Raw genomic sequence first — 72,089 nt, 5'->3', positions numbered from 1 at the left:
GGTCTATGGAAATTTTGAGCAATGTTAAATTAGGTATATACTCTCATACATATATAACACAAATTTTTATGGTGATTAGATAGACGTATAACGTCAAAAAAAGTCACAACATAAGATGACAAATTTTATTACAAAGTATTAGAATGATTCTTGAAGAAAAAAAATACATAATGAATGATACTGATATGAATCATATGCCAAAAAGTGTAGATCTGCAAAAAAAAAAAAAAAAAAAAGTTCTTTTCATATTATGTCCGGCTCATATATAACAATTAAAATTATACTTTGGTACTCTTTAAAGTAAGTTTAGTACGAAGTATAGAGCATTTACTTATATGCGCGAGCTTTTTAAGTACTGAGGGTAGCTAGGCAATCCAAAATTAAAAAAGTTAATCAAGTTGGTGAGATGTTGATATGGCTAATTACAATGAGTTTGCTTTCCAGGATATTTCCTAATCATTAAAGCATAAGAAAAGGTGAAAAACGTTAAATTAAACAAATGAAAAGTAAATGATAACATAAAAGAAGATTATATAAGTGATAGAGGTGATAGGAAAAGGATATACAATTGATACTGGTACCAGTGTGTGATACGTGTGACCCGTTTCTGTCAACACTAAACACTACTGTCAAAGTTCTTAGGGTTTCGTTTGAAATTGGGTGAGCTTCTTCAAGAACTCAAATAATAAAGATATTAAAGCTTTGTAGTAGAACTAGTTACATATTGTTATTAAGATATATATATATATATATACAGTACCTGAGAAAAATCCTATATCAGTCCGGCTACACTAAGGACGTCCTTACCTAGCCTTAGGTACGGATTTCCGGTTTTCACCCACTTTCCGATCACATTTTCACATCTTAACCGTTCAGTTTTATAGGTTCTAATGTATAGATCACCTCTGCAAATTTTCAGCCAATTTGGTGATCGTTAAGGCATCAAAAACTGCAATTTACCATTATAAATACGAACGGTTCCGGTTCGACAGATTCGGTCCGTTCGTGTAAATTGCAGTTTTGGACGCCTTAACGATCACCAATTTGGCTGAAATTTTGCAGAGGTGATCTATACATTAGGACCTAAAAACTGAACGGTTAAGATGTGAAAATGTGATCGACAAGTGGGTGAAAACACAAAATCCGTACCTAAACCTTAGGTAAGGACATCCTTACCTGAGAAAAATCCTATATATATATATATATATATATATATATATATATATATAATGGTTGTAAGACCCTAAAACATCAACTTACATAAAAAATTATATACCTTGATAAAACATCGATCTATCACCATTTACTTCATAGACAGAAGTCGACCTAAATTAGTGACGATAATCAATTGAATATAAACGGTTGAGAACTTGAGATGAATTTCACCTACGTTTACCTACGAAGAATACTAATAAAATCATAATTCAGTTAATTAGTAAGAGCTGATGCATTTATCCACAAATGTTAAGCCACTATTATATAATAATTAGTCATGCATATATATTCTCAAATGAGCAGACATAAATTAACTAATTTAACAATAAAAGACCTCTAACAGGAAGGTGGCCAATTGGGCATATTATATACAGGAATAAAGGGATAGGAAAAAGCTCTATTTTTCTTAGTTTTATTGGGGTCCCAAATCAGAAGGCAAGCAATTATTGTAATCTCTTCTTTTCCAGGAAATTCTAAGGTTCAGGGGGTTACTATTAGAGAAGAACACTTTTCGTATTTTATTCTTCATTCGATTATAGTAAATGTTGGGAGTATAGTGGTCGAGCACTATAAGGCATGATAAGATTAATTTATGCATGCATGTTCAATTAGTTCATTCAAAGGTACAAGTGCAGAAAGTTCATGGTACTACTAACTCAATACAGGAATTATTTAGATTAGTGCTCCATTTGTAGACTAATTTAAGACTTAGTACTTTATTTAATTACCCCCAAAATGGAGATACGTGTGTCCGTAGGGAAACATTCTTTTACAACATATTTTGATATTTTATGTTTCAAGCTGCCAAAATGAATCATTAGAATTCTCTTATTTATGAATAACTTCAATTAGTTCAAAATATAATATGTCAAGTATTTGGTATATGAATGCAAAAATATAGTGAGCCTATAATAGGATATTTTCATTTTAAGAAAGGGTATGGACCTCATTTTATTTTTTTGTTTGATAGTACATAGGGCAAGCTTTGAGATTTTACAAACTCAATCAAAATCAGGGCCGTTGACAAAGTTAATAAAGATCGAAAAAAATAAAAAGATATGGGGAAGCAAAACTTAATTTTATCGTACACCAGAATTTGGCATACTTAATGTTTGTCAAAATTGAAAATATAGCAAATACAATGAAAAGAAAATTAAAAGATATCAGTTTTCAATATATGATGATAATTTGACAAGTAGTCTAATTTTGAAGAAACTCAATCTAGTCTAATTATATTTTGGATCGAAGCTAAGCTAGCTTGTAGCTACGCGGTTGTTTAACAGAGAGAAGTAAACGGCAGCTTGGAAGTGATCGACATGTGAATCATAGATGGCTAGATGCATGCGACATCCATGCAATTCTTAGGGTTAGGGTTTCTCCATTAATTCTTGGCCTCAGCCCTGAAAAGCAGATTTGGTGGGTACCCAGGCGCCTTATCTCCTCCAGTCATATCCCACAACTTGACACGTGGGAGATTAAGCATACGCATGGGGTCCAATTCCGGCCGAAAGTTTGAAGATATGGTTGAGGAAAGGTGCGTTAGTTATTTTCTGTTTAGTTACCTGTCAACTGCCATTCTAGAGCTTCGAATTCGTTTTCAGACCAGGAATCCAAACCAAGCTTTCGTGCTTCACTGGTTAATCTCTCTCTCTCTCTCTCTCTCTATATATATATAGGATATTTCTCAGGTGCGGACGTCCGTACCGAAATTTCGGTACGGATTTCCTGTTTTCGACCACTTTCCGGCCACATTTTTACATCTTAACCGTTCAGTTTTTAGGTCTTAATGTATAAATCACCTATGCAAAATTTCAGCCAATTTGGTGATCGTTAAGGCATCCAAAATTGCAATTTACACGAACGGACCGAATCTGTCTAACCAGAACCGTTCGTATTTATAATGGTAAATTGCAGTTTTGGATGCCTTAACGATCACCAAATTGGCTGAAATTTTGCAGAGGTGATCTATACATTATGACCTAAAAACTGAACGGTTAAGATGTGAAAATATGGCCGGAAAGTGGGGGAAAATGAGAAATCCGTACCGTCCGCACCTGAGACAGACTGTGTATATATATATATATCCACCTTTGAAACGAATATTGGAATTCAAATTAGGTTGAGCAGCTTCGACCACGGTTCTTAATTCTTACTAGTCCTCTCGAAGTTGGTCTAATAATCATCAGTGACGTCTAATTAGACTTGTAATTTTGGAAGTTCGTCTCAACATGTAACATTTCAGTTTCAGAAGTTGACGGTTGAACTTGTATAGCAAGTAAGGAATTTAGCCGAAGTTTCAGAAGGTGACACATCTACACTTTGAACAATAGACAAGGATTTGTGATGTATGTCGACACATGTTAAGGGTTATTTAAGTTGGAAATAGACAAACAGTGCCATTTTTTTTTTTAAGGGTCTAAATTATGAGACACCAAATTTTACAAAACTTTTTACACATTTTGTGAGCCATTAGATTTAAAAATGTTTAATGGTCTGAATTTGTTTTTTGAATGATGTTAACAAAACACCCAGTGATGTGAAAAATGACATGGCATTACACATTTTCAACCAAAAAATTATAATAGATTAAACTTTTCTTTATTAAAAGAAAAAACAAAATAAAAATTTGAGAAATTTTGTTTTCATCAAAACTATAAAGAATCAAAAGAAAAAAAAGATAGAAGAAGAATAGGTCTCTGTCATTCTTGTTTATATGGTATCCATCTTTAGTGATAGTAGCACCTACACGAGGACCATTAAACATGAAATACACATTTTAAGATGCAATACATTTTCTCTAAAATCAAATGGTACACCCTCAAAACTACAAAACCAACCACTAATATTCATATATATATATATATATATATATATATATATATATATATATATATATATATATATATATATAACTAGAGCAACATGAAGATGTGTAAAAATTAGTTAGGAGGATACAAATGAGAGCTTGGAGTTGGAGAAGACGATTTTTTTTTTTAGCATTTGTTCTCTGCTTTTTTTTTTTTCTTTTTTTTTTCTTGTTTTGATCATGTATAGTTCTGATAAGAACATTATTCACCAAATTTTGATTTCATTTTTTCTTTTAATAAACAAAATTTTAATCTCTTATAATTTTTGATTCAAAATGTGTAATGCTATGTCATTTTTCACATCACTTGGTGTTGTGTTTTGACATCATTTAAACTATAAATCCATACCATTGAACGTTTTTAAATATCATTGTTCACAAGATGTGTAAAAAATTGTGTAAATATTAGGACTGGGCGTTCGAGACCAAAAACCCGAGGAACTGAATTGAAAAACCGAGAGACCGACGATTCGGTGCGGGTTTTGTTTCATTTTTTCACAGGCTGGGTCAAGACCAAACCAAAGCCCAAAAACACGAGTCGGTCTCGGTTGTTGATATTGATATTACCAAGTTCAGGTAGACCAAATTGGCTAGATATTTTTACATGTAAACGTGGCTTCATTTTATCGGTCCGTAATTAGACATGTGTGAGACCAAAAAAAGACCCGAGACCAAATTTTTTTCATTTCTTCAATCAATTTCAACTTCAACCCCCTTTTTCTCCCAAAAGTGTTCTTCCCCAATTCAGCTGCAACCGTAATTTCAACCTAATAAGCCCTAATTTCATGCATCAGTTGCAACTACCTTTTATCATACCCTTCCAGTAAGCATAGATCAGTAAATTGTTTCAATCTATCTCAAAATTGAAAACCCTAAAACTGCAAATTTTCGTTCTAAAATGGCCTCAAATGATCCGACATCAACAAAAGCATGGCTTCCGCCCCGGGGGGGGGGGGGGGGGGGGGGGTTGTGGCAGTGCTATCATTCCGGCAAGTTCAATAGAAAAGTTCTGGAACTGAAATCTGGAAAAACTGGAATTGAGTTATGGTCTTCTGGAAATGAGATTTAGGACCGAAAACCCAAAATCTCGGACCGAATGTATTTGGTTCAGGTTACAGTATGGTTTAAGGAAAAAGAAAACTCTAGCTTAGACCTAGACCGATATATCGGGTTCACAAAAAATTGGGCCCGGATCGACCCGCAACCAGCTTTAGTAAATATGGTGTCTTAGGATCCGGACTCTTTTTTTAAATATAGGATTCATAGATTTTAAAATATAACCCTAATTGTACAAAAATGACTACTCCATGTAACAATTTGAGCAGCGAGTAGTCTATACTAAACAAAAACACTTCGCCTCATAGGAAATCTATTCTACTTGATTCCAGACGCCGAACATGCAATTGTGATATGTTGCAATCAAGTAATTCTATAAAAGCTCATAGAAGAGCTCCTGCTAAGCATAGACATAGAACAAAACAAAACAAATACCAGTTCCTCCCCCTTAGGATGAGTGATAGCTAAATTTATAAGCTATTGATTTTCCTTATTCACACTTAAGATTGTCAATTGTAGCAAGGGTAAACAAGGGTTTTTCCCGCAGAGGACTAAGGTTATAACTACTCAAAACAATGTCACAAAAGTGACCACTGTTCCTAGCGAACAGCAGTCAAAAACCTAATTAAAAACCTAATCTAAACTACTCAGAAAATTACGAAAATTTACAGAGATATACTAGACACACAGGGCGTCTTGCACACAAAATTTGGTATTATTCGGATATCGTTTACTATATAAAATAATTACAAAAATATAGAGAACAGAAAGTAACGAAAACAGATTTTAAGATGGTTTGAAAACAATATGATAAAGATAGCTAGGAAAGATGCATCCACCCCCGACAATCACACACAAGATAATTTGTTCAATCCTAATTCAATTAATCTAGATGAAGATGCTCAGGTTGGCTCGGTACGCTTGAACACAACCTATTACCCTTTCTTACTTCGTACGCTAGGCAGGAAGTGCTCTACACCTAGACTATTCCCAAGCAATGCAACCTAAAGGTACGCTTATTAGATTAAACATGCAGAGATCATTAAGGTCTAAAAGAGTTTGAGACATCACTAGGCATTGCAATAAACTTAGCGCCTTGCTAAACCTAGGACTTAGTTTACTTGATAGTGAAAACTAACAATTGCTTCTCTATAGAAGGTTTGAGGAGTCCAACTATTGACACAGGCATCAAACAATCAAAGCGGTAGAACCCTAACATGCATACTAAGCGTGCACTCAAAGCATACAAGCAAGCATTCATCAATGGAAAAGTAGTAAACAAAAGTCTCATCTTGGATTAAAAGAAAATAACATCAAAAGTCAAATCATCTTGTAGTTCATGTCTAGGGGCTTCAAGCAGCCCCCTAACTAATAAAAACTAGTTAAACATAGAAGAAACAAAACAAACTAAAGAAGGGGAGGAAGAGAGAGAGAGAGCTGCTGCAGATTGATCTCCTTTTATATGCTTAGAGGTTAGGAAATCCAAAACCTAAAAGAATTAGGGTTCACGTGCTTAGGTGGAGTTTTCCTATTGGCTCTTGAACTTGATGACTCATTCCAACCATTCACATCATGCCATTTGTCTATATTAAGCTGAAATATGAAGCACAAACTCGTTCTCGGGCTTCTCGGTGTGATTTGGGCCTCGAAACATAAATTCCCGTCCAACCTCAGATTCACGCGCAGCCTGACCTTCTTGTACTAAATTGGCCATAACTTCTTCTAGAAAAATGATATTGATGAGCCGTAAAAATATTCGGAAACTAGACATCCGAGGCTATCCATCAATATAAAGATCATTCTCTGGATCGTTCTGAGATGGTCTCAGTGCTCTGTCGAAGTTAACTGATCTGCACAGGCAGATTTCCCGATTTTGCTTTTCAATCCCTCTTTTACTTCTTTTCTCCTTCTTTGCTCCAAAATACCTATAAAACAAATAAACAACGTAAATAACGAGAAAATACACTAAACTAACAAAGAAAGTATAAATATTAACGCTATTAATATCGCATAATTATGCTCCTATCAGTGAGAGTTCTCAATCTCAGAAGGCATAGTAAACTCAGGCAATCTATTTACAAACTTTTCCTTTTTCTTCAAAACCTTGGAGTGCTTCATATGCGAGTTCTTCTTGGCTTGACCTAAATAGGCTTCTTGTTCTTTGCTCCTCTGGGAACCTCTTGAGTAGTAGTCACCAACACCAAACCCATAGACTCAGCATTCATATTCGTCTTCCCCACTAGTAGGCTTATTCTTGATTTCTTGGGCGACAGGTTATTGTCCCCCTCTCTCTTCCTCCTCACACCACTAACAACCACTGCCAAAGCGACAGGTGAATCGAGCTCCATGATAGTCATAGACCTGTGAGTCCTCGATGTAGCCACTGGCAGATCATCGAACACTACCCTGGACAGTGTTGGAGGCACAGGAGCGGGGACATGAGCTTTGAAGACCAGTGAAGGGCCAGCCATAAGCACAGTTTGAACCCAACCCAAAACTCGCTCTAATCTGCTGCGCATGCGGTGCAACAACTTGAATCGTCTGAAGCAGCGGAGGGACCGGATGCATATGCCCATTTGAAAGGTAGGCAGAATGCCTCTTACCTTAACCCAGTAACCCAATGTGTTGAAAGGAATGCTGACTATAGGGCTGGTGTCGTCATATGGAGCCAGAACCACCGACACGTGGTCTAAGCCTCACGATCTTCTTCTAAGGATCCGATTTTGATCAGAGAGCTCTGAGAGGGTGAACAGAAATCGATCACCGTGCTTCTGAATCGTATACCGTCCATTCAAGACACACTCCCACCAAAACATCCCTTTGAAGGAACTCTCGTTGAAAGCTCGCGCAATTAACAACTTTCCAACCAAGTAGGCATGTGTTCTTCGCAGCCCCTCATCTTTCGAAGGCTTGAGATTCACCGGACGGTTACTATAAGCCAATGCCAGTGAAGTAGCCAAACAAACCGCCATATCATCAACTGTCTCCATCTCCTCCGTCTGCAAGTTAGTATTCATGCAGGGGCTAGATTTTTTTTTTTTTTCTCTCTCTCTGGCTCACTCTCATGGCTAGGGTTTTTTTCCAGTACCAATTCCTTTACTATATGTGATGTTTATTTATGTAGTTATGTATATTTTGATCCGGAGATCAAAGTAATCGGAGTTTCTACGTTTACTTCGTTGGGAGATTTATCTTATTTATTGATCATCCATCGTATTTTTCTCATGCTTCTTTTGTTAGTTCTTGTGAAATTAATATATATTTCGAATTTGTGCCTAGACGTAGGCATCTTATCTTCCATTCCTCCACCACCTTTAACTTAAAATTTCTTCTGATTTTTGATTAAAAATCTAACTAGATACCTGAAACTATAAATAATAAAAAAAAACGTTTTAAATGATTGAATTGTTAAGAGAAATGAAATTCAGACTCCCCATTTTATAATTTCACACTCCATGTTTTCTTTTTTAGTATCCTAACATCACATGTTTTACAATCCACACTACAAAAAGACAAAATTTAATATACTAAAAAAGGAACATGAAGTGTGGATTGTAAAATAGGGAGTGTGAATTTCATTCCCCATTGTTAATTGTATGTGAAAACAAGAAAGCACCCTTGTCTTCAAACAATTTCAAAATAAACTATACACATATTTCTCGCATTATAGCTCGATAAGTTTCTTTACTATTATTCAAAAATGATCTTTGCAAAACAAAGAATCAACCTAATAATTTCGAATTGCTGAATAAATAATGTCAGTCTACTGTTAACCTCTATTATTTTAGTTGCTTCATCTCTATCATATTTAGGGTTAAGCATATCATTTTACATAGCTAAGTGATCTCAAATGAGGTCAAGTTTCAGCCCTGACAACCACATTTGGATGAGACAGAGCCATCTTGGATGATACCTGTACCAGATCGAAGTCCCCCAACTACCTGTTCAAGGAGTCGGTTTTGGAAAAGTTTGTTGATTACACTCCCTGACTTGTTGCTTTTCGTCCAACCTTTAGTCAGTGTATGGTTGTAGTTAGTTCAGGTAGGTATGCACCAAATCAAAAGCCAAAACACTATAGAAACTACGACATCAATATCAAATATCTATATAGGACCTCAATTTTAGTTTTGATGTTGCAGATGCAACACTTAAAAGTTGAAAAGAGAAAAAAAAATGAAATGGATGTCAATTGTTCAAGGTGATGTATATATGTTCCAACCTCGTTGTCTTTTTTTTGAGGAAAACGGAATCAGGTTCCATTAAATAACAACGTCACTGCGTCAAGCTAGAGGGTTTCAAGAAACCTCTCATAATAAAAGATCAAGCACAATATAGAATGTTGAGAGCAGCCAAGAAGCTCCTAACCAAAAAACTATAAACCTAAAGGAACTGGAAAGAAAAATAAACCTCCCTAACCCTACATCATCCAAAAATGGACAAGTATAGGGCTAGGGAACAAAGTGCAAAACAAAAAAGAGAGAAACAAAAGAAAAAAATCACAAACCTACACAACTCGAAACAAAGCAACTATAACGAAGCATTAACGCTTAAAGACCCAATGGTGTACGTCTCCGCAAGCATCATCGCCAAAGCTTCATTAAGGTCAATGTAGGCTTGCAGCCCTAGCCCTCTTGAGATAGGACATTCAGCTCCTCCGAAGACGGCCCCCCAGCATCCACCACTGAAGTGGGTGTAGACACAAGCTAGGGCTTGTTCTGACGACCATGAGGTCTGCCTTTCTTCTTTGGAAGCTTCCCATCAGTTACTGGGACCTCAACTAAGCCATCAAAAAGCTTCACATGCTTCCCATCCTCGAGCCACTCCTCCTCACAAAGCCTTCTCACCTCCAAAACCCTATATGGGTGACCAAAAAGACCAGCAACAACTCCTTCAAGCCCAACTTAACCAGAACCCGGCCCAACAGCAGTAGTCAAACCCGACCCGGCTGTTAACTCTAATTTAAAATTAGGGTTTTCCGTTGAAAAACTAGGGCCAGCCAGCTGGGAACCCAGCTTCGTCCCAGTCGCCTCTTACATTGCGTCAGCCACTTGCACGGCACCAAAGCCCAGCGCCGGCACCATCTCCGCCAAACCAGACTCTGGCGACTCCCTCGAAACGAGAGATGACGGCGGGACTTCCACCATAGCACTCGACGACGGAACCTTGTTGTCTTAGTTTCTAAAAAAGAAGTGAAACCCATTTTTTGTCCGAGTATATATATTTTTGTTAGTGATCGATTTAAATAACGCATCTAAATTTTTATGATTAAGAGCACACTTTTTTTTTTAAAGAATTGTCAACTCATTGCAATGATTAGCGAAATTACACATAATGACCAATCTCTGTAGGATTGTCAAAAGAGTCACTATCTAAGTAATTCAACATTTTTAAAGATCATGAAGCTCAACCAAAATCTACCCTAAAATGTCCTAGAAAATCAAAAGGCCAAGACATTTTGAGTATCTTTGGCGACAAATCTCAGAGAGAAACTACAGATTCCTCCAACACAACAGGAGGAATCCCTATTACATAAACTAAAAACAAAGAAATCAGAGCCCAAACCCAAGCCAGTGGATCCGAACCTAAGCCCAAATACATACGCCACCAACCCATGAACCTAGAAAAAACCCTAGGCCATAAGTCAGCCGCCATAAGCTCCATACCATCTCCACCGCCGCTGACGACCACCTCGCCACCGACATGGACTGAACCAGACCCGCTCCCTGCTCAGGGCAAATCCAACAGGCTGCTGCAACCATCTTCAAGCCGCAGTCCCGTCAGTATCCAACCGCAACCTTGCATTCGGCAACGGACCGTGACGTCATCCCAGTCCCGTCATCCTTGATCCAACCTCCATTGTCACGACCCTGAGCCCGTGACCCATACTTACCATCGTCTCTAGTTTCAAGCAGCTGATGACGAAGAATCTCGCCGTCGTCAGTCTCCCATCGACCAGCCGAGAAGGCAAAACCCTCTCCTCCAGCCCAATTCGCAGATCCGCCGCCAGGAGGCCACAACCTCTACCTACCTCTCCGAGAGAGTAAACGAAACATTTTTTACATATACCCCTAGTACACTTTTATTTCTTACATTTATTTTAAAATTTGCGAAAAAGTCACTTATAACCGACCGTTCATAATAATAAACCAATATTCCTTAAAACAAGTGGTGGTGATGTCTTTTCATTATTTTTGAAGACAAAAATTTGGGTGTCCTACTCATAGTAACACTCGCATCAAAAGAAAAGCATATAATGCACCTAATATTTATGTCTCTGGCAATTGGCTGTCAACCAAACTATACAAAGACTACAACTCCCTCCTTCCTCAGTTTGATAATCATATGATTTGTCTTCATCATGAACTTAACCATCTCTTTGTGACTAATACCTGTTTAGCACTTTTGCATGCTTCAAAGTTCAAAGTTCAAACTGTGGGTTTACAAGTGGGCAAGATCTAGTCAACCCACGTGTTAAATTCTAGGGCAACCCCAAAAGAGGGCAGGTCGATCAGTTGCACGCGTAGAAAGAAGAGGACTTTGGTTTGTAATTGACGTATGTTGGACCAGTCGGACCCAAATATATCTGCTCCTTTTAATTTTAACCTATACATTATTAGTTCATGAGCTGTGGGCAACAGCCGAAACATATGCATAATTGAAACATCGGAGGTTTAAAGCAGACCAACTGTCAGTCACGACTTTTTGCTGTCTTCGAGTGAATTTGCTTATTTGAGTTGAGCACACCACACGAACTGTACCTTGCAGTAAAATCGAGTCGAATATATTTGCTATGGTTTGGCAACTATATATATATATGTATATATATATATATATATATATATATATATATATATATATATATAAAAGTTTGTTCAGGTGCGGATATCCGCACCGAAGAAAAAGTTGCGGATTTCCAGTTTTGACCTACTTTCCGATCACATTTTTACATCTTAGCCGTTCAGTTTTTAGATCCTAATGTATAGATCATCTCTGCAAAATTTCAGCCAATTTGATGATCGTTAAGGCATCCAAAATTGCAATTTACACGAACGGACCGAATCTGTCGAACCAGAACCGTTCGTATTTATAATAGTAAATTGCCGTTTTGGATGCCTTAACGATCACCAAATTGGCTGAAATTTTGTAGAGGTGATCTATACATTATGACCTAAAAACTGAACGGCTAAGATGTGAAAATGTGATCGGAAAGTGGGTCAAAACCGGAAATCCGCACCTAAGCAAAAAGTGCGGACGTCCGCACCGGAGAAGCGCTGTATATATATATATATATCAAGTTAACAAATTCTTTATACGTAAGGCTAACTCTCTTTTTAATTGAGAGAGAGATTATATATATATATATATATATACACAGATCTTATCCAGAGCGAAGCTCCGCTTTGAAATTAACGTGTGAAGTTCGAGTTTTGGGTCACTTTTCGGTCGCATATCCACATCTCGACCGTTCAGTTTTTAGGTACTACTGTGTAGATCATCTCTGCAAATTTTCAGTCAAATTGATTATCGTTAAGGTATCTAACTCACTTAAACCAATGGATGGACTGAATCTGTCAACATGAACCGTACTAGCTTTAAGGAAGTTATCAATGCCTTAACTATCATCATTTTGGCTGAAAATTTGCAGAGATGATCTATACACTAGTACCTAAAAACTGAACGGTCGAGATGTGGATGTGCGACCGAAAAGTGACTCAAAACTCGAACTTCACACCGTTAATTTCAAAGCGGAGCTCCGCTCTGGATAGGATCTGTATATATATATATATACAGTCCGGCTACACTAAGGATGTCCTTAGTTTTTCTTAGGTACGAATTTCCGGTTTTCACCTACTTTCCGATCAAATTTTCACATCTTAACCGTTCAGTTTTTAGGTCCTAATGTATAGATCACCTCTGCAAAATTTCAGCCAAATTGGTGATCTAATAGGCATCCAAAACTGCAAATTACAACAATGTAAACGAACGGTTCCGGTTCGACAGATTCGGTTCGTTCGTGTAAATTGCAGTTTTGGACGCCTTAACGATCACCAAATTGGCTGAAATTTTGCAGAGGTGATCCATACATTAGGACCTAAAAACTGAACGGTTAAGATGTGAAAATGTGATCGGAAAGTGGGTGAAAACAGTAAATCCGTTCCATAAGAAAAACTAAGGACATCCTTACCTGAGAAAAATCCTATATATATATATATATATATATATATATATATATATATATATATATATATATATATATCAAGTTAACAAATTCTTTATACGTAAAGCTAACTCTCTTTTTAATTGAGAGAGAGATGCGAATAGTGCATGTGTAGTTCTCTGGTGATAGATTCCTTCTCTCTTGTCTGACACTGTAACCATAGTGATAGAATTACATGCAGGATATTAAAGACAATGTTCTTACTCAACATTTAGTGTCCGACTCAAAATTCATGTGTTGAAATCTGAAGGAGTTTGATCCATAACGATTGGAACCAACAAAAACTTGGATTTCGAGAGATATATTGCTCAAAAGAGAATTTTTTTTTTTTCAATCCATCACTAACAGTAACAGAATAATCGTTGCAAGCAATCGATAGAAAACTAAAATTAGAAATTTCAAACTTAATCCCACGTAAATCTAATTTTGAAAACTTGTACATCGTAAAATTAATTAATAAATTAAAAATAAGTTAGATGGTAGAAAATTAGGAAGAAATTTAGAGCATTAATTGACATGCATTAACATTGATAGGATTAAACAAGTTAAATAACATCAAGTTCAATTTTTAATTATTAAAAAAAATTTAAGATCACATAATAGGTGCCGGATAATTTGTATTATCGATGTATAGAAAAATATTTTTCGATTAATGCATAATGCAATCAACTGATTTAATCAAAGGAAATTGTATTATTCTTTATGAGAAAAACGTTGAAATGTGGATTCTAGACAAGGCACGTCGCCATTACATGTTTTGTTGACATCATGCATTTTACTAGCCATGTGCTACGTACAAAGTGGTCGATCAAAGAATCAAAACGTTTCAACATCATCATCATCACTGGCTTACTCAAATCGATTCAATACAATTCATATTCCAAGATCGATCTCTCCCAAGACTTGGAGATCTTTCAGAGCCACGCAAACATATATTCACAAATCCTCGTGTCCACCACCTCGTACGTCCTCCCCTCCATCACCAAAATTATATTTCCCTAAAACAAAAACAAAACTGGACAACAACAGCAACAGAAAACGTAAGGTGACGGTGAGTCTCCATTCTTTTAATTCGAATCCTCGCCGACCATTCCCAGATTGCATGCTTGGCAACTCAACACGTGGCCGCCGGTTCAAGACGTGGCGACATCCGATTCTTTGTCCGGGGCAGAGCACAACAGGGTGCGTGGCTATTGTGCCCTACGCCCTACAGAAGACTACAGAAGCAGAAGGAGCTAGGTTAGCACAGAGAGGTCGATTTTGAAAAAAAAAAAAAAAAAAAAAACATAGAGAGGTCGAGATCAAGGCCTTTATGTAGTTGTGTGTGTGCACGAGACACGTTGGTTCTGATGCGGTTTTGGGATCCGTGGATGTTTCTGGTTGGGTAGACGGCGAGCACTTTGCTGTTTTTTGCTTTATATTCTCTGGCTTTTAGGGCAAGCCACTTTTATCATCGACCATGCGTCGGTTTTTACTTTAGGTCGACTTGGTTAAAACTAGACTGAAAAGACTGCAAATACATATCCAAAGAGTCTACTAATTAAGGAAAATATAATGTAGCTAAAATCTCGATGAAACAGCTAAAGTGATTGGTTTCTTTTTATCCAAAAGAGTTACTTGCCGGTTTCTTTCTTTTCTCCTTTCTACCTTGTTCTTTGTTCTTCATAGTAGTATTAACCCTAATCATATATACTCTATTTTGGTATTTTAACACTCTCTTAAGAGAACACGTACATAATTTCCTTTTTTTTTTTCTGAAAGACGAGATGACCTTAAAATAGAAACATAGAGTTATGAGAAAGAAAACAAATGCTTTATAATTGCACTTACGAACTTGGAAAACGTATTTCCTACCAATTAAATTTTTCGTTATTTAGCAATATTGTGAGATAATGATTCCTCAAAAAATTGATATATGCAAACAATGATATAGGATTAAGATTAAGAAATTAAACCATAAACCTTGGCGAAGAATACGGAATCACTTTTAGATTCAGAAGGGTTTCTTTATGCTTGTTGTCTTGTTTAAAGCTTCAAAACAAGTAGTTTCCAGAGCATCTCTAACTCCAAAGCCCCATGTTTTGGTCAGTAGTAAAGTATTAGCTCCAAGATCTCCATCCTCAAAAAAATGTGATGTGAATATCTTTATAATACTAACTAGGAAAAAGTAATGTGAACAGATATATAATACTACTTGGATACCCGCCAACTGCGGAGTTAATTAGCAAATCAATCTCCAAGCATGTCAGAAATTCCTAGTGACGATCATATATGTGATATCAGAATCTCTTTCTTTGATAATATATTTTTTTTCTACTGCAAATGATCATAAAATAAGTAGACAGATAAACACATGAGAGATTCACTTATGTATTTTAATGGTCTTTATTTAGTCTAAAAGTCAGTACGTTGCTTTTTTTTTCCTTTCAAGAATCGTTCATATATGGCATGCAAGTCAAGTTGTTTGGTTCATTTTACGAGTTTCCTACACTAACCGCATTATTGGATGCACGGGCACACCCTCTCATGCACAAAACAATGGGAGAAATCCGAAAAGTGAGAATAATATGTTGTTATAAAGAAGTTAAGCACCCCATGATTCCCATAGTAATCTTTGAACAAACATATATTTAAGAGAATGGTTAGGACTTTAGGTAGGTTCATGAATGAAGTTTGTGGACGGCTATATGTTTAAGGAAAACCAAATTGAACACAAGGAAAAATATAGAGAAGAAACCACTTCTAGTGACTACTTATTGTCCTTTCTTTTTTTCATTTTGCAAAATTGTCCTACGTTTTTAACCATTTATCTGTGTCTCTCTCACACCTGAGTCTCTCCGACTGTGTTTATTTGTTTGTATTACAAGTTTGATTAGTTTTACTAGGAGCAACTAGAGTAGAAGCCTAACAAGTATTTCTCGGACTCTTTTTGTCAGTATGTATAGATTTTTTTTTTTTTTTTTAAAGGAAGTGTCAACTCAATTAAAATTAGGAGGTAAACTCCTTGGATAGTACATCAACAAAACAGATGAAGGCTCTAGGCTCCAAACTAAAGAACTAGAAGAAGAACAAGTAAAACTAGCTAACGTGTGAGCCACAACATTGGATTGATGGTAAGCATGAGTAAAGTAAGAATTCTGCATTTGGTGAAGATGAAAGGTAATGTCACCATACACAAGACCAATGAAGAAAGTATGAGGGAACATGCTTAGTAGCATGAAAAAGAGTAGTAGAATCAGTCTCAAAAGTAACTGGAGAGAGGTCACGCTGAATAGCAAGTGAGCTTGCCTTCCTCCTTGCAAATGCTTCTACATGTTCAGGGGAAGAAACATTATGCATTGAAGCATAACACCCACCCAAACATCGTCTCATGTCATCTCTAACAATCACTCCACTCCCACCTATACCAGAATCCTTATGAAACGCTCAATCAACATTAAACTTCACCCAACCTGCACTATGAGGGTTCAAAGGAACTGCTCTTTTGTTTCCCCCAATCTAACCCTTAGGCCTCGTTTGGTTTCCGGAAAGGAAATTGGTTCCTTGGTCTTTCCCATGAGCATGGGAAAATAAGGGTGTGTCCTATAACGTTTTATGAAATTATTTTTATAATACTGGATTGTAGAATGAAAATGGGGAATTAAACTACAAGTTTTTAAGATGTAAATACATGTTCGGTACAAGTATTTCAAAACTTGAAATATCAAAAACATATCTATCATTTAAAAAAAAAAACATATCCATAGCACTCTGTTTAGTTTTTCCTCAGTAATCATGAAAAATTGACTATTTTATTTGTATTGATTATGAATCCTTTATTGGTTGTTATGAGAAAATAAACAAAGTATTGTGAAGGAGATTGAACAAGAAGAATCAAATCCCTCAAATTTGTTTATAAAATATATCATATGAAGTTGCAAGCTCTTGAATCTTTAGTTCAAAAAGATAATTCAATCAAATGTCTCAACCTTAGTTGTTAATTCCTCTTGCCCATGAGATAATCCAATTATATTGAAGCATAAAATACCGAAGCTTTCACCCTAAATCATCCGTATAAATTAGATCTGACACGTGAAAGAGGGATTTTCTAAATCCTTCATTCTTCTCTACTGCATAATTCTGCAAGTTTCAATTGATTGAAAAAAACGGGGAAGAAGAAAGTTCAAACAACATATAAAGTAGATGAGATCATGAGAAGAGATGATAAGTCTCAATGGAAATTGTGGGAAAGAAAGAGAGAAAGATCAAAAGTGAGGAGAAGAGTTTGTGGATCTATGTGCTTAAAAGTAAAAAAAATTAATCACTTTCTCTAATTGTAGGGCAAGTTGTTTTCAGGAAACAATGAAAACGTCAAAAAGTCATTTCCCATATTTATTCATAGTTCCTGAATTGTTTCCTAAAATTTATTTTCCTTGTTTTTCAAATTTAATGCACCGAACGCAAATTCATAAATTTTTGAATTCATAAAACAAAAAACAGTATCGCAAAATGATACCGAACGGGCCCTAAAATTCCCACTAGTTTCCCTACCAATGTTTGGAAACACCGGGAAAGTAATCGGAAAATGTATTTTACTTTCCTTTCCAATGTTTGGTTTGTGCATGAATAGGAAAGTAGGTGACATAAATTTTCCAATAATATCCTTATCATCAAAACATGAACAATTTAAGATTCAACAGTTTATTTGATAATGGTAATAACAACTATTAAAATAATATTTAGAGTAAGTAATCAATGTGCAATTAATGTAAGGAAAGTATGAGGGAAAATGAATCCCATGGGGTGTGGGAGGATCCATTTTCCCCCCTATTTTCTCTTAATGCAGGAAAGTTGTTCCTTTCCTTGGGTGTGCCAAACACAGGAAAGAATCAACTTTCCTTTCCCAACTTTTCCATTCCTAGAACCAAATGAGGCGTTATTATGATGCATTTGATAGTACTCTTGAAGCTGCACAAACAAAAGCATCACAATCGGGCCCACCTCCATAAACATGTCAGTTTCATTAATCAAAACTTGAGGACAGCCGCACCGACCATTTTTTAAAAAAATAAAAAAATAAAAGTAGAGACTTCGAAGATGAAGCTGACATACTTATCATATTTTTAGAAACTCCTAATTTAATTGGCGCCACAAGAGAGGGACCAAATATTAATTTATTATTGCTGCCATACAAATAATTAATGACTCAATTATTGTGAAACATGGGAGGTCTTACCTCCTGCTTGTATTCATGATCTAGTTATGAAAAAATGTAACACCATTTCATCTTAACGAAAATTCAGTACTTTTACCTCAAAAAAAAAAAAAAAAAAGATTCAATATTTAAAGTTACGACATACATAGTCACAACTGAAACAATTTCATGTACAATACTAGTCATATCACATTTAAAATAGAAAATAGAGAAATTTTCATTTTACTTCCCTGATCTTTACACCCTAAATCATTTGAGCCCCTGTACTTTTGATTTCATCACTGGTGCCCCTGTAGGCCTGTACTTACCAATTTCAACCAATCTTGTCTAACCATCGACTTTCTTGCCAACTATTGTGTGATGTATTTTGAAATTGTCGTCACTTAGAATATAATTTTGCATGCCACATTAGTGAATCATCATCATACATGGGAGCCCATTAGATCCACATTTTCAATTTAAAAAATAGTTGACAAAAAAACTAATGATTGGACATGATTGATTAAATTGGAGAGTACATGAGCACATGTGATAAAATTAAAAGTGTAGGGCCATAACTGATTTAACTTGTAAAGGTTAGGCGGTAAAATGAAATTAGCTCTAGAAAATACAAATCTTGAAAACGATTATACTAAATATGAAACTCAGAAATTTAGCCAAAAGTTAAAGCTTAGTACAATGAAATTGTTTGGACCCAAAATGAACATTTTGGCCTGACAAGGCATGTGTTGGAGAAATTGAGCCAATGTCAGTGGCTCAAGCTATATATTGTCAACAAGCTCGAAATATATATTTAGAGGCTAAATAAAGCCTACTATGGAAGCATGGAAGCATGAAAAGTTAACTTTAGCACATTTTCCTACTTCGGCTAGGAGAAACCAAGCTAAACAAGGAAGGAGGGGCGGCAGACTAACCAAATGAAATCTAAATGAGCTAAAACTTTCCAGATTAATTCTAGAAAGCCCAAGGATAATTTCTTATGAAGAGTGCCAGAGCTAGATTTGAGTGGAAGGCCTTCAAACAATCAGTCCAATTTTCTACAGAAGCAAAACTGGAAAACTGGACCTGTAAGAGGTCCAGCAGCATTTCCAGCCCAACCGCATGGAATAAAGCTCTGAACATTTTTCAGGATGATCTACACTCATAGTGGAACATTTTTTATGAAGAAGTCGAAGGCTCATTCTGAAGGCTTGTTGGAGAAATAATTGAAGGAATAAAGGGGCAGAAACTGACCTAAAACCAGCTCAATATTCACATGTTCATGTTTCCTACCCACATGAAGAAAGCTAGATGCTTTTCTTTTTTTCCTTGGATATATTTTTCTACAACAATCTCATTAATAGATCATCATCACTTCCATGTTTTTGCACCTTCATGCCTTGCTTTCATTTCATCATTTCTCTATCTTTTCCATATTTTACAAATCACTTTCATACTCCACTTTCATTATTTTTCTTCCACTCATTATTTCACTCTTCTTTTTCTTCCCTATATAAACACCTTCTCCTCTCATTCTAAAAACACCCATTCACATACAACAACAACATCTCTAAGATGATCTAAGTTCTCTCTAGAGCAAACCTCTCTAAGAGCAACTCCTCTCCTTCTCTTTCTCTTAGTGGTGATCACACTCCTAGTCCTAGTCTTCTCAGAAGCCGACTTTCAGTGCCACCAAACCCTCTGTCAACGTACTTCGGTCCTAGTCTCCTCGGGAGCCGACGGTAGTGCCGCGACCACAACGGTTACAGAACCAGCCAAGCAAGGGTAACGCCCTAGCAACCCAGCCAAGCTAAAGTCACGCTTTAGCAAGTTCTCCTCACTTCCCAGTGGTTCTCGCTCTGCTCGATCTACAACATCGAGTATCGATTGTGATTTTCAAGAAGCTCAGCAAAAGTCCTCGCCACGAGGCACAAAGAATCCCACGAAGAGGTTGGTGCTCTCCTCGTCCACAATTGCTTGAAAGAAGTCAAGTCAAGGGACACCCCCGACGACCGCACCCGAACGGTGCTGGCACGCCCGCGCAGAAAAGAGACTGTTGACCAGCTGCAACAAAATTGGAGCCAAACATTTTGGCACACCCGGTGGGACTACATCAGAAGTTTTTCTCTTGAAGCACATTCAACCACCGGGCTTCAAAACCAAACATTTTGGCACGCCCGGTGGGACTAAACTAGAGTCTTTTTGTATTCACCATCATCGGGATGCCAGAGGAAAATCTTTACCAAAAGAAATTCCTGAAATCATGCCTGTCTTCGTGCGCATACCTGTCCCGGAGAATGCGAGCATAGAGGAGCGACTTGCTATCTTTCAACAGAACACTGCTTCGTATTATGCGAATTTGAAAAAGGTCCTGGCGGCGCAGCAGAAGAGGATGGATGAACTTTTCCAATCAGCCCAACAAGATTCGTGGCAGACTTGGGAGCAGCTGGCTGACGTGACCCAACCAGCCCAAGAAAACCACCAGCAGTCGATGAATGTCGTCGCGACCCAGCACAAACAGACCTCATCGGAGTTCGCGACCTTACGCGAGGAAGGTTCCAGCTTGGCTAATTCGCAGCAAGGCAAATTGGAACATCAAGAAGCTGCTCGCGAAGAGGTCATTTTTGAGACTAACTTGCCTATAGGTGGCAATCAACCTAAGGGTCTCACTGGTGAGTCACAGCCTTACACAGAGGCTGTGCATGGAAAAGGTCATCAACAAGATTGTTCTTCTGACAATACAATTGTCTCTGAACAAATATCTGATTTCTCCACTGATCAAGCCAAATATGTGGCTACTGATCAGATGCATGGGGGGCAAGATATGGCCCATGATCATCCCTTTGATCAAAAGAAGCAAGTTCATGATCATTTTAATTGTGACTCTGCTACTGGACGTCTTGGTGAAGGTGATCAAAATCAGAGCCAACTTAATTATCAATTAAGTTGTGGCCTACAGAAGCCAATCAGTGGCTTTATTAATCAATTCAACTTGAAGTTCTTCATATATTCTTCAAGGCCAAGCGGTGGCTTTGATATATGTGGAGGGCACATCTACAACCCACGTTGCATGAATGGCCAGAACAATTATTCTAGTGGCCAAGTTGTCCTTCGCAACTGTAAATTTGAGTATCATCAATACAAGTTAACTCTTGTTTATAATTATCCAACAAGTGAAGCTCTTGATGTGGAGAATTCAGACCAGCAAGTGGTCGTCTATAATGGCCAATCTGTGGCTAATCCTGAAGACACCATGTTCTATGACATGGTAGTTGGCAACAAAGCCGATCTTGGAACATCTTCATCGCCAAAAGTGCAATTGAAGATCATGTTTCACCAACCAACAAGGATACTTGGGGGGGCAAGATTACCCCTCTCACGAGCCAAATTCCTCCAAATTCTTTAACGAGAAGTGTCTTTGTTCTTTTCCTACAAGCTCTCACAGGAGGGATTTTTACCCTACCAATTTTGATACATCGGAGCTTGGAATGAAGCATAGATGGCCTCCCCCGTGGTCTTCTAGAGGTTAGCCAAACATGGTGCTGCTAGCTTCTTTCTTTCTTTGCTTTTAATTTTCTGTTAATTTTTCGTTTCTAGTTTTCTTTTCATTAAAAAAAAAATGGCCTAGTTTTCTAATTACCAAAAATGAATTTGGTAAGGGGTTGTGAATCATAACGGAATAGGTGAAGTCTCTTTTGTTAATATTGGCCTAAACTCCTTATTGGTGCCTAGTTCAGGTCCCTTAAGGTTAAGGGCGGCTTTTATTAACACTTGTTGAACTGTCTTCACACTTATGACCTTTCACATCTTAGTAAGTATAGCCTATGTGAAATGGTGTCTAGAAAGGGGACAACGTTCATAACAGGTTCTTGAATCCAGAAGTGCGTGCAAATGGGCCTAAACCACTATGTGGGAGTAGCTCATGCCAAAATGGATTCTGCCTCTTTTGTTCGCCCTCCCCTACATGGCCATTTCAATAAGGTTGCCCAAAGGATTTGAAAGAAAATTTGTGTCTAGGCGACTATACTTGGGCCTCATGTCTAAACCTTGATTCACATTGTCTTATTGAATACAGCTACTTATTAAAAAAAAAAAAAAAAATTAGTGCGATCCAAAAATTACTGAGGAGTCAAAACACTGAGGGATTAATTTATTAGCCAGTCTCTTCGCATGCATAAGCCTTCGTGGGAAATTCTAGTGTTCCTACACTCGCGAAGCCCATTCATGAAGGCTTGTTTTTGAGGCCCATAATCGTTTCTTCGCTTTGCCTATCAACACTAGGGGGCAACACTATACAATACTAAGCCCATTTAGCCTAACAAAAAAAAAAAAAATCATTAATACAACTCTTAGGGGGCAATTCTAAGTGTTCCTACACTCGCAAAGCTACTAAGCCGAGTCAGCGGCTCCATAAACTTTTTCCAGCTTTGCCCTCGCAGGAAAGGCTGAGCTCAAGGGAAATGTAAGAGCCACCACCGTGACCGCCACCTCCATCAGAAGTAGTCTTCATGTTGCCAAAGATGTCCTCACCATGCATGGGGAACAGAGGAAGGGTTTCAATCTCCATGTTCATAGATCCATAACCACCATAGTTCCCCATCTGCCCGTTAAAAGCAATCACACCAGATGAAGAAGCAGAAGCAGATGCAGAAGATCCGAAGTTAATATACTGATCCTCAGGTTTCCAATTGGTACCATTGTCATCACCAACAAGCCCTGATCTTTGCATGGGCACATGAACATCCGAAGTCGACCTCTTCTTCCGCTTCTCCCGAGCCCTTTGGTTCACGAACCAAAAATAGACGTTCTTGAACTCGATCTTGCCGTACAATTTCAGCTGGAGACAGATCCTCTGAATCTGCTCTATAGTTGGGGACCTAACTCCCTTATTGTAGAAAAGCTCCTTGAGGATTCTTATCTGATCTGTAGTGGGATTCCACCTGTTCCGCCTACAAAGCATGTTAGCACTACTCCCGGCTGCTTTGTTACTTCCTCCATCCTCGGTTGGTTGCTGGGTTTTTGGTTCCATTGGTGAAGGATTGAGAGAATGCGAGAATTGAAGAATGGTGGTGACAAGTAATTAAGAAAGATTGCTGTTAGAAATATTGGAGTTGATGAAATGGTTTTGGGATTGGAGATTGTGGAGGAAGATATAGGCATGCAAATATCCACCCTTGGATGGACGGTCGAAGAGAAGAGTCAAACCGATGTCAGTAAAGCGTGATTAAAGTTGCCCTAAATCTCGGAAAAGAATGGATTATTGGCACGAGGGAACCGAACGGTTTTCGAGGAGGTAACTGTTCTTTTCACGAGATTATTTTTCACGACTGTTGTTTTTCAACGAGTGATTAGTGCCTTAAATCTCGGAAAAGAAGGAATTATTGGCGCTAAGAGTTTTGAGTTGGGAGCCAGCAAGTGGATCCAAAAGATACATATTTTCTCAAAACCCTCGCCGCGAGGCTCTTTTTGATGCGGAGCATATTTTAAAAGTTCGTATTATTTTCAATATACAACTATGGGGGCCTATATTTGGGGCCTTGCGAGACACGTTGACACAGCTTCTCACGGATATTTGAATATCAGGATAAGAAAATATTATTGTATTCATAAAGTGGCTTTGCGGCCAAAAGCAGTACATTCATTACAAAGCCAAAAGTGGCTAGAATACAAAACATGAATCTTCCGATATCTTCTGAATCTTTTCTCAAGTGGAAACAGCTATGGAATCCAACGCCGGGTTGAGCCACGCCATTATCTCCTGGAGGGGCAGAGAGTGAAGGAACCGAATATCAGCTTGAGTCTCTGCACCCCCTTTAGCCTTGGTAACCACCATTAGCTGGACGTGAAGTACAGGAACAGCCATTCTGTAGCTTGAACCCATTCCTTCAAAGAGTCCATCCCTTCTCATCCCTCCAAGATTCTATCAAGAAGAGAAAGGGGGAGAAGGAGGTGAGAACCAAAGCCCCTTCCATCTGGAGGGCACAACACGGGCCGGGTCCAGAAGGAAGAAAACAGAGGAGGAAAGACGAACCTCAGAGTGGCCGTCCTCCCTTTCTCCGTTTCGCTCCGCGTGTAGGATTATGACAAAGATGATCTCGCATGATCGTGGATCCCACACTCGGAGCCCCCTCGCGTTTCTAAACCAATCTGAAGCCTGGCATTGTTGTTACAGACTCCCAGAAGGACGAAACAAGGGTTTGCCTAAGATTACGCCATGAGGCCTAACCCAGGCTTAAGATTACGCCATAAAGCCTAAAATTTAGAGGCTAAAGGTCATTTCATGAGGGGAAGATTTGTGAAGAAGGAGAAAAAGAAGCAAGGATTGAAAGGCCATTTCTCGAATATTTCAGAAAAGTTGTTGTGAGTATTCCCTTCCTGAAATACAACTATTTATAGGGACTTCAGGCAAATCCCCACCCTTGGATGAAGCTCTATTTCAAAACCGATGTCAATAAATCGAGATTAGTGATTCCAAATCTCGGGAAAAAGGGATTAGCAGCATGTGAGGAGCGGTTTTTGAGGAATTAGCTATTATTAGAGGATTAATAGCATGTGGGGAAACCGAATGGTTTTCGAGGAGGTAACTGTTCTTTTCACAAGATTATTTTTTCACAACTGTTGTTTTTCAACGAGTGATTAATACCTTAAATCTCGGAAAAGAAGGGATTATTGACGTGTAAGGAGACCGAACAGTTTTCGAGGGGGCCTACAGAGATTGGCCCATGAAGCTCAATTTCAAGCAAAGTTCCTCCATGCGGAGGTTCGCCGCAATAGCACTTGCTTCGGCCTGAGTGGCCCGTTCTCTGAGATGGGCCAGGTTGCGGCCCATTTCTTCAGAAGCAGCCAAAGGTTCATCGAGTTGGGCTTCTTTTGCAGCAGTTGCATTCTCAACAGAGAGCTAGCCAAAGGCAGATACTTGCTGCTATACACATGGCGAAGCTACCACCAAGGAAGAGAAGGATCCTCATTCGCGATCAAAAGTAGTCTCCTTCACATGGGGGGCACGCTAAAGTTCTGTTCTACTACAACCTGCCCAAGTTTTGCCAGATCCATGGGGGGCAATAAAGTTGGCAAAGGTAGCGTCAGTTCATGACAAAGGCAATTCAGTAGTGGCATTCAAGCTTTATGGCCTATTTAGAGGCCTATATGGAAACAGTCAAGCCAATACAAGTGGCTTTGGAACAACGACTTTGAAGCAACGACATTATAAGAGTAGTGTTGATTCAAGACCTCTTTAGTCAAGACGAGGACCTTTGACTTCGAGGTCTGGGGGGCAATGTTTGGACCCAAAATGAACATTTTGGCCTGACAAGGCATGTGTTGGAGAAATTGAGCCAATGTCAGTGGCTCAAGCTATATATTGTCAACAAGCTCGAAATATATATTTAGAGGCTAAATAAAGCCTACTATGGAAGCATGGAAGCATGAAAAGTTAACTTTAGCACATTTTCCTACTTCGGCTAGGAGAAACCACGCTAAACAAGGAAGGAGGGGCGGCAGACTAACCAAATGAAATCTAAATGAGCTAAACCTTTCCAGATTAATTCTAGAAATCCCAAAGATCATTTATTATGAAGAGTGCCAGAGCTAGATTTGAGTGGAAGGCCTTCAAACAATCAGTCCAATTTTCTACAGAAGCAAAACTGGAAAACTGGACCTGTAAGAGGTACAGCAGCATTTCCAGCCCAACCGCATGGAATAAAGCTCTGAAAATTTTTCAGGATGATCTACACTCATAGTGGAACATTTTTTATGAAGAAGTCGAAGGCTCATTCTGAAGGCTTGTTGGAGAAATAATTGAAGGAATAAAGGGCCAGAAACTGACCTAAAACCAGCTCAATATTCACATGTTCATGTTTCCTACCCACATGAAGAAAGCTAGATGCTTTTCTTTTTTTTCCTTGGATATATTTTTCTACAACAATCTCTTTAATAGATCATCATCACTTACATGTTTTTGCACCTTCATGCCTTGCTTTCATTTCATCATTTCTCTATCTTTTCCATATTTTACAAATCACTTTCATACTCCACTTTCATTATTTTTCTTCCACTCATCATTTCACTCTTCTTTTTCTTCCCTATATAAACACCTTCTCCTCTCATTCTAAAAGCACCCATTCACATACAACAACAACATCTCTAAGATGATCTAAGTCTCTCTAGAGCAAACCTCTCTAAGAGCAATTCCTCTCCTTCTCTTTCTCTTAGCGGTGATCACACTCCTAGTCCTAGTCTTCTCAGAAACCGACTTTCAGTGCCACCAAACCCTCTGTCAACGTACTTCGGTCCTAGTCTCCTCGGGAGCCGACGGTAGTGCCGCGACCACAACGGTTACAGAACCAGCCAAGCAAGGGTAACGCCCTAGCAACCCAGCCAAGCTAAAGTCACGCTTTAGCAAGTTCTCCTCACTTCCCAGTGGTTCTCGCTCTGCTCGATCTACAACATCGAGTATCGATTGTGATTTTCAAGAAGCTCAGCAAAAGTCCTCGCCACGAGGCACAAAGAATCCTACGACGAGTTTGGTGCTCTCCTCGTCCACAATTGCTTGAAAGAAGTCAGGTCAAGGGACACCCCCGACGACCGCACCCGAACGGTGCTGGCACGCCCGCGCAGAAAAGAGACTGTTGACCAGCTGCAACAAAATTGGAGCCAAACAGAAATCATCATTTTTTTTTTTTGGTGAAAAAAGGGAAAAACATATGGATACTCTATTGTGTAAACTTTCAAAAATGGACTTTCTTTCGACAAAATAAGATGAAGTTACAAATTAGTTACGAAATGTTGTTTTGGCAAACAAGTCATTCATTAATGGTATAAAATGATTTTTTTCATCAAACGTGTCTATTTTTGCGAACCCCAAAAAAGAAAGTCTATTAATAATTCTTCTTCTAATACTATAAATAAACAATCACGAGAATCTCGATAAATCCTCATAATTATTAATATTAAAAAGTTGATCCAAAAGGCACCATGTCCCTTTTATTTTTTTAAGACATCGGCCCAAACTCTAATAACAGTACAACATTAATCGACACTATCGATGAGCTACATTAAACAAACAATCATGACAGTCTCAATAAATACTTGTAGTCAACATCAAGAAAAATTGTGCCATTTTTCAGCACCTTGTTCTAAAATACTAGACCGCGTGTAAGGGTGATTCAGCAGCACGTTGACGACAAGAGCACATCGATGATAAATCATTTATCCAGAGATAATAACGCTATAACCATAGCACATTAGTAAGATCATGACCAAGGCATAGACTATGACGTACCCCAATCTCCACTAGATAACCATATGAAAACAAACCCCAAAACCCTACCTTAATAGAGTATGAACTTATTTTAACTAACCTGTTAAAAAAAGAAAAGGGAACCGTAACAAAATTAGAAAATAGAATATATACTATCTCGCCACAACCTACATCCCACCTCCAACTATATATTGAATGCCAGTCTTCCAACAAGTTTCTAAAAAATAATCAACACAAAAACAAAAGGATAGCGAGAAGCTCCACGAACCAAAAACTCTTAATAAAAAAAACTTTAGAAACAGAAAAAAGAAATAAAATGAGAAGAGACTCCTAATAATACTAGTTTGAGAATACTGTTTGGACCCAAAATGAGCATTTTGGCCTGACAGGGCACGTCTTGGAGAAATTGAGCCAATGTCAGTGGCTCAAGCTATATATTGTCGACAAGTTCGAAATATATATTTAGAGGCTAAATAAAGCCTACTATGGAAGCATGGAAGCATGAAAGCATGAAAGTCAACTTTAACACATTTTCCTACTTCGGCTAGGAGAAACCGAGCTAAACAAGGAATGAGGGGCGGCAGACTAACCAAACGAAATTCAAATGAGCTGAAACTTTCCAGATTAAATATAGAAAGCCCAAGGATCATTTATTATGAAGAGTGCCAGAGCTAGTTTTGAGTGGAAGGCCTTCAAACAATCATTCCAATTTTCTGCAGAAGCAAAACTGGAAAACTGGACCTGTAAGAGGTCCAGCAGCGTTTCCGGCCCAACCACTATATCAAAAGCTCTGAAATTTGACCAGGATTATCTACACTCATAGTGGAACATTTGTTATGAAGAAGTCACGGTAAAAATCTGAGTGCTTGATGGAGATATAATTGAAGGAATAAAGGAGCCGAAAGTGCTTCCTTATCTCCAATTATGCCTCCTTATCTCCGAAATTCATCATTCTTTATCTCCAATTATGCTTCCTTATCTCCAAAATTCATCATTTCTTATCTCCAATTAATGCTCCATTATCATTTGTTTAATGCTAAACACTTTGGCATGGTAGCCTATAAATAGAGGTTACAATGAAACACTTAAACATACAATTCACTCATCAATACATCTCTAAGATGATCTAAGTCTCTCTAGAGCAAACCTCTCTAAGAGCAACTCCTCTCCTTCTCTTTCTCTTACCGGTGATCACACTCCTAGTCCTAGTCTTCTCAGAAGCCGACTTTCAGTGCCACCAAACCCTCTGTCAACGTACCTCGGTCCTAGTCTCCTCGGGAGCCGATTGTAGTACCACGACCACAACAGTTATGGAACCAGCCAAGAAAGGGTAACGCCCTCGCAAACCAGCCAAGCTAAAGTCACGCTTTAGCAAGTTCTCTCTACTTCCCAGTGGTTCTCGCTCTGCTCGATCTACAACATCGAGTATCGATTGTGATTTTCAAGAAGATTAGCAAAAGTCCTCACCACGAGGCATAAAGAATCCCACGACGAGGTTGGTGCTCTCCTCGTCTACAATTGCTTGAAAGAAGTCAGGTCAAGGGACACCCCCGACGACCGCAACCGAACGGTGCTGGCACGCCCGCGCAGAAAAGAGACTGTTGACCAGCTGCAACAAAATTGGAACCAAACAAATACAAAGAAACGCCGGAAACAAGGAAACAAGGGATCTAGGCTAAAAAAGTTCTTTGGTGGCTGCTGTGATAGATGAAGAAGACTTCTTGGTCTTAAAATGGTTCCCCCCCCCCCCTCCCTTCTATCATTTGTAGATTAAGATGATATCTACCCTAATTTTTTTTTTTTTCAAACTACTGGAAACTTTATATATCAAGAGCTACCAAACATGCCCAACAAGGCCTCCCAAACTGAAATAACAACAAACAACGAGACCCAAACAGCCCATACAAACATGAAAGAAACAAAGACCAAGTTTAACCAGCTGTTGGATAACAACAGAAGTGTAAAATAAGAAAAATTAAGTTTTTTTTTTTGATCGGGTTAGTTGTTAGTAACTCACACACCCATGCAGTGGTATCCCAGCGCCAGGACACCTGCACCGACATTGCGGCGAAAGCCTGGCAAAGCCAGACTAATCCACTGCACTGCAGACGCACGAACCCAAAGGGTCCCTCAAATCTGCTGGCCACGGGATGGAGCTGGGATTCGAACGCTAGACCTGGGGGTTCCAGACTAGGCCATTCGACCAACACACCACACCACGTGGTTAGAAAAATTAAGTTGGGTAGGGAGATATGATGCATAAATGACACACAATATGGGAGATGTACAGCCCAAGGGCATGTACAAAGCTCCTAGAGAGAGATATGGAGGAGACTCTCAAAATACCTGATAAAGGAATTCACTATTACGATACTTCTACAAAATATTTCTCTACGCCCTTTACTCAACTAGACTAGCCTACTTATATAGGCTTATACTAGACAATGTCATAACCATGTCAATTACAATGGACATAAGTATAAGACGGTTACAATAACCTTAAACATTCCTAACTCCCATAACCTATGAAGCCACTAACTCTCACCATTATTCTCATCATAATTCTACAATTATTTTCACCATAACTCTCAATATAATTCTAAATTAATGTTATTTCCAACATCCTCCCTTAATTTAGAATTACTCTAACTTCAAGTTCTTCATCATGATTGTCACGCCCCTGATTTTTAACACAAATAAAAATCGATATATAACCCCATAATTATACATGCGTGAACATTCAGTCATCAATACAAAATACCTGGAAACTTTTTCTCCTTTTAACTACACACATATTGATGCCCTGAACCTACTATGTCAATATTGACCCGCTCCGTAGAGTCATATATTACATAAGCTTACGAATTAAATTGTCATCACAAAATAAAACGTAAATGCTCCTCAGAGTTTTGCTACATAGCGGAAGTCATAACAATGGCAAAGCCAACAAAATTTGCTTCCTACCCATAATACTGCCAGCACGCCACCTCAGCTTCAGCCACGATTACTCTGACCTGCTGGATTAACCCCTACACAATTCCATTGAATAGTGCACTGGGTTGCCACACAACAAACCCGGTAAGCTTATGAAGCTCGTATGAGTAAACTCAAAACCACAAAGCAAAACACATTTCTTAAGTCACCTCAACCTAAACACGATATACACATAGCTCACACCTACAGCCATCGATTCCATAATCTTCCATATCGTGCCTACATAAGTCAATTGGTGACTACAGCCTCATGCTTAGATTCTCAACTAGCGTCCCATTAATTACACAAATTCAATCAAACAAGACTTCCTCAAGCAATGTTTGATACCATTCTAACGCCCTACGGCGAACCCCAAACCACACTCATTCCCTCCCCACTAGGAGCCTTTGTCATCAACATGACATCAAAGGTGAAAACAATGAATCGCCTTTCTAACCTCACACAGAGCACAATTCGTCTTCAAGATAAATCAAACCAACAATCAATCAAATCAAGAAGAAAACAAGGCAATCACAATTCAAAACAAGCAAAACAATTCATAGTAACCCCTGCATATAATTTAGTTCAGGAGGTCACATTAAGTCAAGCAATTCAAGTCAAAGTTGTCATCGTAATCCCACACTCTGACGTCTGTAGGTAGCCCCGACCATCACAGCAGTCTTCTCGATTATTGTTAACTTAATAACAATTCAGCTCCGCTACCGAGCTGTCATCACAATGATCATCACACAGATTTCACCGATCATCACACAGATAGCCATCATCCTACTGATCATCACACTGATAGCGATCATCCAACTAATCATCACGCAGATATCGCCAGTCATCACACAGATAGCGATCCTCACACATATTCATCACACAGATATCGCCGGTCATCACATAGATAGCGATCATCACCTAGATTCATTGCTAGTCATCACACGGATAGCAATCATCACACAAATATTCCTACACAAGCTACACAGATATTTCTACACAAGCTTTACATTACAATCATTACAAAGATTCACCACGAAGCCACTAATACATGAATACATATGTATATATATATACCCCATAATATATATATACACACACATAGTCATCCACTCAGAAATGCTACTAATACATGAATACATATGTATATATATATATATACCCCATAATATATATACACACACACATAGTCATCTATTCAGAAATGCCACTAATACCATCAATAGTCACAGTTAATCCCATAACTCCAAGACAATATGGTAACTAGGCTCATAACACATATCGCGAGATTTACTCACCTCGAAATTCCCGCTGCGTCTTCAATACAGAACAAGGCAGCCACACCACAAAACAACCGTCCAAGGATACCTCGTCAAGTACCTGGTCACATACGGTTTCAACTTAGCAACAATCCACAAACGATTTAAGTCTGAAACCCCTGTTTTGAACTAAAATCCCCAAAGTGACGCCAATTAAGGCGAAACCACATCCGAGACCACCCAATGTCTCCAGAATACTTCTACGATCGATATGCCAAAACCACAAGTCGATCGGATAGTCAAATCCTCACGGATCGAATCATCGAACGGTCCGAAACCGTAAAAACCCTAACATACTCATACGATTTCCAAAAATTACAAACAATATATCGAAATGCTTGTATCGACTAGTAGATCGAACTCAGGAACAGAAACTATCCCTAAGGTGGCCGGAAACAGCCGGAAAACACCACCACAGTGGCGGCACCGCCGCCGGCCCAAAGTCGGAATTTGACAAAACTCCCAACACCAAAGTTCTTCGTCTCAACTCCAATTTAAACTTTCATAACTACACCAAAGTCCAAATATGAACCAATCGATCAAATTTTACCTTAGAACAAAACAGCTCGATTGAAACCCTAGAATTTCAATTCCAAAATTCGACCTCCACGAGTTGAATCGATGCAAGCCACCTTGTGGGAAGCATCAACGTCCTCCAAGCTCCAAAAGCCCTCAAGAATCACCGGCAAAGGTGGCCGGAATCTTCGACTCCAATCAAGGCGATTTCATCCCCGAAGCGGCCACTTCCAGTCGATGTAGCTCCCTCCACAGCTCGAATCTCTCTTCAATCATTCCACAGACCTCTAGAGGGGATTGAGGCGAGCAAAACCCACTTTTGAATCGAAGCAAACGGTGGCCGGACGAGCGAGAACGACGCCGGCGAAATGGCTGGCTGCGCGAGGGTTCGAGAGAGAAAATTGGGCTCGGGTTTCCTTTTTGGGAAATCTGGGCTCTTTTGCAATTTCCGGAAATTTTCGTCCTTTTATACTAAAATGGAAAGTTTTTCCGAAACCCATAACTTCTTCATACGAACTCCGATTTCTGCGTTTTGCATGTCCACGAACTTGTATCGACGCGCTCTACAACTTTCATGAATGAAGTTTTCGGAGAATCCCAACGAATAAAAAGTCAACCCTTGCGCCCCCCCTAAATGACGCTTCCTGAATAATTATTCGCCCAAAACACTTCCGCTCCATTCACGAGCCACAAAACCGTCCGATACCCACAATTTAAATTCCGGAAAATCCTCGGAAAATAAATACGAATTTCCGGGGCATCACAATGATTCTTGCTCCATTGCCTATTCTTCTTCAACTAGCTTATTTTCCTCTTTGATATCGCCTCACTATGGTCTCTCAGTCCATTGCCCATCTACTTCTTCATTCAATGCAAGCACCTTAATTCGTTTGGCTGAATTTTTCAGTGACACTTCTCTAGTCACTTTGGGTCTTGAGAGCTTTTCCTCCCTCACTACTTAGAGAACTTTCTTCTCTCCTTTCCATGTGAGATCATTTCATACCCCACCAATAGTTTAAGGCCTTCATGCCTCTTGGAGCTTCCATGAACTCTGATTTGTCTTCGTCTTTATCAACTTCGGCCACTAGGAAGTACTTTTCTTTGGGACTTTCACCCAATCTTCGTTGCACCATTATACCTTTAGCGAGTCTTGTCAACTTCTTTGCACCATTGTGCCATTGTACCTTTTGGGAGCCTTATCAACTTGACACCATTGTGCCATCTCCATCTTCATCTTCATCTTGGGACTTCTGGCACTTCCAGGGAGTATTTTCCTCTTGGCACCTTTGTGCCTCTTTTTCGTGGCACCATTTGTACCTCTTTTTCGTGGCACCATTTGTATCATGCTTCATTTAGAGAGTTATACCCTTCATTCTTTCTTTCAGGGATGTTAACTCTTCACCTTCTTTCAGGGACTTTAGCCCTTTTACCTTCTTTCAAGTATTTTAACCCTTTACCTTCTTTCAGGGATTTTAACCCTTTCACTGAGGACCACATTATCCTCTCATTCTTCTTCTCCATCTACTTTTTTTTTTCTCCCTCATTTTCTTCTTTCTTCTCCATATTTTTTACTCCCTTCTATTTTTCTTTCTTTGCTCATCTCTCTCTCCCTTTTTTTCTTCTATTCCTCCCTCAATTTGACTCCCTTTCTTTTCATCTTCCCAATCTTCTCTATTTCAATTTTTCTTCCTTCCTTAGCTCATCCCTTTCTCCCTTATTTTTTTCTTCTATGCCTCCCTTCTGACTCCTTTTCTTTTCTTCTTCACAATCTTCTCTTTTTCAATTTTTCTTCCTTCCTTTGCTCATCTCTTTCCCCCTTTTTTTTTTCTTCTATGCCTCCCTTTATTTTTTTTCTTTTTCTCCCTAATTCTGATTCCTTTTCTTTTCTTCTTCGCAATCTTCTCTTTTTCAATTTTTCTTCCTTCCTTTGCTCATCAGCAACAGTTGGTACACCGCAAATTTTTTTCTCCACCACCTTGCAACAACATGAGCCGGTCACTCTTAACTCTTCAACCGCTTTGCAACCTTTGAGTTTCAAGGTTGATCTTCATTGAGAATTTTGATTCTCAATTCTTTCAATAGTTTTGGAGCAAATATTTTACTCTAACTATCTCACTGAGACACCACTGTTGAGTCATAAATTACTTATGCAATTGTGCCCCATAATTATGAAAATTGATTTGTCTTCCATGTTATTTTACCCTTTCTAATCAATTTCCTTTTATTTATAGGAAACCTTGCATTGAGAATAAAATGACTATTTGAGGCTTGAAATGCGGAGATTTGAAGCTAGGGGAAGAAGACACGGAGATTGGAAGAAAATTGCAAATCGACTTTTCCGGTGATTTTTCCGGCGACTTTTCCGGCAAACTTTTCCCGCGAGTCGCCACTCATGGAGGGCCTTTTCTCTAGCAAAGGAGGACCCTGGTTGTGAGAATCTCCCATCACTTGAAATTCAAATATCTCCCTACACCTTGTCCTTTTGTCACCTTGCCAATTTGGGACCATTTGGTGGACAATGGTATAAGAGCATCTCTTGCACACTTTGGGACCAAAGAGGACATACATAGTTGATCAAAGAGAGGCCAAAGACCAATTCCTCAGCATTCTTGACTCCATTCAATCATCTTCATCCTATCCAAGATCCATTTTCTCTCTAGAGAAGACACCACCATTTCCACCACTACAACCTTCATTTCCTCCACCACTCAACACCACAACTCACTTTAGAGATTCCAAATTTCACTATTCTTACCAATATTAAGAGCTTGGAGTAAGGTGAAGGAGGTGACTACCACCACATCATGTTCTTGGAGACCTATCTCCACCACCTCTCCCGGCATCATCAATACCCCTTTACTCCCTATCTCTTTATGTATTTGATGTTTAATAGAATGTTGAAGCTTGTGTATCTAGCTATGTGTGAGTAGTGAACTAGTTGGGGCTAGGGTTGAAAGCCCTAGCCAAACTTGCTTGTATTGATGCTTTTGTTTATAAATTGATGCAAATTTATGTTGTCATTCTCACATGCTAAGTCAATAGTTGGATGCATTACTTAGACCTAATCAATTTGAGTTATGTGTTTGCCATGACATGAAATTTTTTCCTAGAGATTGATTACCTTTAGGCAAAAAGGGAGCATGAAAGCACACCATGTGTGCATGTGAGGGTAGTGAGCTAAAATCACCTAGAGATAGGATTGGTTTGCTTGCTTGGTTACCTAAAATCTAAGCTTTATGCATTTAGGGACAAATGATTGAGACCTATTCGGTAATTGAATTTGTCTCTAGGTAGTTAGCTCTAGACTTATCCGGTTAGAGTTAATAAAATGAAAGGGATTTAAGCCTTAGTAGTCCTATCTGGATGCTAAGAGGGTAGTTGGACAATTAGCTTTGCATCATTCATATTCAATTGCTTTAGTGCTTGCAAGGGAGGTAAAAGGTGAAACCCGATGCTCTAACTCTCATCCATTTGATAACAACTTGTGTAGTTTAGCTTAGTTTATATTACTTGCTTTCATTGTTTCAATTTGAATAGAAACCAATCTCAAAATCAAAATCAAATCTCTACACACCATATTGCACATACTCAACATGAACAAAGGTTCACTTGTGAGCCTTTGTTTGTGATTGTTTATTTGCATATTCTTCTAGTTTTTCCTTAGGTTTTCCCTAGCTAGGAAAGGATTTACCAATCCTCGTGGGTTCGACATCCTTACTTAATCCCCTACTCTATAACTTGTACCTCTTGCACTTGAGGGTGGCTTCAATGCTAACAACCACCACGACTTTCTCATCGCTCACGATCAGCACCTAAGCAAGCACACTTGACGCCATAATACTCTTACATGAATAATTTTTTACCGTACCCAAAAGATCGAGCCAAGGGCTCTGATACCACTTTGTTGGATAACAGCGGAAGTGTAAAATAAGAAAAACTAATTTGGGTAGGGAGATATGATGCACAATATGGGAGATGTACAGCCCAAGGGCATGTACAGAGCTCCTAGAGACAGATATGGAGGTGACTCTCAAAATACCTGATAAAGAAATTCACTATTACGATACTTCTACAAAATACTCTTCTACGCCTCTTACACAACTAGATTAGCCTACTTATATAGGCCTATACTAGACAATGCCATAACTATGTCAATTATAATGGACATAAGTATAAGACCGTTACAATAACCTTAAACATTCCTAACTCCCATAACCTATGAAGCCACTAACTCTCACCATTATTGTCATCATAATTCTACCATTATTTTCACCATTATTCTCAACATAATTCTAAATTAATGTTATTTCCAACACTAGCGACCTTCAACCTTCGATGGAAAGAACAAAGCAACCGCACCACTACGAAGTGGCCAGCAACAAAATTCAACCAAATCGAAAGATCGGGAGAAAGACCCATGTCGATTTCAATGTACCCAACCATCCATGACAGAAAGAAGGAACAACTAGGTAAAGAGGATGAAGACAAATGGATATGGAAAAATGGAAATCTGAAGCAAGGGGGACCAAACAGGGCCGGAAAGGAGACGAACTCTGGGCAAAACTGTCCACAATAGCTGGCGAGAAGTAAACCGAAAAGAAAAAAACCGGCAATAGATACATAAAGCCTCAAGCAGAGGGAAAATTAGGATTAGTGGCTCTCCCGACTCTCAAGCCAATGATCCAGATCAAAAATTGATCGAGATCTGACAAGAGAGGGGGAGAAGGAGGAAATCGGTTTTAGTATCTACCCTAATTGGTAAATTGTTAATTACTTTTCAATTGTAAATTGTAATCAAGGTGGACAGTATAGATAGGCTTTATGTATCATAAACACTTTCAGATCAACTTTATAATCAATATGAATGAATATGTCACGTGAGGATCTTAATGAAAGGTCGCAATGCATTTAAATTATGCAGTACGCTAGTAAGTTCCACAAATATATAGTCAAAATAAGTTAAGGATTATCAATATCTTGACACCAATGCATTAACAGAGTTCACATGGGTTTTGAGGCCAGGTTTCTAGTTGGTTTGATTGAGCATAATGGCATAAACTTCTTTGAAATAGAGCTAATTACTAGTTTATTTCCCCATATCCATAATTTTTAACATATATGTAGCTAGTTTCTTCAGAAATGATAAGAACTTTGGCACAACATGCAAGAAGTTGATCTGTATTATTTTGACTTATTCCTATTTCTATATATTTCTTTTTAAGAATATTGAGTTAGACTCTTCTCCTACCCGTATCGAATAGAACATGCTGAGCCAAATCTATTTTATGTCAAACCTATTTTGTTTAGATCGGGAAAATCGTATGACTTTCTAAATAATGCATGTGCTATGACTTGAATTTGTAGTTAATCTTATTTCTGATAAGAACATTTGATAATTGAATCTACTTTTTTCTATTATTTCTTAATCATTTCTGTTAGTGTTAGGATTAATTAGTTCTATTTCTCGATGGGGGATAAGAGAAGAGATATAATTCAGCTGTTAACGTGATGAAAGTCATTGGTTCGAAGTTTCTAGCCTAATTATCCATAAAGCCAATGAGACGTTTTCCATTCTCATTTGCTTCTCTGACGATTTTTGTTTTTTTATCAAGATCACTCGGTTCTTCAAAAGCTTTCTAGGCCCAAAGACTAATCCGTGCTAGAGGATCGTGTTAGAGCGTTTCCTCTCTCCTGGCCACCAAGAATGGATTGAGATTTAACTCCAATCAGCATCGGCAGGAGTCGAATACGGGTGTGGGGGTTCCACACCTAGAGGCTCTTACTAACTTGACCACCTGGAGGCTCCGACGAATTGATATTGTTTATTTAAGTGCATTGTAGAATGTAGAGTAGCCTGAGTAAATGCCTATGCTTGTAAAGTTGTAATACTGGCCCAGAATTTGCAGTAGGGTTAATTCCTTGTAACTACCCAGAAATCATAGGTATTGTGCCCACTTGCACCAACAAGTTTGTATTGTGCCCATTTACACAAATCTTAGGGGAAAAGACCTATGAGGGTAGTCTTTTCTAAACTAGTGTCTAATATGTCCTATGCTGACTTTTGGGTTTAACCTTTGCCTTTTCCTAGAAACGCTATTCACACTTTTGAGAAAAACAAAACTAGCCTTCAACATGCCCAAGTTTTTCACTTAACGGTAACTTTAACAGGCGGAATCACTGCTGCTTGTTTCTATCTTAAACTGAGTCAATTTTTCCAGAAAAAAGAAAATTTAATCCTAAAAATAGTATAGGAATAAGGCAGAAACAGCTATAAATCATCAAACTAAAATTTAAAACATAATGACAAGGTGGATGAGCAATCTGAAATTATTTATTCAAACATAATTTACAAACTAAAATTCAGAGCCTCATTCTCAGGTAAATAGCTAAGAAGCTGTTTAGCTATCCATAAGAATGATTTACAGATACTTACGTGAAAAGAAAGTACTTCACACTTAGACAGAAAGGAAGGAGCACCATGCTACTATTGTATTCTTGAGAGAAGACTCTTCTGCTCAAGTTTCTTATCTAGAACTTTGAAATTTTTTTTTCTGATGGGAGAATTATTCGATGCCCTTACAAATGAAACTAAAGCTCCTTATATGGGGAGCGGAACTCAAACCAGAATTCAAAACATAAAAATGTACAGCACAACTCCATTATTTTCTGCTTTCGTGAGTGCTCCTGCTGGTGGAGGTCGGATGGTGAAAAGCAGAGTCCTTTAGGTGAAATGTTTTTTCACTACTAGAATTTTGTTCATAGACATCGGTTCTGGACCGATGTTAAACTAATTTTCGACCGATGTCTTAGTGGGTGTAGAGAAAAGTATAGACATCAGTATAAGCGCGTTTTCAACCGATGTCCCAGACAACAACCAACATCGATTCTAAAAAACAAATCGATGTATAATCGTTATAATCATCATATTTTTGTATGTTAGGTATGTCTAATTCTTCATATTTTCACATTTTATGCTTAATAAAGTATATGTCGAACAATACCTACGTGAACATTTGCATCGATTTCTATTCCAGAAGCGATGTTCAGTACACTTGTAGACATCAGTTCCCATGAGTATTGTTTGTTCGTGGCCATTTTTAAATGTAGGTTGCCACATTATTTTCCTAGGAACGATGTCTGTATCTTTATTCTACATCGTTTTTTTATTCAGAAATGATGTTCACCTTTTGACCACACATCGGTTTTCTCCATGGTAGGTGATTTGTATGTTCATAATAGATTACGGTTTGGTGATTAGAAATCGATGTGCAGTAGTTTTGATTACATCGGTTTTGAGTTACAATTCGATATATTGATAATCATAGCACATCGATTTCATTTTTGATATTGATTTCTAATCTCTCAACTGACTTCGTTTTCCTTGGCATTACTGTTTTATTATACTTTAATATACTTCACTTTATTTTGACAAGCATGATGTGAAAAGTTTGCATTTAGCTATTGCTGGGAAAAAAATTGCATTTCTCATCATCCAAAATAAGGGGCTTTCCCATTAATTTTCTTTCCAAATTCATGATTCAACATAATTCACAAAATAAACCCCTAAACTTACAAAAGCTAGCTTGAAAACATATGAGCAACAATGTACAAAAGCTCCACACCAAGCTTTGCTTCAAAGCCAAAACTAGCTAGCCTTACTCAAAAAACATCTTGGCAGTCACATTTCTACATCAAACTCTGTATATAATCAGCCACTTCAATGCGCACCTCGTCAATTTGATCAGGGGATGTGACACCATTGATAGGGTCAGAAAACTCTGCTACAAGTTCATCTGCAACCTGGAATACAGTTTAGTCACTTTCCTGTTATATGGAAGATGCTACAGTTTAGCAAACCCCACATTAACCAAGTGGGAATGCAATGGTGTGGTGCATATACCAGCTCTGCCTGGACCACGTACTGTGACAATAACCAAAGGAGAAACAGACAAAAACATTACAAATTTCCCTTCTAGATATATATTCCAACTTTACATGATAACACAGAAGCAATGCAAATTTTCTCTTAAAAAGATAAGAACAAAGGTTTTTGAGATTTGTTCAAGACAAGCTAGAGAAACAATTGGAGAAGTGAAGCAGGTTGAAAGATTCAGAATAAAGCAAATCCAAGGTAGGGAGGTTCAAAATGAATAACATTAACATATATATGGTACAATGGTAGTACAGCAACGCATTTCAAATCCTCCATGACAGGACCTACATTGATTCAAGAAAATGGATGCTTTACATTAATGTGATTCCGACTACATTGATTTCATCATCCGCCACCTACTTATGACCAGATAGATGAGTAGGTTTTCTTTTGAACATATAATTGATGGAAGTTGAGCTAGTTAGGAAAGGAACCAAAGTAAAGAATGAATACTGCCTCAGCTTGATCAACAAATGGGCATCAAAATTAGGAACTGGATGATAGGAATCAGTTTACCTAACTAACTACATGAATTGAAGGTATGAGACTCTTGATTACCTTTAGTTTTTTGTTGTAATCCTTCAAAACATTCCATATAGCTTTAGCAAAACTCTGCATAATCTGATGGTTTCTCTCTCCATCTGCAGTGTCAACATTACACGGTTTTGAACCACTACTTAATTCCACCTTGTAGATTCTTTGTGCCGCTATAACAAAACAAGCAAGTATTAGACATTGCCAAAAGATAATTAGGAAATAAGGCTATGCAGTAAAAAGAAGAAAACAATAAGGTAAACCAATATATGAAAATAAAATTTTCTTTAACTTAAAAGAATATATTCATGCCCTGGAATTCATGTAAAGATTTCAACAGAAGCTTGGGAAATGCGTGCACGTATATACACATACCAAGGAGTTAAATAACCAAGTCAATAAGGAAATATCAACCCTGAAGAAATCATTTTAGGTCATCATCAGGAGCCATATGTATCCTTCAGAGTTACAATAATGCAGTCAAATTAATTTAATAAGGATCCAGAGTTTACTTGCAGGGAAAAAAAAAGGGAGTGAAATAACCTTACGTCAATCATTTAAAGAAGCATAATGGAACAAAAAAAGTCTAAAGCTGCCAATTAAATTATGACACAGAGATGTAATTACATGATATAAATAAGTGAACAACTCAAAAACAAGACATACCACGCAAGACTCAGAACCGGTTAATTTCATTCTTTTGCGCTGCTCAGTTCTAGACAAAGACTGGATTTGCCTTTTGTTCGGAATATTTGAAGGGTCTTCAGCATTATTAAACCTGCAAATATAGTATAAAAACTCTTAACAACTCATGTGAAAAATAAATTGAAGGACAACATTAAGGTGTTGTAAAGTTGTACTTGATTTCCATATAAGGTGAGGCCTGTCTTAGCAGGTGAGATGTATCACGATAATCTTCTTCTCCTGATTTTACTGTTAAAATCTGTAATAGTAACGAATCAATCACATGAATAATTTCAAAGAAACTTGATACACAATAAAATGCAAACTGATTTTCAATAGTACTCATCGGAGGTTTCTGAAAAAATTTAACGAGTTAAACAATTTGGAAGGGAAAAAAAAAATTACCAGTGACATCCCCTTCTTGCCTTCCAAATAGTCTCTCAAGTACTTGGTCAACTGTCCAAAGATCATTGCATCAGTAACAATAGTCCTAAGCAATTGTAACAGATATTATAGGGACTCGAAAGACCATGTCTAGCCCTATTTCACATTTTCAGTATCAATTGGTATATTAATCATTTAAGCATATATGGCTACAACTAAAAGCACACAATGAGTTAGGTACACATGTCATCCATATCTAATCTGAATGTGTGTGTGGTGTCACCAAGGATGAAAGAGAAGAAAAGTTAGAGCCAATGAAGACTACATATAAGTAATATAGAACCAGTACAGGAAAACATACCAATGAGTTCTGAAAGTGCTTTTGCATTGGCTTCTTAGGGTTCTTCTGATGCTCCAATAAGGACTGAAACACCAAAAATAAAAGGAGAATGACTACAGAGGCACACACATAAATAGATATAAAAAAAGAAACACAGAGCAAAGAAAAGATATAAAGGTCTTGGAGTTTTTTTAAAAGAAGCAGACAATTTTATATCTAGAAAATGATACATTGGTTATCACCAAGCACACATGAAGAAGATCCAGAAAACTGACTTAAAGTTACATACTCTCAAGCACAAGCCAAAAACCATCGATGTGTTGTTGATGAAATTACTTTCAAGCAACCTTGCTCCCTGCACCAAATTTAATAATAAGAAGAAAAAGAAAGAAAGTAAAAAAAGTAATAGAAAAACATTCTACAACGTCCTTAGTTGAAACAAAGATTAAAAGGAAAAAAAACAAAGCCAAACCTGATTCCCAGTTCTCTTTTCTCTTTCAGCTCCAGCAAGGTCAACAATACTCAGGACGACTTCATTTGCTTTATTGTTATCCTCTCCATCAAACTTGTCGGCAACACCTCGAATGTTAATAATACACTGTGACCGACTAGTAGAATGGAAAGAAAATAAGAAATAAACCAATATAATGTGATAATATGTAGTACACCGTGTTTGGACACTGCTGCAGGATTGTAGGCTCCTCCATAATCTGTTTGGCGCCGATACCGAACCCCAATCGTCGTTGACCACACATCACCCACCACCACAAACACAAAGCTCGCATGCCCAATTCCATGAAGAAGATCAACACCCGAGCCTATATCCCCAAACCCAGAGGGTCAACAACCCTACTGCCGGATCCGAATCCCCGACCGTCGCCACACACCCAGTCACCACCATCTTCCGCTCACCCAGTCTCCGTGCAGCCACCGTCATCAAATAAAAACCAAACAGATCGAAATCCCAACGCCCCAGTCTCCGATCTCCATCCCAATCACCTTCGACAGCAACCTGTCCGGTCACACTAGACGCACACCTGCGAGGCCAGAGGCCTGCTCCAATCTACACAGAAACCAAGCAAAAAGAGGTTGAGAACTGACCCAAGACGCGAACTCTCCGTCAGCAGAGAAGAGAAAGCATCCGAGTTGAATCGAAATTGCTCTCGGACAGAACGAAACTCGCACGAATGACCTCGCCATTGAATTGAAAGCATCTGAGTTGAATGACCTCGCACGAGAGAGGAAGAGGAACGACTGGAAAGAGCCAAATTGAAATACCCAAAAAGAATAAGCCCATAAGCCCTGGATCTAGATCAACACAGTGGCCACCAAGTGCTCAATTTGTTGAGTTAGATCGAGAACGGAGAGAAAGAGAAAAAGGATTGCGGTGGAGATCGAACAGAGTTTAAGGGAAAAGACCAAATTCCGGAGCTTGTTCATCATAGAGAGAGAGTGAGAGTCCGGGGAGGGGGGGGGGGGGGTACCACCCGAGTAGGGTTTGGAAGGAGTGAGAGTTAGTCATTACGGTTCGAAAGTTTCAGAGTGAAAAAAAATTCAAGTGTTGGAGGAATGGAGGGAATGAAAATTTAGTCCCCCCGCGTTTCTAAAATTTTTAACTTAGTCCCTCCGCAAATTTTTCAAAATTTTTGAACGAGACTTTACACATCGGTTAATTTAATGACCGATGTTTATAATCACAATAGAAATCGATATTTCATAAACCGATGTTAGGATGTATTTTTTACATCGCGTGCAATTCCGACTGATTTAATAGTGGTGATGTCTAATGACATAATTCTAGTAGTGTAATTTACCTTCTTCTTTTTGAAAAGCAAAAGCGGCTTTTGGGAAGAGTCCAAAAGTACTTTCGGTGCTTTCTACATCTGCTGCTTCACATGTTCTCGTCTGTTTCGAAATTGTGGCTAAGGACAAATGAATTGTTATCCGCCTGAGCCATTCGAGCAGTTGTGGCATTGTCTTCGACGTCTGTATCAACATACATCTTGTAGTGGTTGTCATTTTCAAGCTTTTCGACCCACTGTAAGCATGCCAGAGTCGAATCTATTTCCTTTCTTGTGAGAGATAGGAAGAGGTCGCTGCTCATTACGTTAGGATGATCGTAGGCAGTGATTATTATTTTCTCTCCTGCTGCCAGGAATGTGTTTTTTGTATCTTCTGAGATGATCTGTTTGATGTAGTCAAGAGACATGGCCTTCATCCATGGAATGCTTGAATTTGGCTGGCCATTATATCCAACACAGGCGGGCTAAATATATCTTCTTTGAATAATTCTCACATAGTGATAAGGAGAAATGTATTCAACTTCATTGTTTGTTTTCTGAAGCCATTATGGGGGAGTGGATCTGAACTTCAGTCGTAGCATACAGTCATTTTTTCTGACATTTTTGACTGTGTTGACAATGATAGGGGGTAGGCCCTTGAGATCATCATTTGTTTTGGTCCATAGATTATGGACAAAACCATTTTCAACAAGCCAAAACTTGTGTTCTTGAGGATGTTCACTCTGAACATTGACTAAGTATCTTCCAACATAAGGTCCTGAAACAATGAAGAGAGTTGGAGGAATACATGCCTCAGAATTGTGACTTCCTATCAGATTATGGAATTCAAACCAGTCTGATTCTTTTAATGCTATGATAGGAACTCTAGCACTTTCTGGATCTTCGAGAAAATGAATTTTTTCTTTCTGAACAGCACTCTGCTGTGTATGAACTTCTTCAAGCTGTGGTCTGCCATTCTCATGGAGCTTTTCAGCTAGGGCAAACAGAGCTGGGAACATTATACCACTGTTTCTTTCTTGAAAGGCGAATAAGATGTTATCTAGAATTGCATTCTGGTGGTAAGCTAGTCTCCTGCCAGTTCTGAACGCAGGATGATCAAATGTTTGAAGTTCATAATTGAAAACATTTATTACTCCAGTTGGAGTTGGTTTGCTTTTTGGCAAAGCAACAGCCTTCAACGGTCTTGATGAGCCTTTACCGTCTGCCGTTTGAGATGAGCTAACCAACCCTTTACCCTGGGATTGATCAGTTGTGGCTAGTCCTTTTGGACTTAGCAAGAACCTTTTGAGGATTTTTTCTTTAGAATCCTCGTCAATTTCATGTTTTTTCCCAGTTCTTCTGCTCCTGGGATTGTGACCTTCGTCGTCAGCTTTTGGGCTGAACATTGCCATTTCTCTGGTTAGGGCGTCTGGAAGATAATTCTTGTTTCCTTCAATTAATTCAACATTATAATCATATTGGTTCAGAAATAATTGCCAGTTTGCTAATCTTCCTCTATCAGCAACTTTATCAAGTTTAAAATTTTTAAAATTCTTTACTCCAGCACAATCGGTGCGTATAGTAAAGGGTTTTCCAAGAAAAGCTGGAGAATTTAAAATCATTTCTTTTTCTCCTATGGGATAATTTAGTTCTGCATGGCTAAACTTGACGCTACAAAATTTGCAGATCTTTTCAATGTTAGTTCCGGGCGTTTTTGCCAGGACAACACCGGACCAGTAATTATCACTCGCATCTGTTTGGAGGATAATATCATCATTTTCGAGGAGGGAGATTTTTGCAGAGATTTTTTATCTGCTTCACAATTTTTTCATCATCTTCAGTGAAGTTCCATTTTCTCTTGGAACTTGTTTTAGGAGATAACATTGCTGTTAGTCCTGAGATTTTGGGAATGAAATCTCTCCCATAATTGATAACTCCTAAGAAACTTTCTAAACTCTTAGCATCAGGAATTCTATCTGGGAATTTCCAGATTTTCTCAAGGATGTGGGATTGGAGTTTTATCACTCCATTCTTGATGTTTATTCCTAGGAAATCAACTTCATCGAGGATAAAGAAGATTTTCTTTTCACCTAGGATAATTCTATGATGAACTATCAGCTTTACAACCTCGTGGAGGTGTTTCATGTGTTCTTCTCTTTTTTTGGAGAAGACAAGGATGTCATCAATAAAGACGACGCAGAATTCAGCCACATGTTTAAAGATGTCATCCATCTTTCTTTGGAAGATTGAAGGGGCTTGTTTTAGGCCAAAGGGCATTACTAACCATTCGTAATGTCCTTGTGGTGTTCCAAATGCAGTGAGGGGAACACTATCTGGATGCATCTTGACTTGACAAAAACCCGACTTTGCATCGAATTTTGAAAAGACTTTAGCTCTTATGAGCTGGTTGATCAATACTCTTACTTGAGCAATTTGATAACCGTCTTTTACGGTCTTCTTATTGACATCTCTGTAGTCAATTACCATTCTAGTTTTTCCTCTGCGGTTTTCTGCATGATTTCTCACGTAGAATGCTGGAGCATGATGAGGGCTAGTGGATGGTTGAATTAATCTCTTGTTCAGGAGATCTTCAATATCTTTTCTGAACTCTCTTTGATCTTCCTCTTTGTACTGAGGAATAGCTTTGACATGACAGATGGTATTCATATCATGTAATCTTAATTCACAGACCACTAGGTCTTTTTCCTAAAATTTCTGAGGGTCTACATCAATATTTTGTTCGAGTAGTTTCTTGATTTTATCAAGAGTAGGAACTTTCTGGGACTCAAGCTTGTTCTGAAAGTGCTTGAGGTTATGCTCATGGAGGAAACTAGCTTCTTCATCTTCACTAGTTTCTTCTTCTTCTTCAGAAGATTCTTCAACAAGTACTTCTTCTTCTTGTTTGATTTGGAGTATCGGTTCTAATTTGGGTTTGTAGGGAGTAAGATCACCACTATTCTGTTGCGATCTCTAATATTGGGTAGTGAAATTTGGACCTACTACACTTTTTGCTTGTGTAAGTCTGTCTGCCCAGTACACCCGTTCTCCTTTTCTGAAGTCTATCGCTTCTTCATCCTGGATGAATCTCTGTTGGAGAATAAAATCATTTCCCAACAAGAAATCTGATCATTGGCCTTCAGATTGCCAAACGTTGTGGATGATAAATGTTCCTCCACCAATGGTGATATGAACATTTTTTGCTACTTTGTTCATTGTAAGGTGGCTTCCGTCAAACGTGACACCAGTAGCTGTCCTTTTCTTATCTTCTTTCCAGAGTTCTTCTGGAATTGCAAATCTCTTTGCAACAGTAAATCCTGATCCATTATTTATAAATGCATGTAGATGGTATTTCTTGTGGTCAGGGAATTTTAATCCAATCTCTATGTAGTTGTTGTATCTACTAGTAGAGACGATTTTTGATTGTTGAAGCTCATTTTCTTGAGCTTGTTCTTGTGGTATGAATGGTCTACATTCTTCTAGACCAATTTTTGGTGATTCAACTAGTTCTATATTTTCATCGACGTTTTCTCATCGATTTTTTCTTCCTTTGTTTTTGAGGAAGATGGTTCCATAATTTCTTGGAACAAAGTTTCTACTTCTTTCTCTTTTTGTTCAGAGAAGTATTCTTCATATTCTTGTTCTACCAATTGGCTGATAAGGCCATTCTTGGTTTTTCTTCTTGCTTCAGCGATGAAGCATTCTTTGTGATAAGTCTTTTTTGACTCTTCACAAAACATAGGAAGCCCATTCTTTTCGTGACATAGGCAGTAGTCACAAACGAATGTAGCAGGGTTCACCTGATAGGAAGACATAAATGATTCTGTCTTACTTTCTTCCCAGTTTTTGATGTGTAGAACATTCATCTGCCTAGATTCTAAGTATTCCACTTCAAAATCTGTTTCAGAGTCAGATGATTCTTCTTCTTCAGACCAGTCAGAGTAAACTGACCTGTCATATTCTTCATCATCAGAATAGGCTATTTCGTAGCCCTTCATATGTGCTGTTTCTACTATAAGCTCGTATTCTTCAAAGAGAGCTTTAGTAGACCTTTTACCTTTCTCTGAGCATTCATTGGCATAGTGCCCTTCAACTTTACATAACCAGCATCTGCAACCTTTCTTGTTTGGCTGTTTATGGTTGACTTGGTGATTCTTCTTTTTCTTGAAGAATTTCTTTTTAGGATCTTCATCCTGTTGTTTCTTGAAATTGGAACTTTTCTTGAATTTCCAATCTTTTTTCTTATTACTCTTTCTGAATCTTTTCGAGTAATATATATTTTTTTTTTCTATGGAACTTGGATTCTTGACATCCCCAGTTGGTTGGCATATCCAGTATTCCATAACAGAAATTTTCAACTCCTTTGAGTTGTTTCTTGGCCATCTTAGCTCTAAGATTGACTTTGCATTGCTCCTTTAGTAATCGCCTGATTCTGTCGGCAATTCCTCCAACTGAAAATCTTTCAATTGGTTTTTCAGCTATGCTTTCTCTCACAGCTGTTGTCCATGGTTCAGGGAGTTTTTTGTGCAATAAGTTAACTAGATCAGTATTCTCTAGTTCACCAATCGTACAGTAATATTCTTGAAATTCATTCAAGTATTCCTCAAAATATCTCATGTCACAAATTTTGAGAGCATAGATATTTGATTTAGCCATTTCTTTAGCATTTTCACTCAGATTTGAGAGATCTCCATAGAACTGATCGTACAGGGATACTGCAAAATCATACGGAGATTTTGAATTTTTGATTTCTTCTAGCCAGTCTTTTCCTTTGGCAGTCTCTTTGAAAGAGAAGTAATACTTTTTTGCTACTCCAGTAACCTTGTAAGAAGATTTTTGTTTATTCTGACATTTTCAGGACATACGTCACTTTTCCTGTGATCGTCGAATTTGAGACTGATATCTCCAGTCTTTCTGCTTTCATAAATTACCGCTTTGGCATTTTCTGCTGGTTTTTTCGGACCAGATAATTTCCATTCAATAGGAAAAGTTACTTCATTCCAAGTAACCTTGTGAATCTGTTGTGAATGGTTCTTCTGACTGGTGAGGAATCCAGTAGTAAGACCTGGGATGTTTGATATCCTTGTCTTAGGTCCTACTGTGGTACTCATCAGTTTATAGTATATTCTATATACTATTGCGAGTTCTTGCATATCCTTTTTCATAGATATGCCATCTGTCTTGACTCTCAGTCTGAGACAGTGAGCAGCATCTTTCAAGCTGGTTGAGAAGTTTGGAAAGCAGTTGAAATATGCCACTTGATTGCATAAAGATGCCTCAAGTGTTCCCAGCAGACTAGCTTGAAAATCTGTTAGTCTATTGTCTTGTAAGACACATAGAACTGAACAGTTTATGTCTTCTCGGGCAAGAAGTTTTATGCCTACTTGGACTGCTCCAATGTGCATAAATTGATAATTTTTTGCTCTTGCTTTGGCAACTTCATCAGGAGTGATCATCAAGAGATCTGTTTCTCCTGTTCTAGAGGGGTTTGTAAATTCCAATAATTTGAAGTGATGGCTGTCCATCAGCTCAAACTTTTCCCTTTTGTAGATTTGTTTAAATCTAACTTTGGAATTGAGGAGTTTTTTTATCTCCTGTTCAATTTCGTTGAATTCGAATTCTTCAGCATTTAGGAGTTGAACTCCTTTCTTTTTCCCGAAGATGCTCATCATTTTGACATCTCTGGTTTCTTTCGGGTTTTCATACCGAATATTAGTATGACTAGTAGATGGTTCTAGAAAAATCATGTTTGGAACAGGATTCTTCTCTGGTCTTTCTAATGGTTTGAATCCATTAGCTTTTTTTGCTTTTACTGTAGGCACTTTCTTGTCCTTCAATATATTTTTCATTGAATCCAGAGTTTTTTGCTGTTCATTGATTTTTCTACTAACACTTGTTAGCGTTTCTTCTTCTGTTTTTGGAAGTTCTTTGATATAATCTATTTTTTGCTTCAATTTTTCTAATTGGGCGATTATATCTGGTAGTTGTTCTAGATGATTTTGACATCTAGACAATTCTTTCTGCAGGTTCTGATGTTTCTCATCAGAAGATATAAGTAGAGAATTCAAGTTCTCTAATATTAATTCAGACATTGTCCCCATTAGGGATTCCCCTTTGAGCTCTTTGCAAGCTCTGATACCAGTGATTTGCGGATCTAACCAATGCTCAAATAGTTAAGAGGTTTTTGTTCCTCTGTAACTATGAATTTCAGTTCTTCAATATTTTTCTCTAATTTGTAGATGATTTTTTGTACTAGGAATATTCTATCCCAGTAATCAGGAGTGGCCCGGCTGAGCCTATTTCTAAAATCTTTTGCTCTTCTCAGCTTTTCTTGTTCTTCTTCAAGTTCTTTCTCAAATTTTCTACAATTTGCAAGTAAGTCTAATCTTGACAGAATAATATCTAAATGCGCGATTATGGATAATGTAGTTTTAACTGCTTACCTTTGAATATAGAGGATGAAGTTTAGCTGCAATTATAATTTAAACAGATAATTTCAAGATATGGGCCCACCACGCTTTATCAAAATAAAGTAGTAAGATAAAAGAGAAAGAAAAGATGATGGTAAGGGGTATTAGTGGGATGAATAATGAGTGGTTTTGAAAAGTATGGAGAAAAAGTGGAAAGTTTTGTGTAAGTGGGAATAAAAATAAGTTGGTGGGGTGTATGGGAGGTATTTTACTAGATTTGGGGTATATGAGAATTTTCCCTTTTCAGTATAATAAGGATAGGGCAATGCCTCAACTCCTGGTTTTCTTTAACTGCATTACCAGTTAGGTCTGAGCTGCTTGTTTTTCACTCCCACACGCTGTTCCCATTAACATTACAAGGGGCGTAGAAGTATTGGAAAAAGAATACCATCTTTGCTAAATCGGTACAGCATCAACTTCCTTAAGCTGGCTTCCAACTCCAATTAAACCATATTTAAGGAAAAACCAAGCTCCAGCAAATCAATGGGTCTCAGACTCCTATGACCGCTACTGTGGCACAAACACGTGGCAGAAGCCCACCATGGAGCTGCGCAGGGCCAAGGAATGTCGGCCACGTGGTGTGAAAAGAACAAGGTAACTGTTTCGCTGGCTGTTACGGTGACGGCTGAAGACGGCGCGCCGTGGACGAGAAAAAAAAAGTGTATATACACTCCTATACGTGCCCCTGTGGTGCCATACACGGAGACGGTAGTGGCCCACGTGGAGGGAGATGGTGGTGGTGGTGGTGGCGGGTAGTGGTGGCTCACATTGGGATATAAGGGGATGTGGGGCAGGCGGAACCCGCAAGCTAGTGGGCCCCAGTTCGGGGAGGGGAATGGGGCCGTGCTTTTGGTCTCGATTTGGAAGCATCCGGGTTGCTGAGACTATAAATGGACCATTCAGGGCTCTGGTCTCCTTCACATCCATACACACACACACCCTTCTTGCACACAGAGACGAAACAAACGCTCTTTCTATCTCTCTCTAGAGCTCTGTGGCTTTGTGTTTGTTTGGTTTTTCCAATACTCCGTTAGCCTATCTTGGTTTCTTGAAGCTCAGTGTTTTATATATACACCATACTGAGTGATACAGAACTCTCTGTCTCTTGCTCTGTTTTCTAATTCATCCACATCAGGGGTCTTAGTCTATTACCGTTTCTGAAATCTTTTGAGGTATTGCTTCAATACCTTAAATTTTCTAAATGGGTTTTGCTTGAATTTTTGATTTTGTGAAAGGAGTCGACCTGGAGACTGTACCGCAATTGATGCTCTGAATTGACGAATGTGATTTCGGTTTTGTTTTTTGCAGACAGTTCGGTTAGAGATGACTAAGCAAAATGTGGTAGTGTCCGATGCTGACTCCCAAATCATGAACATGGCGATATCGGTTGCCGTGTCGAACTCTTCGATTTTCAGTACGGCGGCGGAGAAGCCTCCGATGGCGCCGGGTGGGTATATATCCATCTCGAGGAAGAGATTGATGAACTTGAAGAACCTTGACATTATTAATGGAGGTGAAAGACTCACCTCTTGGGTGGACTCGATGAAGGCTTCATCTCCCACCCATATTCAGTCTTCCCCTTGCTTGATGAAAGGCCAGAGTTCTTGGATGGTGAGTACCATACTTGGTACCATATATAATTGAAGAACAGACTATTTGACAATGGTAATCTCATTTCTGGGTTTTGATGTTGATGTAATACAGCTTCAGCACCCATCAGCCTTAGACACGTTTGACAAAATCATAGAAGCTTCCCAAGGCAAGCAAATTGTCATGTTTCTGGACTATGATGGCACTCTTTCGCCCATAGTCGAAGACCCAGATCGAGCCTTTATGTCCGATTCAGTAAGCACTTCATTCTTAGCTTTGTTCAATGTAATTTCTTCGCTCTCTCCGAATCTTTGTGTCTAAACTTTTACCATGTCAAAACACAGATGAGGAAGACCGTGAAACAACTTGCTAGGTGTTTTCCTACTGCAATAGTGAGTGGAAGATGCAGAGACAAGGTACATTTATTTTCAAGTTGTTTGCAGTCACTTCTACATAGTCTTTAGTATTTGTGTGCTTGAAATAATGGTGTATTGTTCTATAAATTGGGCTGTAGGTGTACAAATTTGTACGATTGGCAGAGTTGTACTATGCTGGTAGCCATGGTATGGACATTAAAGGTCCAGCAAAAGGTTCCAAATACAAGAAAGTGAGTCTTCTTTCTGAGTATCACTTCCAAAACATATACTTCTGTATCTTTTTCTCTTTCCTAATGGTTACTTTCGGTTCCTTACATTTCAGGGTAGCCAAGGTGTTCTTTGCCAACCAGCAAGTGAGTTTCTTCCTATGATTGATGAAGTTTATAAGCTACTGGTCGAGAAGACCAAATCAACTCCTGGAGCAAAAGTTGAGAACAACAAGTTCTGTCTCTCTGTGCATTTTCGCTGTGTTGATGAAAAGGTACATATACCACCTTGATCTTTTTATTTCTTACGCATTCTGTTTAAGATGTGCAATAATCTGACTGAACAAAACCAATGACATGACAGAAATGGAGTGAACTGGCCTCGCAAGTTAGATCAGTTTTGAAGGAGTACCCACAGCTTAGACTCTCCCAAGGAAGAAAGGTACGTGTGGGATATGGCATCTTTACTATGCTACACATGGTCAATCTTGAAGCTTCATTACAATTTTTTTTTTTTTTGGGTCAAAACTTAGTGTGTGGTCTGAGTGAGATATAGAGGTCTCACTTTCAATCCTCCTTGTCTAATGCAGGTTTTGGAAATTCGTCCTACCATCAAATGGGACAAAGGCAAGGCCCTTGAATTTTTGCTGGAGTCACTTGGTGAGTTATTTTGCATTGGACTGTTTCTTTACTCATTTTTTGATATTAAATATTCTAAATTCACTGTACAAATCATCTGCGAGACGTTGTTGTAATATTATAAGTTTATTATTTCATATAATTATGATGGCTTGCTTTCAATAGTCACTAACTGTTGCAGCAAATTTCGTTTATTTTATAGGATACGCCAATTGCAATGATGTTTTTCCTGTGTACATTGGAGATGACCGAACCGATGAAGATGCGTTTAAGGTATATTACGCGTGCTTAATCAAACAGAAGAGTTTTCGTTTAGCAAAGTTGTGGTGCTGATTAGAGACTAATTATGGCTTTGATTGTGATTAGGTATTGAGAGACAGAGGACAAGGTTTTGGCATTCTCGTCTCAAAAATTCCAAAGGAAACCAGCGCAACTTATTCTTTACAGGAACCGGCTGAGGTGAGGGTCCAGAACTGTATTAGATGCTCTTCTTGTACTTGCAACTTGACTTGTCTTCATCTTTATTTTCTTGTTGTTTTCTTTTAATTAACTTTATCTGTGAAATTCTTTTTCTGAAGGTTATGGACTTTCTCCAGCGTTTGGTTGAGTGGAAAAGACAAGCAGTACGGAGCCAAGCCATGTTGTAAAGAGGGTAGAAGAAGATATAAATATATTCCCAGGCACCCTTACAAGAGTTTTTAAAAGGGGTGGAGTCAATTTGGGAAGCTAATTAGATGAAGTAATTTTCTGGTCAAGGTTTAAGTAAGTGTAAAAAAGGGCGAGAAAAAGGGAGAAAAAATTGCAACTTTTTCTTGGCCGAAATGCCTTGTACATTTTGTATCTAGCCCTGTACAAGGGAACGTATATGTAACTTTGCATGTTTATAAATGCATAGTGATTATTATGACCTAAAAGAACAAGCTAAGTGAGCTTAGTCTTTCATTTCATTATAACTTCTCAATTAGTTAAATACACTTCCATTATCGATCTGTTTAATCTCTTAACTGTGCTTCGGTTGGATTATGCCCGTGTTTAGAAAAATAGATAAACACCAATAGTGTATTATTATGTTGAGAGATCAGATATGATTTTCACCATTCTTCAGTCTCCTTCCTCCAAGAAAGTGGACATCATCGCAGATAGAATAACCTTCAGGTTAAACTTCAACCGGAATGAAGATACTTGTTGTCCAAGTGAAAAAATATATGGAGTACTCATATATCTACCATCTTTAACAGTGAATAATTTTCTATTGTGCTTCCTTAACTAGCTACATATGCGTCTCTAATGGTATGGTTTCTCTTCTAAGAAAGAAGGAGCATTCCTGATTTGATATTTAACACTGCTTTTAGATGGTTTTGGCATAATTTCATCAACTTTGACACCAGAGTTTATTTAATAAGATACAAGATTAAACGAGATTAGTTTTTTTATGGTGAATCCCTGTGATTATAGCGTCTATTGCAATCACGAAGGAAGGGGACAAATTCTTCAAGGAGGCCCCGGGCCAGTGGTCCGCACTCCTTATTCTTTCCTTCATTCATTCCACCTAAATATCATTCTATTGATTTATAAGATCGAATGCATCTCCATCAATCTAACTCAGGAAGAAGACGACGAAGCGAGTTGGTAATCAACCATTAATTTGTTTAAAGTATAAGAATAAAAAATAACCAAACACTTACTAATTGTTATCATTCCACAATTCTATATATGTCCTCGTCAAAAATACCTCATATGGTAACGTTCCAGCTAAATCTCGCCATCAAATATTTAGCTAATGAGTCTCCAGTGCAGTACGATAAACACTGAGGAATATAATTGCATGCATCACAACAAACTCTATCCTTAATTACCTTAAGAAGTATCTGTTGTTTGAGGATAAGATAACATTTCAATTCGAAAGCAAATTATGATTGGACTGTTGGATTCAGGTACTGTGAGGACCTGATTGATTATGATCTAAGATCTTCTATGCCTTTAACTGCAGGCACATGTCATTGCAGAGTCAAATGGATTTATCAGCTAGAGATATTCCGTTTTCATTTTTGTTTAGAAAAAGAAAAAAATAAAAATAAAAGAGCCAACAAAAATGACCTAGATACTCAGGTTGCGAAAGATATTGTACTAAGCAGATAGACCTAGTTTTGGTTTTATTACCCAATGCTACATGGAGATCTCTTTGCATCCATTTTTTTAATTATAATTCAACGAGTTAACTAACCAGAGCTGGCATTGAGGACTGAACAACTATTATTTTGATTCCAGTAATAAAGCAAGGAATAAACAAAGATCTGTATCTAATGCAAGCATCCAGTTCAAAGTTGGTTAGATGTTTGAAACTGAATCTATCCAAGCTTCATTGGTTGAAACATCTATATGATATCAATTGATTGTCCCTAGCTACGATTAATAATTGGTAAAAGCTGAAATCTATACAAGTACTCGTGGTAGCACATTGTCTTAGAAGTTTAGGTCTAGGAATCAAAGCCAAGTTGGCAACTATCTTCATCTTTTCTTTTATTTTCTTTTAAGGTGGTGCTATTCACACACCCATTTTCTCTATTCACACACCTCCTCTATTTTCCTATTACTTTAATTCAATTTGTTTCTACAAATTACCCTAACTACCTTCCCTTGTAATTATGTTTCTTTTTCTTTTTTCTTTTTTCTATTTGGCAAGTCAATCATGAATCAAATATCATTATACAATAAATCAATTTTAAGAGTTTCATACCATTGATTATGCATGTGTCTGCATTTGTCTAGCTCCTCAGGTAAATCTTGTTCAAACAATTAATTTTGAACTATACTCCAATTTTTTTTTTTTTGTTGTACCTAAAAATTTCCCGAATTTGCAGACTGTGTTTGAAAATAGCTTATTGTCAATTTATAAGAGACGAGAAACTCAAATAAGCTAGGTGCAATATTGGACCCTGAGACAACAAAGGAGTAAAGTATGCTTCTTACCCCTCCTACTTGTATGAGGATAAACTTCGCAGTTTAGATTGATGAACGTAATTACCTAGGAAATATATTCCTTGTGTAGTAATACAGTTCATTCCACTTAATGAACGTAATATTTTTCCTTCATTTATATAGATAAGAGAAAATTGATTTATTGTATAATAATATTTGATTCATGAGCACTAGGTCTTTGTACCCATTTTTTAATTAGTTTTGTTTTAACTAGCCTATTACTATGCGAAATTAGTTCATAGTTATGAGCTCACTTTAAATAAGTGAGCGATAAGTTCAAATATAGTTGGTCTATCCTATGTATCACTGTGGCTTCTCCACGAATTCTTGTCTGGCCATTGTTATGTATAAGCGGATGGATATGTAATGACCTTCTTGGCATGCACTATTGTCAATGAAATTTCATTAATTAAAAAAAAAATGATTGACTTACTAAATAGAAAAAAGAAAAAAGAAAAAAGAAAAAAGAAAAAAGAAAAAAGAAAAAAGAAAAAAGAAAAAAGAAAAAGAATTAGAATTGTAAGAAAGGGTAGTTATGGTAATTTATAAAAAAAATTGAATTAAAGTAATAAAAAAATAGAGGGGTGTGCGAATAGAGAAAATGGGTGTGTGAATAACATCATCTTTCTTATATGGTTTATATATGTATAGTGTCTCTATATTTGTAATAGGTTATGCATTTGCGAACGATTATTAACTGCTTTCGTTACTATATTAATTTTTACTACGAGATTAATCTCCTTTATTCCGTTGCCCTAAAAAAAAAAAAAAAAATCTCCTTTATTAATTATACTATGAGATTAATCTCATCAATTACGTATTTGAATGACCCGCAGTATCATTTTTTCCCTATCATATTGCATTCTTCTTTCCTGAGTGATTAGGTATGACATGTATGGTACCCTATGAATCACACCCGTTGATTAGTGTGGAAAATTCAGTTATGAAATCAATTTCTTTAAGGTCTAACGTAGCTAACACCAACTTGCTTTTCAAGTGCTATTGATCGAAGATCTGTCACCAAATTAATGCCATAGTACAATGCAGCTAGTTAATTTCATGGTACAGAGGAAAAGATGACTAAATTAAAAGGTACTTGACTCAAAGCACCAAAATCAGTCAAAATTGTTCTACTGACTCCAGCAACAAATTTTTTTATTCCTACTAACCTAATTTGAAGCAAAATGACAATTATGCCTTTAACCAAATTAATAAACCCCTCGATCTCTCTCTCCTTCAGATCGCGTTCTCTCTCATCCCTCTCCGATACTCTAAACCTGATTATGAGTCCTAGTCTGACTCAGCGCCGGAGTTCAAGTCGGTTTCAGGTTTAGAATCGGCGGCGAAGATGATCTGCTTGCCTTGATAAACCACCTCCTCTTTCACACTCGAGACGACGTCGTGGACCTGGTGTTCGATGGCGCAGACAGCAAAATCGATTTTGGCTGAATAGACGGCGGTGAGCTGGACGAACTGCCGGGCAGAAGATTTTCATTCCAAAATGGAATACCACGATTTGATACTAAAGATTTTTGATGTTGGTTTATTTTGTTTTTTGGTTACCAGAAACTGAAGGAGTGGATGTTTAATTGCATAGCAGTGAGTTAGTTCACTTAGTTGTGCTTGGCTGGAATTAATTAATTTGGTCCTTTCTGTGATTTAAACGAAATGCATATAATTTGTTTGATTTAGTCAAAGCTTGGGAAATATTGAAGAAAAGTCAATGATTGGTAGCATTGTATTACTATATAGCCAGAAGGTGTGGTCTGCTTAGCACAGTCCAAGAAAAATGTGGTAGTTGCGCAAAATTGCTTTTCAGTGAGTGCTTTAAGTTACATAATCGAATGTCAATGAACATCATATGATGATCGATTATGGTGAAGCATGGAGTTGATCGAGCTTGTAGTTGTGTAATGTAGGAAATGAGTGGAAGGTTTTTTGTTTCCTCAGGTTTTATTTATTGAGAAAAAGGTTTTGCGTTCATGTGTTGTACACTTGTACGTTTTAGTTGGTTTAACAAGGATGTGTTTGGATTAGCCGAAGAAAAAGAAAAGAAAAGAAAAGAAAAAAATTTTGGGGGGCAATAGACGTTTTGAATTGATATAATCTTCTCGTTTTTTTTTTAATAAAAGTTTTATTTGTCTAAATCTAGGGAGATTAGTTCACATTCCGGCGACTAAAAGTTCTATTGGGAGGCAATAGACATCTATTGGGGGCAATAGACATTAATTCAAAATCTTTTTTTTTTCTTCCTTTAATCAAAGTTTTATTTGTCTAAATTTAGGGAGATTAGTTTCCATTTCAGCGACTGAAAGTTCTATTGGGGGGCAATAGACCTTTATTAGGGGGCAATAGACTATTGAGGGACATAGACATCTATTGCCCCTCTATTGGGGGGCAATAAACCTTTCCGGTGATCTATAAGATCTCTGACGACCTCCGGCGAGGTTTCTAGAAAAAACCGGTGGGCGGCGATCGGTGACCGGAATCCGGCGACCGGTGAACGAATTCCGGCGAAAGTTGGCCGGATTCCAGCGGCCGGTGACCGGGCTCTGGTGAAGTCTCATATGGTTTCTTTCTCTTCCATTTTCTCTATCTCTCTAAGTAACAAAGGGATGAGGGTAAGATAGTCTAAAAAAAAAAAACTTAACAGAGTATTAGGGAAGACTTACTTGGAGTGTTTTAGATTAGGGGGAATTAAAAAAACTTAATAGGGTAAGTAGGAAAAAAATCCCTAAAAATAGGGTAAATGAACAAAAACCCTAAATTAAATTATTCTGAGAGTACAATTGTTACTGAACAGCCATTAACCTAATTGCTGCTTCCTTTTTCGCATACCATTACATCTAAATACCCTTTTCTCAGGCAACAAAGAGAAAATATATGCCTTTGGAAATACCATTAATAAATAAGTAGAAATATGAGTTGGCACTCATATATACGTAAATTAAGATAATAATTGAAGCACTAATCATATATGAATTGACTGCATATTTTACACACTCAAAAAGCCGTGCCAATGTGTTCTTGAAATAACAAACAATATTTGTATATTCAAATCAAAACTTCCTTGGAGGAAGGTATACACACGAATATCCTCACAAACTCCTCAAACATAAATATGAAAACAATAATCCGCAGGCATTGTTAGACCGTATAAGGTAGCTAGGGTTGAAAAGCATGGCAAACATTGCTAAGTTGCTAACAATTAACAGAAGAACAAGTCTGCCTATTGGGTACCCAGATTTGCAGAAACCCCACCACAATGCATGTAGATGAATGGAATCTGTCTCATTTTTTTAGGGTTTGCGATTACTTTTAGTTTTTCCTCTTTTACTTTTGCGAGGGAGTGAAGAAGGATAACCTTTATGGTTAGGTCTTGAAAGTGAGACTCACCACTAGCTTTTTTTGGGAAGAGGAATCTATATATGGTTGAATGAGGAGTTGGAATCCACTTAAAAGAGGGGTTTGATATGCAAAAGGAAAAAAAAAATGGATTTTGGAATAGAGACACTAACATGGCTCCAAAGGCTATATAGCGTTGAGTCTTTGACAACCTCGTTTCTTTGGTACGTGGAAAGATGAAGTCCACTACTCGATTCAATACCCCCATATCATTGTTGCCCTTAACTGAAATAAAATAATTTGTACTCCTCCTCCTCCTCTTCGCAATGCCTTCAATTATTGGTGAAAAGCTGAGGAAAAAGCATATAAAGCCCCTCCCTCGACCCAATTATGTGTCCAGATTTCAAGCTAAAATCTCTCTTCCTTTAATTCTTTTTTAGTCCTCGAACTCGATCATTCAGGTCTTTGGAAAAAGTAACCTAGTTCAGATGTTGTTTTTAGCTACACTTGCATCCATTATAATATGCATATTCAAGTCTTGGTCTGCAGAAATCCCTCTTGCTCCCACCAACCCAAACCATAAGATACTAGAACATGTATATAATACAAAATTCATTATTTATACTTACTTAAACAGCCAGGTTGTTAATTAGGAATTGTGTATGTCATGTATAATTATCCCAGATGGAATAAGTAGTTATCTATTATTGCGTTATTGGTCGATAATGGAGTATAATGAGTGGGGTGGTTCCTAATTCTTTAAGTTATATCAGAGTCTCCTAAGATATATATATTATATGTATATCTCAATCATTCATGTCATTAAGCACAGAAACTAGAACATTAAACACAAAATCAGTTGGTATGATGAACGGAGACGGCGATGGAGCTGTCATTGGTGCCCTAAAAGGCTAAAAGCCAATGGATTCGATATGAAATATGTGCCCTAGCTAGCAGCCTAGCTACCATGCTTTTGAAACTACTGTGAGTCGTATTGGTCTTTCTGTGTAATTTTTTCTAAATACATTTCGGAGTATGCCTACTAAATGATTCATAACATTTCACTCCTCACATTCCAAATTCACCCGACTTGCCTCTGTCGGTCGTCATTGCACTCAATCAAATGTATAAATTAATGAACCTATTAATATAAATCTCTTAGTGCGTCAATCAAAATAGAATTAATTGAAAACACTTGAAGATTAGTTTTGCGATGAAGTATATTATCTAATCGTCCAATCTCTCTGAACACAGGTATAGTTGAGAACAATATCGGTTTCACGTTAGATCGAAACGTGGCCTCAATGCATATTGATTCTGATTCCTAAAAACAATAATACAAAGCTCAACGAATTGTATGGCGGACTAATTATAAGATAGCATGGGTAGGAACTTATGGTGTGTCAGTACCCTCGTGTTGGCCCTAACAATGGTCCTGAGACCGTACGTGTAGATTACTTGTTATTCACTTCACTAGGGTTTCTCTACACGTGTTTAGCCCTAGAGAATTGGTCCCCGCATTGAAGGCCGAGCCGTAGAGGCGGTGGTATCTCTTGAAGTACTATAATAAATTAGGTAGATATATTACCCGATTTATGAAACAAGTATCGATCATCACCCAGTTAGTTAGTGGCTCATTGGTTGGCTACCTCCTCCTTCTTCTTCTTCTTCTTCTTCTTCTTCGACGATCATGTGAATCCACGTGACCCTAGATGCCCTAACTTTAATTGTCGCATTTAGTTGTAATAGTCGTGGTGGGGAAGGAACAAATGGAGCTAGAGGGGTCTTTATTATGTGTATATGGGTCATTGGTCGAATCCGTCAGGATCCAACTCTAGGGTTGGTCTTGACTTGTGTAGTGAAAGAGATTGATGGGGAGGAATATAACGATGAATAATTGGTGTGTTCATGGGTCATTTCCCAATGCATGCATGTATGAATCAACAAGTTGTTTTGTGAGTAGAGTTGACGCGTGAAAGTGTGTGAAATTTTTCAATGGTGGGAATCAAAATTCTTTGTGAACATTGAATATGAAAGGGTCAAGACTCGATCAATGTCGGTACCTTTATTTGTCTGTTCATCTAAATTATATTGATATTATCTCAAACTTAATTATATGCAACGAAAGAAGAATTTAGCCAAAAATATAGGTTGCTATATATACAATTCAAAATTGTGAATAGTCTGAAATAGTTGCTACGATATCTATTTGAATCACGTGTTTCTATTGTTAGATATGTTTTTTCACACGGTGTAAATCGGTGTATGATAATTTGCAAACTTAATTAACAGTGAATATTCATAACATGGAGATGGTATTGATTGCATGCATGGATATTGCAGTTCTATTTAGGGAGCAGTCCTCTATGAGACTATAGATTGATGTAAATGAGTCAAAGGAAGGGTCAAAGACTGGAGAAAATTTGCTCGAGAAATGTTTCAGTACTGTCTCCTCTCGTGATCTCAATTAATGGTGACAGAGAAAAACAGGAGCAAAACCAGACAGTGTAGAGAAGAAGAACATGCACCATGACAACATGGTAATCAATGGTTTTGTATCGTTGCTGGTGAAATTATATGATCGAGGGATCAACTCGATACATCAGTAGGTCAGTTTTAGGCGCAGTCTCTTGTCTAAAGCTTGTCTAACTTGTCTAAGAAACAAAGAAGATTGTGGCCATTCAGTCCGGATCTTTTTCTTCTATACATTTCTCCAATAGTTTTTTTCGAAAGTTGAATCTTCACAATCCAATAGTCTCATCAAATAATGGATTTTGTCAGTTTGGACCAGAACATTGGAGATGAATCTAATTTTTTAAGTCACTTAATATGTCACTTACTATTAAATTAATTAATATATAAGTGACCTAAGCTACTTAATTTGACTATATAGGAGGTATTAGATGTATATATATATGAAGGTTAATATGCGACATGATGCATAAGTAAGAACGAGATTAGTCTTGATAAAAAACAAGAATAAAGAACTAGATTAGTCATAGGGTGTGGTTATTGTCACCTCTACTGACTACTTTTTCACCCTACATTCTCTTCTCACCCTATATATATATATATATATATATATATTTTAATTTCAAGTTTACTTAGTTCACCTAAATACAGTACCCAAAATACCCTTTTCAATGTAGGTTAATAGAGTTTAACTCGAATCATTTTTCTATTTGGCTTCCTCCGCAATGTCGAATCCTTTTTTTTGTTAGCATAGCATGAGAACGATTGAAGATGATGAATATTAAGAAAGAAAGTGTTAGGGTTTAAAGATGAATGAAGATATTAAGAATGATGTTTAAATACATGTTCTGTAAGGGGTAATTAGAAAAATAAATTGTAATTTTTAATAAGATCTTGTCAAACTCCCATAACAACAAAATTTTTAAATTCTATATAAAGTAAACCAAAGGAGATCACAAAGAAAAGAGAGACCTTGTTGTTCCCATTGGGGTATTTTAATATTCTCCGGGACTCTACTTTTCTTTGTTTTGGGCTTCATCTTAAAAGGTAGGTGTGTTAGGAAATTACTAGTTTGTTTGCTCTTTTAGTTAGGGGTGACTTTGTAGTAATTTCTACGGAACGGTTCTTTCTATCAACTCCATAGGAGTAGATCATTTTTGTATTGCTTGTTGAATTACATAATGGAATGACCTCTTTTACTCAAAAAAAGTAAACCAAAACAAATCAGATTGATGGTTTCTTATTACATAATACAAGCGTTTCATAAGAAATTAAGAGTTCTAAGATCATGATCATGGAACCCAGCCAAATTAAAGGTATAATTTATAGAGGCTTACTGTCTGCAACAGCTAGAAGCATGTATTGTTTAGTGATCTACCTTCTTGAAGTTCGCTTGAAGCAAGTTCATAAGAATAAAGAAAAGGCTAAATGAACATATAAAAGCAGCCTTAGTCAGCTTCACATCAGTAAAAAGATTGCTTTCGATTATTTAATGACTGTGATCATTGAGCAAAACATGAAATGTATCTCGTTCTAATTATGGGTTTATACAATTCCCATGATCTGCACTCTGCAGTAATTAAGCAAACATTTCAGAATCAGATTATTCTATATGAAAACAATTCTTGTAACTAGCTACCAGGATTTTTTTTTTGGTACGAACTAGCTACCAGGATTAATGAAACAAGGAGAAAGAGAAATTGATCTTTGAATCCATTAGAAAAGGAGCATTATGGTTCCAACTAACCATGTGCAACTCCATATTGAAAGAAAAAGGTGGGAGGAGTCTTTTGGGGATCTGAATAATTACTAAGCTGTAAAGTATAATTTCTCAGGAGAAAAAGAAGATGGCCTGCTCTATTTGAACACACTAAAGTTTCCCTCCTTTTATCCAACACTAGTTTTTTAAAGTACCACCTCTTTAAAGGGATTAAAGCCTTAAAGCTACTTGCTTTTTTGGCAAAAATAATTTGTTTCATGCGCCCATTAAGTTTTCTCCTTTCTTCTTTGGCAGAAAATAATGAAGTCCTATCAGTAATCCATGGGAAAAATAATGAAGAAGTACACTTATGCATGCTTGGTACATTTGCTCTAGGAATCAATGATCGATGTGCGAGGAGAGAAATATTATTAACAGTTATTGTTATTATTATTTTTATTATTATTATTGCTAAACGAGAGAAAATGATTGATTTGGTGCTAACAAATGGTTTTAAGACCTAATTAGGCCCAAATGTGGAGGCCCAATCCTAATGTTTTAGGCCATAGGTACTGGATTACTGTTACAAATTTACAAGCATTTGGACAGAGGCTGAGAAACAATGCAAATTAGGAGACTATTGCAATGGCTGGAGAAGTGCAAAAATTCTAGCTGAAGTTATTTCTAAATTTTTAGGCATTATAATGTTTATTATATCTTTCTAGCAAATGAATAGAAGTTAGAATTTTAGTTAAAAATATAATTTCGATGAAAGAATCGGTAACATACAAGGATTTAATTTGAAGACAATTGAAAAGACTTTGCAATTGAAAGCTTTACAGGATTTGCGTGAATTTAGTGAATATCCTCTTGAACTGATATGGGGCCTCAATGAGGCCTAAGATTTGTGGCCTCAAATCCTAAGTGTCATGCCATGTAAGTAAATACAAATTTTATTTTCAATTCCACATAATATATCTTGCCACATCATATTATTGCAACACTAATTTTACCCTTTTACATTTCCTTTTAGATGTTAGGGGGTGAATCAATTACATTAATGAATATAATTAAGTGACGAAAAAAAATCAGCTATTAATTATGTATTAATTTAAGAGATATATCTACAGATTCTATGACCAATATTTTTCTTCATTTAATTAAATATTTTCCTTTAATTTTTCTTTCCAAATGGCATTAATATATTGAATTATGTGTCAAGAAATAGACGTTAACTTTTCTTTCAAAATATTTGATTAATTTCATCCAAAAAAAAAATAGCATTAATAAATTGAATTTGGCAAATACTGATGCCTAAATTAAGAGGTAAGAAAAAATTTCACGATAATTAGCAGCCATTAATTAACATCTTCAATATCTAAATATAAGGGAAAAACAAACAAAAAAAATAATAAATTCAGATTTAACGTTTAAACCCTAGCTACATAAAGAGAAAACAATGAACAAAAGAATATATACAATCATATGAATATGTATTTTTCACATTATATTTTCAAAATTTGCAGGAACCCAACAAAGGTTGAATTCATATACATGTGTTCTGCAAATCTATTAATCGAATGTACATGCAAATCTATTGACTGAATTATATGAAATTTTTTCTACTATTGATTGAAGAAAAAAAAAATTGTTGTTTAAATCTAAGCATGAGTGTAATGAAAAGAAAAAAAAAATGAAAGAAAGCCAGATTTTTTTTTTTTCAAAGAAGCCAAAATAATTTAGAGTCATTAGATTTTGGAAGGATAAGATGGTATTTTTCTCAAGAATTACATAACATGATTTGACAAATAGGTGATGTGTGTAGATGACAAGGCATGACACCTAAGATTGAGGCCACAAATCTTAGGCCTCATTGAGGCCGCAAATCATTTTCCTTATAAATTGTGCAACAATCTATGAATGACTTGTTTTGAAATAATACAGAACCCTTGTAATTGGTATTGCAAACATAATTAGGACAATACAGTGGTGTTCACCTGGTCAGTTGCTGACCAAAAAATTTATGCTCAATAAGCCTTAGATTTACATCCAAGGGTGGAAAATAAAACACCTCAATTTAATAATAATTCTCTCTGCCATTGGATTTACATCCAAGGGTGGTTGAGCATTATTTTCTTGGTCAATAACTGACCAGGTGAACATTTTAGTAGGACAATTGTTTGTGAGGATGGGATGTCGATCCGGGCTCTTAGCTACATTACCAATATCTCAGATAAATTTTTGATGACATCTTAGTACAAGTTCTTTCATCCTAGAAAATTTTATTTGAGGTTGGTCATTAAGTTGAAGTTGGAAAAAATTCTATAGTAAATTAAGTAGTTATACACAAGACTCTTCTATTAAATGACGGGTTGTGGGTACTGAGTAGTGACTTAGCCACATTGCGACCAGGTGGGTCCCAAGATCCACCTGAGTTTCTTCTTCTTCTTTGTTTCAAGTATATTGTTAGCATTGAAGCCACCCTCAAGTATAAGGGTCAAGTTATAGAATATGGGGATTAAGTAAGGATGTCGAACCCACAAGGATTAACAAATCCTTTCCTAGCTAGGAAAAACCTAAGGAAAACTAGAAAGAATGCACACAATATATAAGGTCACAAAACCAAAACTCATTACAAGTTGGGGCAAGTGAATGATGTTATCAACAAATGGATAGTGAATGTTTGTTTGTTTGAGTGACTAAACTAAATGCAAAGAAAGTAAACTAAGACTAGTTAAGCTAAAGTTGTAGAAAAATGGATGAGAGTTAGGGTTTGGATTGTCTACTACTAACCTCCCTTGATGCAACAATGCAATTGAATATGAATGATGCTAAACCTATTGTCCAATTACCCTCTTAGCATCCGGATAAGACTACTAAGGCCTAAACTTCTTTGATTTTATTAGCTCTAACCGGATAAGTCTAGAATTAACTACCTAGGGACAAATTCAATTACCGGATAGGTCTCAATTAATCCTTTGCCCCTAAATGCATTAAGCTTAGAGTTTAGATAACCAAGCAAGCAAACCAATCCTATCTCTAGGTGATGTTAGCTCACCACCCTCACATGCACACATGGTGTGCTTTCATGCTTTTTTTTTTTGCCTAAAGGTAATCAATCTCTTAGAAAAAACTTCATGTCATGGAAAACACATTAACTCAAATTGATTAGGTCTATGTAAATGCATTCAACTTTTGATTTTGCATGTAAAGGTGACAACATGAATTTCATCAAATCATAAATAAAACATCAATTACAAGCAAGGTTGGCTAGTGCTTTCAACATCCCCAACAAGTTCACTACTACTCATAAATAAATAAATCACTTTTAACATACTACAATACATCAAGTAATTAGAGAGAGTGAGAAGTGACTATTGATGGTGGTGGAAGTGGTGGTGGAGATGGTCTCCCATGTCATGGTGTGATATTGTGGTGGTTGTCTCCTCCGTCTTGCTCCTTAATGGTGTGGAGATGATGAATCTTGAGTAGCTAGTGATGGTTTGTAGTGTTGAGGTGGTTGTGGAATTGATGGGTAGTGGAAGTGGAGTTTGGTGTTTGGATTTAAGGGAGGTGGAGTTGTGGAGAGAAGATTGAGCTAAAGTGAAGTGAGAATTGTGTTAGCCAAATAGTCACCCTCAAGTATAAGGGGTACAAGTAATAGTATAGGGATTTAAGAGAGGTTGTCGAACCCACGAGGCTGAAATAGCCTCACAATTTAACCCTGCAAAATGTAGTTGTCAGTATAGGATAAGCATGGATCGTTTAGTCCGGGGATTGTAGGGTACACCTACACAAAAAGGTCAATTAACAAATAAAAGAATAAAATGGGGGGTTTTGAAATTTGGTTTCTAATCTAATAAAAAGAAACAAATAAAACTATCTACAATGATCGACTTCCGTAACCTAGACCACTACCACTCGGAAATTACTAAGTGTAAAAACAGAAAATTTATTTCAACATGCTACAAAAACGTGCCCATCTTAAATGCTAGATAAGAGCCCAAATGAAAAACTGTCACAGTCCAATCCATTTATCTGATCCGTTCTTCGAATCAACTCACACGTGCAAATTAACCATTACACATAGCAATTAACATGTAATTTTCAGAATCATTTAATCATGAAAGCATGATTTTTACCACTCTTTAAAACTAATTACTACTTGTTTAACTCAGCGTCTTAACAAATAATAATTACTCTTGGAAAATTAAGCAAACACACAAGAATACTCAGCGTGATTCTAGCATATGCAAACTTATTGACCTAACTCTGAAAATTACCTAAACACGTAAAAGGGCACAAGATTGTAACATGCATCATAAAAGAATTCTCGAAATTAACTCAATAATAAACTGAAAATCTCAAAAATATTAATAAAAATATTCTGAAAATTTCATGTCTCCAATTACACAACTCACAAATCCAAACACACAAAACCGAAACAAAAATTGTAAGTAGAGTCATAGTTACACTTTGAAGCTTTCCTCAGCGGCTTAGCAACAAGGTGATGAACTCGTCTCTGCTTTGGTGGTGGAGTGTCCTTGACTCAACGCCTAAGAGCTTCTTGGATTGATGGAAGGATGGTGGTCACGGTCTTGTAGGTGATGGAGGTTTGAGAAGTGAATTGGGGAGAAGTGATAGGCCAGGAAGTGATAGGCCATGAAGTGATACTCTTGGTGTTGAGAATGGCTGCTATTTATAGTGGAATTCTCCTCTCTTGTGATGCAATCATAGCCATTCATCTAGAGGTGATTTCTCCTCCAAATTTCCTTGATTTTATATTGACAAAGTCATGAAATTTCTGATCTCTTTTCCCTTGATATATTCCCTAGATATCTCTAGAGTTAATCATGCAATGCTCCTTCTTTTCCTTAAATAGTGACCAGATACATCCCTTATTCCTATCCTTTGAATTGCACTAATTTCTTCCAAGAATTATGCACACAATAAACTCCTACAATCAAGAAAAATCAGAATTTAATTAGTGTTATAATCAATAGAAAATAAGATAATTAGGAATAAATATTGACTATAAACACTCCATTTTATCTCCTCGAATTCTTCCTTACTTATGCAAGTTTTCTTCTCTTTTATGTTTTCCTTGATTTCATCAGTTAAGAGTTCTTAATTTGATGGACTTCTAAATTCAATCTTTAAAACAAGAAAATCAGAAATGGGAAAGTCCAAAGGAAGAAAGTTTCCCTAAAACAAAATAGGAAATATTTCCTAAAACGAAAGAGGAAAGTTTCTAAAATGACTTGTCCTTAATTTACGCTCATTTCTGCTCTTTTTCGCCCATTTTCTCCACTTCCGACCTTGAAGTACCTAAAAACAGAAACTATGCTATAATTATTAATTTTAAGAGAATAACTTAGCCAAATGAGAGAAAATACATATTAAAAACGTCACACATTGTGCTCCTATCACAAGATTCTATGGAATAGTTAGAAAGAAGGAGGCCATGCTAAGTGTGAACGACAGATGGAGGGGTTTCGAGAGTTCGTGGATCTTTTTTCTCTCAAGGAATTGTCTTACACAGGACCCTATTTTACATGGAGAGGGAAACGTGGTGGTGAATGGATAAAGGTCCGACTTGATCGTTTTCTTGTTACGAGTGGTTGGTTTGACTTATTCCCAATTTCAAGAGTTCTCCATCAAAGTCCAAATAAATCTGATCACCTCCCAATAACTTTGGAGGTGAGGGAATGTCGTCCAAAATCGAGAAAGAAGCGGAAAAAGAGATTCAAATTTGAAGAACTATGGCTCCGAGATGAAGAGTGCAGTAAAGTTGTCAAGCAGGGTTGGAGTTGGTCTGGTGATTCTGACCCGTTCTCTAGGGTTTGTGGGAAGATAAGTGAAACTCGCCGAGTCTTACAAGAATGGAGTGACGTGAAATTTGGGTCCCTGAGTAAGAACATCAGCGAGATTAGGGACCAGTTAGGTGCCTTCTATGACGCCTCCTTCTCGTCACCACCAGAGGAAGCTAGAATCTTACTGGAGAAGAAACTTGATGAACTTCTAAAGCTTGAACAAGATTTTTGGAGTCAAAGAGCTAAAGTGTTCTGGCTAACAGAGGGGGACTTGAATACCCGGTTTTTCCATCAACGTGCAAGTAACAGGCGGAAGAAGAACAGAATTAAAGGGCTCTTTAATGATGGGGGTGTTTGGTGCACTGAAGATGGTGAAATTGAGGAGATAGTCTTATCTTACTTCCGTACACTGTTTACAACGTCTCAGCCTCAAGGTTGTAGTGAAATTGCTTTGTTTCTGCCTACTTTTATCACTGATAAGATGAATGAAAAGCTTGCAGGTGTTATCACACAGGAGGAGGTTCATAAAGCCCTTAAACAAATGCATCTTGGAAAGGCTCCCGGCCCTGATGGTTTTGCACCATGTTTTTACCAACGTTTCTGAAATGTAGTTGGGAATGATGTGACTGATGCAATCAAGTGTTTCCTGAGTTCAGATGAGATGCTGAGACAAATAAATCATACTAATGTTACTCTTGTTCCAAAAGTGAAGAAGGTTGAGCACATTAATCAGCTCCGCCCCATTAGTCTGTGTAACATTCTCTACAAGTTGGGCTCGAAGGTTCTCTCCAATAGGTTGAACCCGCTACTCCAAGACCTTATTTCACCCTTCCAAAGTGCTTTTGTACCCGGACGATTAATTTCAGACAACTCCCTAGCTGCGTTTGAGATTTCTCACTTTCTAAAGAAACGGAGAAGAGGACATGTAGGTTATGGAGCTTTGAAACTCGATATGAGTAATGCCTATGATCGGGTTGAATGGGTTTTCCTGGAGAAGGTATTGACATAGCTAGGGTTTAGTCCCATTTGGATTACTTGGGTTATGAGATGTGTAAGAATAGTGTCCTACTCATTTATTGTTAATGGTGATCCAAGAGGTCATGTGATTCCTTCTAGAGGCCTAAGGCAGGGCGATTCCATATCCCCATACCTCTTTCTATTGTGTGTTGAAGCATTATTCAGAATGATTTTGAATGTGGAAAAAGAAAACGTAACTCATGGTGTTAAAATATGCACAGGTGCGCCCTCAATATCTCACCTACTATTCACAGATGACTCCTTTATTTTTTTCAAAGCTGAGATGGATGAATGTTATGCCCTTGTACCTACATGTACGTTGCAAAGCATAATTAGCTATAATCAGACACACTCATCGTACCGCCAGAGGTACCAACTATCATCAAAGGAGTAACCCACAGATAGGCAGCCAGGCGGGCCACGGCCGGAGCACAAGAGTTCCCCAGGATCACCGCTGACGCGCCGCCACACACTCTGCCAAGACGGCATCAGAAGCTACTGAAATTGGGAACTGAAGCACATCAGTCTCACATCGAAAACAAGGAGAAGATCAGACCTCTCCTCACCTATAAAAGGTCCTCTCTTCTCCCTTCATTAAATTACGCATTAACTCTCATTTATTACTGTGCTGCCTATATATCAACTGACTTAGGCATCGGAGAAGTGAAGACCGCCCAACGCGGTCTCCTTCTGACGCCTTGTCTTTCATTTGGCAGCTAGCAGGAATCACCAAGCATACAGAGTAGCGGTCCGCCCGCCGGACCCGCGTTAAACGAAGGTTTGGCTACCGCCAGACTTTGAGCATTAACATTGGCGCCGTCTGTGGGAACCCTTGAACAAGAGGTCATCCCATCACAACTACCATGACTAGCGGTAGCGGGGGAAACGCCGATGAGCAGGCAGACCAATCCGCCATCCCCCAACCATCCAATCCAGCGGTAGGTGTTAACCGCGCACTATTCAACACCCCAACTAACCCTGGCGGTGAAACGGATCCAGGCAGCAGCCGCCCACCAGGCCAGGACCTCGCTGCCATGTACGAGTTGGCACTGGCAGACCTTCACAAGGCAAACAGAGAACGTGAAGAGGAGCGCAGAGAGAAGACCGAGGCCCAAAAGCAGGTGGCTGCGCTGATGTCACGTTTTGATGACCTGAAAAGGACGTTAGAAAGAACCGCCAACCCGGTACAAAGCGAGCATTCGCATAGTACAAGGCGTAGTCATCCCAACGCTGG

General features: G+C 37.7%; 1 protein-coding gene and 2 long non-coding RNA genes across 4 annotated transcripts; 1 reads left to right on the top strand and 2 right to left on the bottom strand.

The window, feature by feature from the left end:
• Nucleotides 1-40,102: 40,102 nt before the first annotated feature.
• Nucleotides 40,103-42,009, bottom strand: LOC133746028 (uncharacterized). 2 transcript variants are annotated; one of them, XR_009863912.1, is made up of 4 exons: nucleotides 41,923-42,009; nucleotides 41,729-41,840; nucleotides 41,087-41,235; nucleotides 40,103-40,516 (listed from the first exon to the last, which is right to left on the bottom strand). It is a non-coding gene; the product is annotated as an uncharacterized LOC133746028 (long non-coding RNA). The 2 variants fall into 2 exon arrangements; XR_009863913.1 differs by having other exon boundaries at nucleotides 40,103-40,395.
• A 151-nt stretch (nucleotides 42,010-42,160) lies between these two features.
• Nucleotides 42,161-43,446, bottom strand: LOC133725153 (uncharacterized). The gene is made up of 4 exons (XR_009854290.1): nucleotides 42,943-43,446; nucleotides 42,760-42,825; nucleotides 42,492-42,554; nucleotides 42,161-42,202 (listed from the first exon to the last, which is right to left on the bottom strand). It is a non-coding gene; the product is annotated as an uncharacterized LOC133725153 (long non-coding RNA).
• An 8,183-nt stretch (nucleotides 43,447-51,629) lies between these two features.
• On the top strand, nucleotides 51,630-54,519 carry LOC133725085 (probable trehalose-phosphate phosphatase J). The gene is made up of 11 exons (XM_062152223.1): nucleotides 51,630-51,890; nucleotides 52,027-52,329; nucleotides 52,423-52,563; nucleotides 52,653-52,724; nucleotides 52,823-52,915; nucleotides 53,008-53,166; nucleotides 53,256-53,333; nucleotides 53,482-53,551; nucleotides 53,733-53,803; nucleotides 53,897-53,989; nucleotides 54,109-54,519. Exons 2-11 carry the CDS (start codon nucleotides 52,042-52,044, stop codon nucleotides 54,175-54,177), a joined length of 1,134 nt encoding a protein of 377 aa, XP_062008207.1. The 5' UTR covers nucleotides 51,630-51,890; nucleotides 52,027-52,041; the 3' UTR covers nucleotides 54,178-54,519.
• The last annotated feature ends 17,570 nt before the right edge of the window (nucleotides 54,520-72,089 follow it).

Source organism: Rosa rugosa, chromosome 1, assembly GCF_958449725.1.
Source record: "Rosa rugosa chromosome 1, drRosRugo1.1, whole genome shotgun sequence".
Classification (NCBI taxonomy): Eukaryota; Viridiplantae; Streptophyta; class Magnoliopsida; order Rosales; family Rosaceae; genus Rosa; species Rosa rugosa.
This window is presented reverse-complemented; position numbering and strand designations above follow the sequence as displayed.

Excerpts from the sequence above, each read along its gene's own strand:
- LOC133725085 (XM_062152223.1), top strand. The coding sequence starts at position 52,042 with ATGACTAAGCAAAATGTGGTAGTGTCCGATGCTGACTCCCAAATCATG. Across the intron at positions 52,725-52,822 it reads GTGGAAGATGCAGAGACAAG|GTGTACAAATTTGTACGATT; the intron begins GTACATTTATTT and ends ATTGGGCTGTAG. Across the intron at positions 53,990-54,108 it reads CTTTACAGGAACCGGCTGAG|GTTATGGACTTTCTCCAGCG; the intron begins GTGAGGGTCCAG and ends CTTTTTCTGAAG.